General features: G+C 40.8%; 9 protein-coding genes across 17 annotated transcripts in view; 6 read left to right on the top strand and 3 right to left on the bottom strand.

The window, feature by feature from the left end:
• Positions 1-6,599: 6,599 nt before the first annotated feature.
• LOC143493482 (transcription factor HES-5-like) lies at positions 6,600-8,318 on the top strand. Its single transcript, XM_076991932.1, has 2 exons — positions 6,600-6,905; positions 7,016-8,318. The coding sequence occupies exon 2, from the start codon at positions 7,039-7,041 to the stop codon at positions 7,486-7,488; it is 450 nt and encodes a 149-aa protein (XP_076848047.1). The 5' UTR covers positions 6,600-6,905; positions 7,016-7,038; the 3' UTR covers positions 7,489-8,318.
• Positions 8,319-11,075: 2,757 nt separating this feature from the next.
• LOC143493499 (transcription factor HES-5-like) lies at positions 11,076-12,499 on the top strand. The gene is made up of 2 exons (XM_076991961.1): positions 11,076-11,188; positions 11,286-12,499. The coding sequence occupies exons 1-2, from the start codon at positions 11,101-11,103 to the stop codon at positions 11,765-11,767; spliced, it is 570 nt and encodes a 189-aa protein (XP_076848076.1). The 5' UTR covers positions 11,076-11,100; the 3' UTR covers positions 11,768-12,499.
• Positions 12,500-17,791: 5,292 nt separating this feature from the next.
• On the top strand, positions 17,792-19,151 carry LOC143493502 (transcription factor HES-5-like). Its single transcript, XM_076991964.1, has 2 exons — positions 17,792-17,896; positions 18,007-19,151. The coding sequence occupies exon 2, from the start codon at positions 18,030-18,032 to the stop codon at positions 18,498-18,500; it is 471 nt and encodes a 156-aa protein (XP_076848079.1). The 5' UTR covers positions 17,792-17,896; positions 18,007-18,029; the 3' UTR covers positions 18,501-19,151.
• Positions 19,152-20,160: 1,009 nt separating this feature from the next.
• LOC143493491 (transcription factor HES-5-like) lies at positions 20,161-21,442 on the bottom strand. Its single transcript, XM_076991953.1, has 2 exons — positions 21,272-21,442; positions 20,161-21,162 (listed from the first exon to the last, which is right to left on the bottom strand). Exons 1-2 carry the CDS (start codon positions 21,332-21,334, stop codon positions 20,725-20,727), a joined length of 501 nt encoding a protein of 166 aa, XP_076848068.1. The 5' UTR covers positions 21,335-21,442; the 3' UTR covers positions 20,161-20,724.
• Positions 21,443-30,698: 9,256 nt separating this feature from the next.
• Positions 30,699-33,478, top strand: icmt (isoprenylcysteine carboxyl methyltransferase). Its single transcript, XM_076992030.1, has 5 exons — positions 30,699-30,932; positions 31,284-31,372; positions 31,544-31,713; positions 31,892-32,109; positions 32,339-33,478. Exons 1-5 carry the CDS (start codon positions 30,714-30,716, stop codon positions 32,519-32,521), a joined length of 879 nt encoding a protein of 292 aa, XP_076848145.1. The 5' UTR covers positions 30,699-30,713; the 3' UTR covers positions 32,522-33,478.
• rnf207b (ring finger protein 207b) lies at positions 33,107-39,553 on the bottom strand. Of its 3 annotated transcripts, none has more exons than XM_076992025.1 (18): positions 39,363-39,553; positions 38,298-38,430; positions 38,056-38,200; positions 37,880-37,961; positions 37,713-37,788; positions 37,503-37,628; positions 37,262-37,308; positions 36,819-36,891; positions 36,636-36,704; positions 36,411-36,479; positions 36,059-36,183; positions 35,767-35,944; positions 35,300-35,485; positions 35,150-35,201; positions 34,944-35,061; positions 34,749-34,841; positions 34,390-34,570; positions 33,107-33,947 (listed from the first exon to the last, which is right to left on the bottom strand). In XM_076992025.1, the coding sequence occupies exons 1-17, from the start codon at positions 39,551-39,553 to the stop codon at positions 34,417-34,419; spliced, it is 1,917 nt and encodes a 638-aa protein (XP_076848140.1). In that variant the 3' UTR covers positions 33,107-33,947; positions 34,390-34,416. The 3 variants fall into 3 exon arrangements, with proteins under 3 accessions (XP_076848140.1, XP_076848141.1, XP_076848142.1); XM_076992026.1 differs by having other exon boundaries at positions 38,835-39,470; XM_076992027.1 differs by having other exon boundaries at positions 38,854-39,469.
• LOC143493537 (large ribosomal subunit protein eL22-like) lies at positions 39,428-41,771 on the top strand. Of its 2 annotated transcripts, none has more exons than XM_076992033.1 (4): positions 39,428-39,563; positions 41,079-41,183; positions 41,297-41,421; positions 41,581-41,771. In XM_076992033.1, exons 2-4 carry the CDS (start codon positions 41,151-41,153, stop codon positions 41,723-41,725), a joined length of 303 nt encoding a protein of 100 aa, XP_076848148.1. In that variant the 5' UTR covers positions 39,428-39,563; positions 41,079-41,150; the 3' UTR covers positions 41,726-41,771. The 2 variants fall into 2 exon arrangements, with proteins under 2 accessions (XP_076848148.1, XP_076848146.1); XM_076992031.1 differs by lacking the exon at positions 39,428-39,563 and adding an exon at positions 40,532-40,649.
• A 574-nt stretch (positions 41,772-42,345) lies between these two features.
• On the bottom strand, positions 42,346-48,513 carry rcc2 (regulator of chromosome condensation 2). 2 transcript variants are annotated; one of them, XM_076992029.1, is made up of 13 exons: positions 48,297-48,513; positions 47,478-47,698; positions 47,255-47,348; positions 46,218-46,361; positions 45,741-45,872; positions 45,575-45,663; positions 45,290-45,404; positions 45,034-45,200; positions 44,545-44,725; positions 44,365-44,470; positions 44,164-44,236; positions 43,931-44,008; positions 42,346-43,380 (listed from the first exon to the last, which is right to left on the bottom strand). In XM_076992029.1, exons 2-13 carry the CDS (start codon positions 47,679-47,681, stop codon positions 43,276-43,278), a joined length of 1,488 nt encoding a protein of 495 aa, XP_076848144.1. In that variant the 5' UTR covers positions 47,682-47,698; positions 48,297-48,513; the 3' UTR covers positions 42,346-43,275. The 2 variants fall into 2 exon arrangements, with proteins under 2 accessions (XP_076848144.1, XP_076848143.1); XM_076992028.1 differs by having other exon boundaries at positions 48,225-48,503.
• A 2,923-nt stretch (positions 48,514-51,436) lies between these two features.
• arhgef10lb (Rho guanine nucleotide exchange factor (GEF) 10-like b) overlaps positions 51,437-60,442 on the top strand; it is a 36,179-nt gene continuing 27,173 nt past the window's right edge. For 2 of the 5 annotated variants that reach the window (XM_076991927.1, XM_076991926.1), the window contains exons 1-9: positions 51,437-51,733; positions 54,554-54,619; positions 56,745-57,077; positions 57,211-57,238; positions 57,607-57,677; positions 57,781-57,852; positions 58,451-58,513; positions 59,252-59,380; positions 59,695-59,831. In XM_076991927.1, the coding sequence (XP_076848042.1) occupies positions 54,583-54,619; positions 56,745-57,077; positions 57,211-57,238; positions 57,607-57,677; positions 57,781-57,852; positions 58,451-58,513; positions 59,252-59,380; positions 59,695-59,831 (870 nt within the window). In that variant the 5' untranslated portion in view covers positions 51,437-51,733; positions 54,554-54,582. Of the gene's footprint in view, positions 51,734-54,553; positions 54,620-56,744; positions 57,078-57,210; positions 57,239-57,606; positions 57,678-57,780; positions 57,853-57,924; positions 58,100-58,450; positions 58,514-59,251; positions 59,381-59,694; positions 59,832-60,442 lie in introns of those variants that run through there. The other 3 variants (XM_076991928.1, XM_076991929.1, XM_076991930.1) reach the window with 3 other exon arrangements.

The following is a 60,442-nucleotide window of genomic DNA, read 5'->3' as shown; positions in this document are numbered from 1 at the left end:
GCCTTGCGGGATCCCATATTTAACTTTTGTACGTTTGGATGGAATATTATTGAGCTCTACAAACTGATAGCGATTTGTTAAGTAAGAATGAAACCATGAAAGGGCTGTGCCAGAGACTCCAACCCAGCGTTCTAACCTTTCTAGCAAGATCCTGCTTCCTGCCGACGCTGCTTCCTGCTGACCGACGCTGTTGCGGAGCGAATTTTGAAATTGTTTTCTAAAGTATAATAATCTATTTACGTGCTAATCTTTACCTTTTGCATTCCTAGATACATTTTACAGGTTTTATTCCGGCCGCTGACCAATTTTCTGCCTTCACAAATCAGCTAGCGTAAGTTTATATATCGGCTAGACACGGTAAGTGTTTTGATTTATTCATGGCTGGTGTTGGTTTGTTCCCGTGTTCGGAGTGTGGCATGTTTAGTCTAGACCCTTTCGCCACCGACAGTAATAGTGATAGTATTTGTGAGAGGTGCCAGTTAGTTACTTCTCTTGTGGCGAAAGTGGAAAGTTTAGAGCGCCGCGTCCACTCATTATTGAGGGATAGAGAGACAGGGACAGGGTCAGTAGTAGGTGTGGACGCGCCAGGGAGAACTAGCGCCTCCGCGACTCCGGCGATAGAGCCCTCACAGCGGGGCGAATGGGTGACGTCTCGGCGGCGTAGTCGGAGAGCGAGGGCTGCAGCTACCGCTAACGCCAGCGCTAGCCCACCAGAGCACCACTCCCCGGTTCACGTGTCAAACAGGTTTGCCCCGCTCAGTGTTACACCCACTGAGGAGACTCTGGTCATAGGAGACTCTATAGTCCGACACGTGAAAGTAGCTGTAGCTGTAGGGGCACCAGCGGTTACAGTCAGCTGTTTACCGGGAGCCAGAGCGCCGGACATTAGTGGCAACCTTAGACTGTTAGCTCATAGGAGGTTTTCTAGGATAGTGATTCATGTAGGGGCCAACGATATACGTCTGCGGCAGTCAGAGGTGACTAAGGCTAATGTTAAAGAGGTGGTTAAATTAGCCCAGACGATGTCCGATGCCGTAATCTGCTCTGGCCCCATCCCAATGCGGCGCGGTGATGAGCAGTACAGCAGGCTCACGTCGCTAAACCGCTGGATGTCCAAGTGGTGTTCAGAAAATCAAGTGGGCTTTATTAATAATTGGGAAGAGTTCGAGGGCAAGCCTGGTCTTTTAGGCAGGGACGGTGTCCACCCCACCCGGGATGGCGCTGCCCTGTTATCTTGCAGCATAGCCCATAGCCTGTTAGCTAGTCGGCAGAGTAGCACTAGGAGCTGCTGACTGTCCAGGGTCGCGACCAGGCCGCAGACTAACGGGCTAAACCTGTCTGCGAGCTGCTTAGAGGCGTCACCAAGTTCCCTTAGGATTGAGACTGTGTCTGTGCCCCGGGTTAAACTAAATCATAAGAAAATAGTCCGCCCGAAGTTTTTAACTAATATTCAGACTTCACATCAAATTATTACAACCTATATGACCGATCTGAAAATTGGATTAATCAATATTCGATCGCTCAACTCAAAAGCAGTTTTTGTAAATGAACTTATAACAGACCAGAAAATTGATATTCTTTGTCTAACTGAAACGTGGGTTCAATCTGGTGATTATTTAACTCTAAACGAAGCCACTCCTGTGGGATATAGTTATATACATAGACCTAGACTGTCAGGCAGAGGAGGTGGAATATGTATAATCTATCGTGATTGTTTAGAAATTCATCAGAAATACTTAGATATCTCAAACTCATTTGAGATGCAGTCTATTAATGTAATTAGTCCATCTGAAAATAAAAGTACATTCTCCCTAACTAATGTATACAGACCACCAGGGCCTTACTCAGATTTCTTAAACGATTTCACCGATTTTGCAGCAAATTTAGCAGTATGTAGTGACAAAATAATAATGGTAGGAGACTTTAACATACACTTTGATAATGCGGAGGATCCACTGACAAGGGCTTTTACTTCTATATTGAACTCTGTCGGCATTAAACAAAACGTAGTAGGACCTACACATTATCGAAATCATACCCTAGATCTAATATTAACACTGGGTATCGACGTAGATAATATAAACATACTCCCGCAAACCGTAGCGATCTCCGATCATTATTTAGTAAAATTCGATTTTCACCTTAACATAAATACCCGCCCGTCTCCTCGGCAGTGTATAAAGCGCTCAATAAATTCAACAACAGCAATACAGTTTATTGAAACCCTCCCTGACTTAACTGCTTTAGCCCACTCGCCATCCGATCCAGGAGAGTTAGATAGTCTAACCGACTACTTAGAGAATACCTGCAGATCAGCTCTAGATATAGTAGCTCCACTAAAATATAAAAAAGCTAGATCCAAAAAGCTCGCCCCATGGTACACCGACCAAACTAGAAACTTAAAACAAATAGCACGTAAATTAGAGCGGAAATGGCGATCTACTAAATTGGAAGTATTCCACTGTGCCTGGAAGGATAGCATTATTGACTACAAACGGGCACTCACTAAAGCACGCTCAGCATACTTAGCCTCACTGATAGAGAAAAATAAAAACAATCCTAGATTTCTTTTTAATACTATTTCTAAACTTACAAAAAATCAAGCAGGCACAGAACCTCAGATTCCAGTAAACCTCACTAGTAATGTATTTATAGATTTCTTTGATAATAAAATAGAGAATATTAGACAAAATATAAAACCCTTTATTAGCAATACAACTGGTATGTCATCTGGTTTGGTTGATATTGATTTAAATTACATACCAGGAGAAAAACTTGATGCTTTTCATCCACTCCCAAAATCAGAATTAGAGAAAATAATTTCTTCCTTAAATTGTACTACCTGCACATTAGACTCAGTTCCCTCAAAGTTATTAAAAGAGGTATTACCAGCTGTAACTGAACCTCTTCTAACTATAGTTAACTCATCCATTACAATAGGTCACATGCCCAAATCATGTAAATTAGCAATTATCAAACCTCTGATCAAGAAACCAAATCTTGATCCGACTGTGCTGTCTAATTATAGACCCATTTCAAACACATCATTTATATCTAAGATCATAGAAAAAGCTGTTGCCCAGCAATTATGCCTATATCTGTATAGGAATAACACATTTGAAAAGTTCCAATCTGGTTTTAGGCCCCATCACAGTACTGAAACAGCATTAGTTAAAGTAACAAATGATCTCCTCCTTGCATCAGATCAAGGCTATGTATCACTGTTAGTGCTTCTTGATCTTAGTGCAGCTTTCGACACAATTGATCATAGGATCTTGCTAGAAAGGTTAGAACGCTGGGTTGGAGTCTCAGGCACAGCCCTTTCATGGTTTCAGTCTTACTTAACAAATCGCTATCAGTTTGTAGAGCTCAATAATATTTCATCCAAACGTACAATGGTTAAAAATGGGGTCCCGCAAGGCTCCATCTTAGGACCACTATTATTTACATTATATATGCTACCATTGGGCACAGTTATAAACAAACATGGTGTCAATTTTCACTGCTATGCGGATGACACTCAACTTTACATATCAGCCAAACCCGATGACAAACTCAGTTTAGGAAAAATTGAGGCCTGTGTAAGAGATATTAAATGCTGGATGTCTCTAAACTTCCTACAATTAAATGAGGACAAAACAGAAGTTCTCCTTGTGGGCCCTAAGGCCGCAAGACAGAAAATTCCTAATTTAATGCTTAATCTTGCAGACTGTCCCATTACACCTGGCACAGTAGCCAAAAACCTAGGCGTCATACTCGACTCCGACCTATCATTTGATAAATATATAGATAATACTACTAGGATAGCTTTTCTACATCTCCGCAACATTGCCAAATTAAGAAATGCATTATCACAGGATGATGCAGAAAAATTGGTGCACGCCTTTGTTAGCTCTAGACTAGACTACTGCAATTCACTACTGTCAGGATGTTCAAATAAGAATCTAAATAAACTTCAAGTAGTTCAAAATGCCGCAGCTAGAGTTCTGACCAGAACTAGAAAATTTCAGCATATTAGACCAGTCCTATCAGCCCTGCATTGGCTCCCAGTTAAATTTCGTATTGATTTTAAAATTCTATTATTAGCATACAAAGCACTACACGGGCTTGCTCCTGAATACCTCCAGGAACTTATTTCCTACTATGAACCCCCACGTCAACTAAGATCACAGGGTGCTGGTCTGTTATTAGTTCCACAAATTAACAAGGTAACAGCAGGGGGAAGAGCCTTTTCTTATAAGGCCCCCCAGCTTTGGAATAATCTTCCTAAATGTGTCCGGGACTCTGACACAGTCACAATCTTTAAATCTAGGTTGAAAACCCACTTATTTAGTCTAGCGTTTGATAATTAATATCCCCCTTAGATAAAGGTACAGATCCAGGGGTTCATAGACGAAGGGTTTTATGGTAGACTGGGGTGCTGGTGCTGTCATCCTGTCACTGCTCGTGGTCACTCAAGTTTGTTGACAGTGCAGTGGACGGATGCCATTGTCTCAGAATGCCCCCAAGCCTATGTTACCTTCTGGTTCTGCCTTTTTTTAGCTAGGCTGTAATAATTTAACTTAGTGCCGGAGTTGCTGCCACACTCCAGAAATGTTTATAATTTTACCTGTCCCGTATATGTCCTCATACAGAGCTAATTTTCCCTGTTTCATTTCTCCACATGGCTGCCCGCCTGCTTGAGGAATAATGAGATGAGGAGAGACAAGCGATCCATCCTGGCCGGCCACCTCCTGCCTAACCGGATGCCTACACCATGATGGACATTATTACATCTTTTTCGGTCTAAATGGACATTATTGCATCTTTTACATTCTGTCTACATTCTGTCTATATTGTTGTTGTTGTCATGGTGACCGGTGTCGGCCAGAGGAGGATGGGTTCCCCCCCTGAGTCTTGGTTCCTCTCAAGGTTTCTTCCTCATGCAAAAAAACTAGGGAGTTTTTCCTTGCCACTGTCGCCTTTGGCTTGCTCACTGGGGGCTAGGACTCGGCACTTGTAAAGCTGCTTTGTGACAACAACTGTTGTAAAAAGCGCTATATAAATAAAATTTGATTGATTGATTGATTGATTGATCCTATGATCAATTGTGTCGAAAGCTGCACTAAGATCAAGAAGCACTAACAGCGATACATAACCTTGATCTGAAGCAAGGAGGAGGTCATTTGTTACTTTAACTAATGCTGTTTCAGTACTGTGATGGGGCCTAAAACCAGATTGGAACTTTTCAAATATGTGATGCCTATGCAGATATAGGCATAATTGCTGGGCAACAGCTTTTTCTATGATCTTAGATATAAATGATGTGTTTGAAATGGGTCTATAATTAGATAGTACAGTAGGATCAAGATTTGGTTTCTTAATCAGAGGTTTAATAACTGCTAATTTACATGATTTGGGCATGTGACCTATTGTAATGGATGAGTTAACTATAGTTAGAAGAGGTTCAGTTACCGCTGGTAATACCTCTTTTAATAACTTTGATGGAACCGAGTCTAGTGTGCAGGTAGCACAATTTAAGGAAGAAATTATTTTCTCTAATTCTGATTGTGGGAGTGGATGAAAAGCATCAAGTTTTTCTCCCAGTATGCGATTTAAATCAATATCAACCAAACCAGATGACATACCAGTAGTATTGCTAATAAAGGGTTTTATATTTTGTCTAATATTCTCTATTTTATTATCAAAAAAATCTATAAATACATTACTAGTGAGGTTTACTGGAATCTGAGGTTCTGTGCCTGCTTGATTTTTTGTAAGTTTGGAAATTAGTATTACATTATAGATATCATTATAGATTAATGTAATTGCCCCTATATATTCTTATAGACTCTCAACATTACTAACAGAATATCATTTTTCTCATCTTATTTCAAATAATTTTCCTGTCAAGTGTCTAAAGGATCAACTTAAAAATAAACTCGCTCATTTTCAGTTCAAGACTGTTGGCATTCCTAGTTTAGGTAACAATTGAAGTGTGCCCTGTGATGTCATTTCACACTTAGCTTAATACATCAGATTGTAAAAAGGTACAAAAGACTCTTTAAAGCTAACGATTACATCTTGTTTGTTGTTATTATTATTATGTTTAAAACAATCTCTGTTTTATTTTAATAAGACTGATTTAGTTTTTTTTGTAAAACTCTCTGCGTGAGTCTTGATTTCTTTGGCCATATGCTGAGCGAGTGTGTGGGGGCACACGTCTATTCATCTCTCCCAGGATGAATGGTGGGGAGTGTGGGAAAGCTCTGGAGAGAAGACTCTCAGTGCTGAACGACTCACTCAGTCCTGCTCCCAGCTGACCTGCTGCTGCACACACAACGATAGGCCACGCTGGCATCTACATAAAGTCAAATGATTTTTTTTTTTTTAACACTTTTCCTTTTCTTATGTTTCCATTTCTGTATCATTATAGATTAATGTAATTGCTTCTATGAATGTTTCTTTCACTTTCTTTGTGGTTCTGACTATACAAACTGTTTTCTTTCCTATTTATGCTTATTTCAATGTTTACATTTTTAAAGCTTTACATTTTAAAGTGTTTTAAATTTTATTACGGACCCACCCCCAACCCCCCCCCCCCCCCACAGCCCCACCCCCCCACACAGACCCACCCCTCCACCTGCTCCCTGGAGACGGCCCCATTGTTTCCTGGGTAATGCACACTTCATCGGGCATGTGGCAGCTCACTGTTCTTTAGTGTCATCCACACTCAGCCATTGGCTGCAGACTGTGAGAACCTCCAGCAAACCCAAGACTCACACATTCATATGGAGATTGGGGAGTATAAATAGAGGAGGGAGAGAGAGAGAGAGCACAGCACTGACAGAAGACACACAGCCATGACTCCTACAATCACGGCAGCTAGGATCTACTCCAAAGAACATCTTCCACTTACAAACAAGGTAAATATACGAAACTGGCACATGTGTTATATGTTATTATATATGATCTGTTAATATCTTAACATATATTAGATATGAGTATTAACAAGCAAATCTTTATTTGTTTCCAGTTAAGAACCCAGCAGTGGAGAAGATGCATAAAGAACATATCGACAGCAGCGTTGAGAAGCTCAAGTCTCTCCTGAGTCCAGAATTCCTAAAGCAACAGCCTGATTCCAGACAGGAGAAGGCCGACATCCTGGAGATGACGGTTCAGTTCCTGAGACAGCAGCATCACTCTCACATGGACTCTCCCTGCTCCACTGCAGCTAATGAAGGCCACAGCAGGTGTGTGCAGGAGGCCGTCAACTTCCTGTCTCAGTGTCAAGTGCAGACTGAGTCCCAGAGAAGACTGCTGAGCCACTTCGTCAGCATGCAACCTTCCATGGAGAAGAGCAGAAAGGTCCTGGCCCAGTTCAGCTCTCCAGCCTGTCAGATCAGCAGCAAAGAGGAGACTCCAGCCTGCAGTGAACTCTGGAGACCCTGGGAGAACCACGTGGACACTTTTCTCATTAGGACAACAGAGTTGAAGATTATCAACTGAGGATTGTCTAAGTTATCTTATAAGTTTATAAGACATTATTTCATTTTTCATCTGTTGTGATGAATTGCTTTAATTGCGCAAAAGCGTGTGTATGTATTTCCATTTGGGAGCATTTTTATCAATTAATTAATGCATATGTCAGGTTCCAGACTTGGATATAGATGTATGCTTGCTGCTTGTGCAGAATGGTTGAATTACGCTTTCAAAGAGAGCTTTTGTTACTTTTCAGATTATATTTCTTATTGTGTAAGAAAATGTATCTACAATATTGCTTAAAGCCGCTTATCTATATAATTTTCCATAATGAGCTTTAAGACTTGAATACATAATAATATTTATGTCTATGCAGCTCTTCCTCCTCAACAGGAGTGAGATTACTATGAATCTGTATTACTTAGTTCACAACTGAACTGTTTGGATTTGTAGTCTTGAAATCTGTGATTTTACAGAACAGGAAAGCATTAATTGTTTTCATTTGTTACATGATGAGTTGCTGTAATTGTGTAAAAGCACGTGTGCATGTTTCCATTTGGGAAATGTATCAAATCTGCAAATTCTATATTATGGACAATTTATTATATCATGTATGTTCCAAACTTTGTTGTATAATGAAAGCCCATATTGGGTATTTAGTTGGTGTATGTTGTAATGTGCATGTTTTTACATCTATTACAAATTTTTTTATTCAATTAGCTAAATTAGCAATTAGCTAAATGTATTGAGATTATTGTATCTTTCTCCAGAAAGTTCTCTAGTCTTAACACTTTCCGTGAAAGCCATATATATCACTTTATTTGTGAAACTGCAAAAACATTTCCAGAAATGGTTTAAAAATAAATATTTGATTCAGTGAACTCTCTATGAATGATTTTTGTGCTAAATCTTTTCATTTTAATCCATTAATCATCAACTAGTCTTCGTCAATCCCTAAATATCACAGCACATTTTCACAATTTTATAACTTCTGGATGTTTTACAAATTCTGATTCTAAAGCATTTTGATAAGTTAGAAGATTTATCATGTCCTTTTTATTCTAAAATGTATAATATTATAACTTTATTATAAACTTTATTATAAAAGTTTTTTATCCATTGCACTTTGTCACTGAACAAAACTGTGAGTCAAACAGTACAAAATCTCCCCACCTAGAGACTAACAGAGGCAACAGCTGGGGCAGGGTGCACACTGGTGGTGTAGGGGTACTAGAGCACATGGCTCTGCTCTCTACATTACAGGGAAAGTGAGGGGGACTTGGGAGTAACGTAGGAAGAAGGAGTGTTGGGAGTCCTTAGTGGAGACAACAGGAGTGGAAGGGAGCTCACGAAAACAAACAAGCAAACAGCAGAACCCTGGTAGAACTGCCCGGTTCATCAAACGAGCCCAGGTCTGCTTACGTCAGGGACCCAGACTCTAGCCAGCATTCTACAAGTGAGATCAGGACAATCAACTGTGACCGAGACAAAAGAGACTGAAAGAGAGTGCCCCCCTCCACAGAAGAAACAACTTTACACAAACACAAGGGAAGACTATCCCTCATGAAATCGGATTAAAAAATCTACTGGAAATTTTATATCAATTACCAACTATCTTAGAGTACATGTAGCACACACCAAGACCTCACAGAGTGGCCTTTTCAAAGCTGTTATATAGAGTGAGGCCACCTGAGAGAGATCAGGCAAACGAACCCTGATTGGCTCCTGGCTTCTGTTGGCAGCAGACTGAGCCACCTGTTACAGCCTCATTTAACAAGATTTGAATTTTTGCTGCATAATTAGATTCATTAACACAGTAACTATGCACTGCTGCATGTAGATTGGTAGCTCAGTGCTCAGATGTTTTTCACTAGTCGATTCTAAGCAAACACCCTCAAGCAGCTTTTCAAATACATATTCTAGTACAGATGACCATGCCATGTTCAAAGTCACTCAGATCACTTAATTTTCATTCAATTAGTTAGTGCTGCTCTATGGGGCCATGTGTCTGATTTAAGGAGAGCTCCACTCATGAAAGAACAGGTGCGTCTAATAAAATGTCCATTCAGTTTGTTCATTTACATGCATTTTATAATAGGATCATATTACTAATTGTATTTCTGCACTTTCATGATTAATCAAGTGTTCATATAAACAGTAAAGTTTCTTAGACTGGATTAATGCCTAGAACTCCCATTAAGAAATCTGGTAAAGAGAGCTGGATTTTAGCTTAATAATTGATTTTCTGAGTGCAGGTATAGCTCTACTCTGATTTCGTTTTCTCTGTCCATGCATTCAAACATAACCAGAGCTGTCCCAGAGGAGGTCAGCAGAATTAAATGCAGCACTCACAAAATGGCTTACAAACACATTTGGGGAGACTCTGAAATGCAGTACATACTCGTGGGAAGTACGTAACAGAACTGCACACTATTAGTAAACATAAAAAACATAGGTCATTATTCTTATAATACTCATAAGATAATATAAGTATTTTTTGTTATTAGCTTCAGACCAGTTGTATTCCCGCTGCAGTCCTACACTCTACAGACAGATGTGTGGCACTAGTGAAACAATGCAATTTTGTTCCATAAGATTAACCATGAGATTTCAAACCTCGTGCATCCCATATAATGTCAGGAAGACACTTAGTGATGACAGCTGAATATTGGTATTAAAATACCACTGCAAATACCACTGTAAATTATTAATGTTACATTTGCTATTTTAAGTGTTCTATTTAAGTACATAAAGTGTTTTAATGTTTGTTTGTTTTTGTTACTGATTTCTTTGGCCATATGCTGAGCGAGTGTGTGGGGGCACACGTCTATTCATCTCTCCCAGGATGAATGGTGGGGAGTGTGGGAAAGCTCTGGAGAGAAGACTCTCAGTGCTGAACGACTCACTCAGTCCTGCTCCCAGCTGACCTGCTGCTGCACACACAACGATAGGCCACGCTGGCATCTACATAAAGTCAAATAATAGAAATTCAATAAATATAGTTCTATATTTTTCATTTCTGTTTTTCATTTTCTTTATTTTACATGGTTCTGTGAGTCATTATATGTTGTTCTTGTTGTTTGTGGTCCAATCATAAAATATTCAATAGACTGCCCGTTCACTGTCTGTAGATATTAAAATCTTTTCAAATATGCAAAAAGTCATTTTTGGGTTACTATACAGCACATAATAAATGTTATTAATCTTGTTATGTAATTTAACCTGCAGAATGAGTGGAGCACGTGCTGTCACAGTTTGTTGAACCTCAGGGGACAGATATAATTGAATCACAGGGTCTGTGTATTCCCTGTACACTTTCCCACACACTTTCTGCCACACAGACCCACCCCCCCACACAGACCCCCCCTCCACACAGCCCCACCCCCCCCACACAGACCCACCCCTCCACCTGCTCCCTGGAGACGGCCCCATTGTTTCCTGGGTAATGCACACTTCATCGGGCATGTGGCAGCTCACTGTTCTTTAGTGTCATCCACACTCAGCCATTGGCTGCAGACTGTGAGAACCTCCAGCAAACCCAAGACTCACACATTCATATGGAGATTGGGGAGTATAAATAGAGGAGGGAGAGAGAGAGAGAGAGAGAGAGAGCACAGCACTGACAGAAGACACACAGCCATGACTCCTACAATCACGGCAGCTAGGATCTACTCCAAAGAACATCTTCCACTTACAAACAAGGTAAATATACGAAACTGGCACATGTGTTATATGTTATTATATATGATCTGTTAATATCTTAACATATATTAGATATGAGTATTAACAAGCAAATCTTTATTTGTTTCCAGTTAAGAACCCAGCAGTGGAGAAGATGCATAAAGAACATATCGACAGCAGCGTTGAGAAGCTCAAGTCTCTCCTGAGTCCAGAATTCCTAAAGCAACAGCCTGATTCCAGACAGGAGAAGGCCGACATCCTGGAGATGACGGTTCAGTTCCTGAGACAGCAGCATCACTCTCACACGGACTCTCCCTGCTCCACTGCAGCTAATGAAGGCCACAGCAGGTGTGTGCAGGAGGCCGTCAACTTCCTGTCTCAGTGTCAAATGCAGACTGAGTCCCAGAGAAGACTGCTGAGCCACTTCGTCAGCATGCAACCTTCCATGGAGAAGAGCAGAAAGGTCCTGGCCCAGTTCAGCTCTCCAGCCTGTCAGATCAGCAGCAAAGAGGAGACTCCAGCCTGCAGTGAACTCTGGAGACCCTGGGAGAACCACGTGGACACTCTAAGAAATCACAATAACAGGCTTTGGAAGAGAATGAACTGTTCATTTTGTAGGAATTGATTTCCTTTTAATCTGTATTTGAAGATGTTGCTGGTTAGGTTTTGCCTGCAGTGCACTCTGGAGACCCTGTGAGAACCACACGGACTCTTGCCATGATTTCTAAGAAAATTTGACTTAGTCCTCTAATTTTACATGTGTAAAGTCCTCTAATTTTACATGTGTAAAATCCTCTAATTTTACATGTGTAAAGTATGGGATATTGCTTTACTTGTGGGAAAGCATATATTGATCTTTTCATTTGTTTGGGAATGTTCAAAGTCACATTCTTACTACGTAAGAGTAACTGCCAGATCCTTCAAGTGCTTTCCAAAAACTGAAGGTCAAAGCCCATGTTCACTCTGCCTTTGCAGTGTTTGTCCTCTGCTTATTTGAATGAAGCATTTGTTTCATTTTTACATGATCTTTCTTATTATGGAAGAGAATTCATATCTGCAATTCGAGCCTAAGCTTGGTTATTAGTATCTGTCATCGTTCTTGTCCTTTGAGTTAAAATGTCTGTGATGTTTTTTTATTCTGTGCTATTTACTCCCATGGAGTTATATACAGGCTGGAATTATTACAGTTTGTGCAGAGTAAACCTTTTCTACTCTCAAAATCATGGTGATTTTTCAAAAACATTTTTACCTTTATAAGAATATTGCTCATTTAGCTGTGTGTATGAGTAAAATCCCTCTATATTTTACTTTTGTAAACTAAAAGTACCTTCAGTGAAGATAATAAATGTTATTTTACTTCATGTATTTGTATGGAAACAAAATCTGTATTTGCAAAAATAAATTCTGATCATACAATCATACAATGATTCTTACTACAATATAGTTTTCTATTTCCATAATCTATTCATGAATCTAATACGCGATCTTAGTTCATTAAAGGGAAGACTAACCCTCCTGTTGGAGAAGTACCTTCGTGTGGAATTGAACCCCTACCTTTCTGTAGCACAAATGCTTCAGCAGTTGTGGTACAGGCTAAACTCCACAAAGAGGCGGAGTTCCTGGAAGAGGGAGAGGATCCCTGCATGAGTGCTTCCTTCTAGAATTCACAACTTTGATATTCTTGAAAATTACTTTTTTTTAGTTTATTCTAGGGGTGGGCATAGATAAATTTTTTTAATCTAGATTAATCTCACTGAAATCTTGAAATTAATCTAGATTAATCTAGATTAATCTATATTAAAATGGCTCATATGCCTGCTACCCAAGTAATGACTAAAAGTCAGTTTTTGAGATAGGGTTTCTTAATACAGAGGGTCCATTAGACCAGGGGTTCATCTCCTGTTTCCAAAATGCATCAATGACTGCTTGAGGAAGCTGTTCTACTTTGATACTTGAAGAAAAAAAAAAACATGCTCAATAAAATGTAGGCTACTCGTGTTCAACGGTTTATTCAGTTAAACATGAATTTGTAAGCCTACATACTACATCAAATAACATGTTTATTCAGCTAAACATAATATTTGAAATGTAAGCCAACATTTAGTACATTTAACCTCACGGACGTAATTTTCAAAAGTCAGTTTTGGTCCTCTGTAGTTTTAACGGTTAAAAATAAATATTTAAATAGCGACGAATCTAGCGCTAGGACCATGCAGAAAACGACCGCTCCGAGCTCCGCTCCGGTAACACTTTACGTTCCTAAAAATGAATTTTCCATTAAGCAAACTTCTTTGGCGACTTCGTGGCTGCATCCATGTAAAAACACGTACGATTTGTAATTTAAAAACTCGTTCTCGCCCCTACTGTGCAATTTGGTTAGTAATACAGCCGAGCTAAACTATCAAGTTGAAAGTCATCATAGTTTGCTTATCCATTTTGACCCAGTTCCCAACCCAACTTTAAGAATAGATTAACGGTGATAATTTTTATATCGCCCGATAAGAGTATCAAATTATCGACCGCCGTTAACGCCGTTAACGGCGTTAACGGCCCACCACTAGTTTATTCTAAATTTTTTCTCTTGGTATTTGTGTTGTGGATTTTCATGCCATTTTTCTTGCAATAAAACAGACAAAATCCTCTTGTTTTCCTCCACCCACTTGTACTGGTCTGGCCTATAGAACTGACCATTAACTGTCCCCAGATGTTCCTCATGTCTCTACATGTTCCTCTTGTCTCTATATGTTCCTCGTGTCTCTACATGTTCCTCGTGTCTCTACATGTTCCTCTTATCTTTACATGTTCCTCGTGTCTCTACATGTTCCTCATGTCTCTACATGTTCCTCTTGTCTCTACATGTTCCTCGTGTCTCTATTTGTTCCTCGTGTCTCTACATGTTCCTCTTGTCTCTACATGTTCCTCGTGTCTCTACATGTTCCTCTTATCTCTACATGTTCCTCATGTCTCTACATGTTCCTCTTGTTTCTACATGTTCCTCGTGTCTCTATATGTTCCTCGTGTCTCTACATGTTCCTCTTGTCTCTACATGTTCCTCGTGTCTCTACATGTTCCTCTTGTCTCTACATGTTCCTCGTGTCTCTACATGTTCCTTGTGTCTCTACATGTTCCTCTTGTTTCTACATGTTCCTCGTGTCTCTATATGTTCCTCGTGTCTCTACATGTTCCTCTTGTCTCTACATGTTCCTCGTGTCTCTACATGTTTCTCTTATCTCTACATGTTCCTCATGTCTCTACATGTTCCTCGTGTCTCTACATGTTCCTTGTGTCTCTACATGTTCCTCTTATCTCTACATGTTCCTCATGTCTCTACATGTTCCTCATGTCTCTACATGTTACTCTTGTCTCTACATGTTCCTCATGTCTCTACATGTTCCTCTTATCTTTACATGTTCCTCGTGTCTCTACATGTTCCTCTTGTCTCTACATGTTCCTCGTGTCTCTACATGTTCCTCGTGTCTCTACATGTTTCTCGTGTCTCTACATGTTCCTCGTGTCTCTACATGTTCCTCATGTCTCTACATGTTCCTCTTATCTCTACATGTTCCTCGTGTCTCTACATGTTCCTCTTGTCTCTACATGTTCCTCGTGTCTCTACATGTTCCTCATGTCTCTACATGTCTCTACATGTTCCTCTTGTCTCTACATGTTCCTCGTGTCTCTACATGTTCCTCTTGTCTCTACATGTTCCTCGTGTCTCTACATGTTCCTCTTATCTCTACATGTTCCTCGTGTCTCTACATGTTCCTCTTGTCTCTACATGTTCCTCTTATCTCTACATGTTCCTCGTGTCTCTACATGTTCCTCATGTCTCTACATGTTCCTCGTGTCTCTACATGTTCCTCTTGTCTCTACATGTTCCTCTTATCTCTACATGTTCCCCGTGTCTCTACATGTTCCTCTTGTCTCTACATGTTCCTTGTGTCTCTACATGTTCCTCTTGTCTCTACATGTTCCTTGTGTCTCTACATGTTCCTCTTGTCTCTACATGTTCCTCTTATCTCTACATATTCCTCGTGTCTCTACATGTTCCTCATGTCTCTACATGTTCCTCGTGTCTCTACATGTTCCTCTTGTCTCTACATGTTCCTCTTATCTCTACATGTTCCTCGTGTCTCTACATGTTCCTCGTGTCTCTACATGTTCCTCTTATCTCTACATGTTCCTCGTGTCTCTACATGTTCCTCGTGTCTCTACATGTTCCTCGTGTCTCTACATGTTCCTGCTGTACCCCTGGGATTGTTGCTCTTCTTCCAGGTTGATTACTGCATGCATGTGTGTGTACTTGCACTTAAGCCCCCCGGTATAACCGTTCTTCTCAAGTCCACATTTGGTTAGCCTCTTGTTCAAGTTGTTCATTTGTGTCTTTCATTCCTGGTTGATGGTCTCTGCTTCCCTTTTTTATCCAGTCCTCCATGTATGCATTACAATAAATCACTACAATAAATCACTACAATAAATCACTACAATAAATGCGACTCACACTTACACCCTTCACAATACAAGAAAACCTCATCTAACCCACTACCTTTACTAAAACTCTTATGGAAGATTGTACTAACCTTTTAAACATCATGACAAAGAACACAACCACCAAGAACACAGCCACCACAGTTTATCTGATTTAATCAGTTTATACTACTCTACTATGTTAGTCTACAAAGTGCAATAATTAGATCTTTAACATAAATTATTATCAAACACAAAACTTTCACAAATCCTTATGGCTTTCGGAGGGCATAAATGATCAGGAATCAGGATTATCTTTGAGAATTACCTTGTATGTTGTATGTACACTCTATATCAAATCAAATCAAATCAAAGTTTATTTGTATAGCGCTTTTAACAACTCAAGTTGTCGCAAAGCAGCTTTACAGGGTTTACAAGGTTAACAATACTATGGGTCCAGAACCCTAATGAGCAAGCCAAAGGCGACAGTGGCGAGGAAAAACTCCCTATGATGGTGGGGAATAGGAAGAAACCTCGGGAGAACCAAGACTCAAAAGGGAACCCATCCTCCATTGGGCGGCCCGTTAACACACAAATACACAAGTCACACATAATTCACACAATCAGACTAGGTAAAAGGTAGAATTGAAAGTTCTGGGTTTTGATATTGTCACTGTAAATGTCTGTTGATGAATGCCAGGCTTTCATTCCGTGTCGGAGCAGTGATGCTGGTATTGTAGGCTCCGACTGCAGTGTTACTCCCCAGGTGAACCCTGGTATCAGCACATCCACCGGCAGCCAGACCATCCCCCAGGTGCCTGCAGGTGCCTGTATCCAATCGTCTTGGGTAGAGCCATGCAAGAAGATAGATAATACAGACTGAGTGGACATGAATTTAAACCACCGTTGATTTAAATGTACGTAGCTCACGTGCCAGTGATCAGCATGTGGCTCCGGCAGACTAATCTATAGCAGCATAACTAAAGGGAGAGGTTCAGAGGTGACCACAGGCATGAGGGCTCACTGAGACATTGCTTTCCAGTCAAGTCATAGTCACAAATAGAGTAATGCCAAGACACAGCTGGATGACAGCATCAACATCTCAGATCACCAGAAATCTCAACGTCTGGGGGCCCCCAAGCCCCTAGCAATTACATTATAGATATCATTATAGATTAATGTAATTGCCCCTATATATTCTTATAGACTCTCAACATTACTAACAGAATATCATTTTTCTCATCTTATTTCAAATAATTTTCCTGTCAAGTGTCTAAAGGATCAACTTAAAAATAAACTCGCTCATTTTCAGTTCAAGACTGTTGGCATTCCTAGTTTAGGTAACAATTGAAGTGTGCCCTGTGATGTCATTTCACACTTAGCTTAATACATCAGATTGTAAAAAGGTACAAAAGACTCTTTAAAGCTAACGATTACATCTTGTTTGTTGTTATTATTATTATGTTTAAAACAATCTCTGTTTTATTTTAATAAGACTGATTTAGTTTTTTTTTGTAAAACTCTCTGCGTGAGTCTTGATTTCTTTGGCCATATGCTGAGCGAGTGTGTGGGGGCACACGTCTATTCATCTCTCCCAGGATGAATGGTGGGGAGTGTGGGAAAGCTCTGGAGAGAAGACTCTCAGTGCTGAACGACTCACTCAGTCCTGCTCCCAGCTGACCTGCTGCTGCACACACAACGATAGGCCACGCTGGCATCTACATAAAGTCAAATGATTTTTTTTTTTTAACACTTTTCCTTTTCTTATGTTTCCATTTCTGTATCATTATAGATTAATGTAATTGCTTCTATGAATGTTTCTTTCACTTTCTTTGTGGTTCTGACTATACAAACTGTTTTCTTTCCTATTTATGCTTATTTCAATGTTTACATTTTTAAAGCTTTACATTTTAAAGTGTTTTAAATTTTATTTAAAACACTTTTATTTAAACCCCCCCCCCCCCCCACAGCCCCACCCCCCCACACAGACCCACCCCTCCACCTGCTCCCTGGAGACGGCCCCATTGTTTCCTGGGTAATGCACACTTCATCGGGCATGTGGCAGCTCACTGTTCTTTAGTGTCATCCACACTCAGCCATTGGCTGCAGACTGTGAGAACCTCCAGCAAACCCAAGACTCACACATTCATATGGAGATTGGGGAGTATAAATAGAGGAGGGAGAGAGAGAGAGAGAGCACAGCACTGACAGAAGACACACAGCCATGACTCCTACAATCACGGCAGCTAGGATCTACTCCAAAGAACATCTTCCACTTACAAACAAGGTAAATATACGAAACTGGCACATGTGTTATATGTTATTATATATGATCTGTTAATATCTTAACATATATTAGATATGAGTATTAACAAGCAAATCTTTATTTGTTTCCAGTTAAGAACCCAGCAGTGGAGAAGATGCATAAAGAACATATCGACAGCAGCGTTGAGAAGCTCAAGTCTCTCCTGAGTCCAGAATTCCTAAAGCAACAGCCTGATTCCAGACAGGAGAAGGCCGACATCCTGGAGATGACGGTTCAGTTCCTGAGACAGCAGCATCACTCTCACACGGACTCTCCCTGCTCCACTGCAGCTAATGAAGGCCACAGCAGGTGTGTGCAGGAGGCCGTCAACTTCCTGTCTCAGTGTCAAATGCAGACTGAATCCCAGAGAAGACTGCTGAGCCACTTCGTCAGCATGCAGCCTTCCATGGAGAAGAGCAGAAAGGTCCTGGCCCAGTTCAGCTCTCCAGCCTGTCAGATCAGCAGCAAAGAGGAGACTCCAGCCTGCAGTGAACTCTGGAGACCCTGGGAGAACCACGTGGACACTCTAAGAAATCACAATAACAGGCTTTGGAAGAGAATGAACTGTTCATTTTGTAGGAATTGATTTCCTTTTAATCTGTATTTGAAGGTATTGCAGGTTTTGCTTTAATTGAAAGCACAGCACGCACAGCTTTGAAATAATATTTACATTTCACAAGAGTTGTGCATAATATGTACTATTAAGTACTATTAAGTACTACTCAAAAGAATAATAGCCATCATAATATGGTTCTATTTTATGGACTTTTTTTAAAGGCTTGCATTAATAGTAAGCATTTTAATGTGATTTAATGTTTCTCTTGTCGTATAAGAAAAATACAAAATACTAATAGCCTTGACATTATAGTTCTATTTTATGGACTAGAAGTAACTTTGAATATATACCCATACTGGGTGCATTCACTCTGCATTTATAACATTTTAATGCCTGCATTCATAGCAAGCATTTGCATCTGATTTACTGTTTTTCTTGTTGTATAAGGAATATTTTATTGAAATTGCAAGCAAAGAGGCATTATCCTTTTGCAGGTAATATTAGACCTGTGATGTTATAACTATAATGTCCAGCCACTGCAATGCAGTGCAACTTTTATCCCATGAAAAAATTGCATGCATTTACAATTTACATGCATTGTATTTGTACTGTGCAATGAGATTTTTTTTCTCAAATGGTATTAATTTCCTTTGAAACCTTTATTTCCCTTCCATGAAGGTAATACAGTATTGTATGCAACAATATAACTGCATAAATCACTGTCACAAATAAATGTAACTAAAATAAAACATTTTCACTCAATATTTATATGTGCATTCAGTCTTTTATTTTGTATTAGCATACAAATATAACCGAGAATACTAAAACATATAACCTGATAAGTAAAGTTCCTCAGTGATGTTTTGGTTGAATGAGTAACACACAATAATGTGCTTAGATTAAGTTTTTATAATTTTTTCTGTAACAATATTTTCTCTAATAGTTGACCAACTCAGCAATGTGAACCCTAATCTTGAACCCTAATCTTGGTTTCCAACAGTTTAACTGTACATAATATAGGCTACTGGTTAAAAGTCACATACAATAAAACCTCATTCAATTATGCAATGTGAAATTACCATTATTTGTTCTTATTCTCAAAAATGTATTTAAGTAGACCCTGATGAGTAGACCCTTCATTACTGATACAAAATCGATTGTTAATTTATGTAAAGCTGTGTTCAACAAGCTGATATTCTCTTCTGTTCTAAGAGGCACTAGTAGAGAAGATTCAGTCAGCTGGGCCACATAGGAACTCAGCCCTATTGAAGACTCCCCTGGGCTTAGGCCAATAGTTTATAGCACTGTGTGCAAATCTGTGAAGCATCAACATAGTAATACTTTGAGTTCTGTAACCAAATGGAGTAACAGAATTTGAAATATTCTAAGTATGACATTAACTGCTTGTAGGAATTAATTTCCTATAGTTCTTTTTGTTTCATTAACTGAAACTATGAATTAGGTTATTTTAAACATGTGCATTTAAACATATAATTCTTGTTTCATTTGTGCTTTTTAATGTTTTATACTTTAAATGAATTCCTTACTCATTATAAGCAATTCAATATAGTATCAGAGACATAAGCACAACCATATTTTAAACTGTCAAAGCTTTAAGCATACCATTAGTGCAGATCAATGAGATATGATGTAATGAAAGGACAGAATGAACAAGTAAATAATAGAATGATTGATTTAGTTCACATTTATTTGTCATATATATCAAAGGAAGCTTGATGATTTATGTATTCAGAATATCATAATATTGATCACCTTCAATTGAGTGATAAGTTTCAATGTGAAACATGTGAGAAGCACAATTTCTATGCAATTTGCTAATTTAGCAAAAGTAATAAGCATCGCATGTAAACATGCAAACATTACATAACATTAATGCTATGCAAAAACAAGTTACAATTTTTTGTTCAACATAATTTGAACTTGATCTCAATATGAAATCAATATGCTTTCTGACTATGGAAGCCAAACTTAAATATTTTTAAAATACAGTGAGATTACTCTCAACAAAGTCTACATTAGACATTAATTATTTGAAATTCAAAATATTTGAACCATATTTTCAAGACCATAAGGTGCTTTAACTAAAGAAATTCTTTTAAATTAAAGAGATGTACATGTGGTTTCAGAGCTGCACACACTCACTGCAAATGCAGATTAAGAGGAAATAAATTCCTACAAACTAAAAATTTCAGTCTATACCAAACATAGGCTGTCATTTTGAATTCTGCTAATCTTAAGTGTCCACGTGGTTCTCCCAGGGTCTCCAGAGTTCACTGCAGGCTGGAGTCACCTCTTTGCTGCTGATCTGACAGGCTGGAGAGCTGAACTGGGCCAGGACCTTTCTGCTCTTCTCCATGGAAGGTTGCATGCTGACGAAGTGGCTCAGCAGTCTTCTCTGGGACTCAGTCTGCACTTGACACTGAGACAGGAAGTTGACGGCCTCCTGCACACACCTGCTGTGGCCTTCATTAGCTGCAGTGGAGCAGGGAGAGTCCGTGTGAGAGTGATGCTGCTGTCTCAGGAACTGAACCGTCATCTCCAGGATGTCGGCCTTCTCCTGTCTGGAATCAGGCTGTTGCTTTAGGAATTCTGGACCCAGGAGAGACTTGAGCTTCTCAATGCTGCTGTTCATACGTTCTCTGCGCATCTTCTCCACCAATGGCTTTCTCAGCTAGAGTGATAAGAAATATATGATTAATTAACATTAATTGTTTGTGTTTTGGTGTTTAAGTACTAATAAACCATGAAATCAAAATGCATAGGAATCATTTAATATTTACCTTGTTTGTAAGTGGAAGATGTTCTTTGGAGTAGATCCTAGCTGCCGTGATTGTAGGAGTCATGGCTGTGTGTCTTCTGTCAGTGCTGAGCTCTCTCTCTCTCTCTCCCTCCTCTATTTATACTCCCCAATCTCCATATGAATGTGTGAGTCTTGGGTTTGCTGGAGGTTCTCACAGTCTGCAGCCAATGGCTGAGTGTGGATGACACTAAAGAACAGTGAGCTGCCACATGCCCGATGAAGTGTGCATTACCCAGGAAACAATGGGGCCGTCTCCAGGGAGCAGGTGGGGAGAGTCTTAAAAGAGTTGGGAGCAAATCACATGATGTCCTGTCAATGTGGGAAAACAGTGACCTTTAAGAGACTTGAGTGGCTGTTTGCAGATCAATTTGCTGTGATTTAAATGAATTATATACAGTACTGTCCAAAAGTCTTAGGGCACCTGTAATTTTGTTTTATTAGCAATAACAGGCAAAGAGTCAAAATCTACAGATATACCCAAAAATGTTTTTTTTTTGTGTGTGTGTGTGTGTGTACATTATTTCAAGTAATATCTGTTTATATCTTAATTATATATAAAAATACATATTTTATATGTTATATAAATTATAATAATATATATTATTGTATATAAAATTTATTGTTTATTTTATTGAATTTATTTATGGTTTTGTTTACACTATTTCATAATTTACTATCACAGTCATCTGGCTTAAGAAGTGAGCACATAGCTGTTGAATGGAAGTGATATTTTCTCCTTTTAACTTTCAAAGGTCAGAGATACACACTTTTTTTCCTTTCTGCACACTCACTATGGTCATTTATGAAGCCCTTTGGCCATGCGCACACTTTCACACACACACACACACACACACACACACACACACACACACACAGCTGGCTGGCCTGCTGGCTAGCACTCATTCACACGCTCCTGTTTCAGCGGTAGGAACGTGGGAGCGGTTGGGCAACGAGGCTTCCCACACTTCTGGATTAACGGCATTGAGGCGGAACACAAAGGAAGCGTGGCCTGGTGCACAAAGCCCGAGTGACCGCCGCCCCGACTCACAGCTCCACTACCGTCAACCCCCAGAGCCCACAACTCACACTAACACACACAGGCCTGGGCTGTCAGGCGCACCATCTGGATAGGCTGGTTCAGTTACAACCCATAGGCTACACAGTCTAGGCTGTAGTCTTAGGACTTAGATCACCTGATATCAGCCTGGGCTTATTATAATTAGCACATTATTATCACCGCAGTGTGATAAGTCTAAGTTCTAATAAAAGATGTGTTATTGTTATGTGTAATTCCATAATATGGAACTTCATCAAGAACCCTAAATTGTATGTATGTCTCTTTTTCATTGGTTTTCTCACAGTAGCAGGCTGGTACAATCCGATTCTGATTCTGATTTTACCAGCCTGCTACTGTGTGAAAACCAATAAAAACTTAAGTTACAAAAAAAGAAACTTAAATATGTTTTTTTGTTCGTTAGATTTCCTGCCGTTGTATTTTATAACTCGTTGTACGCTCGTGGAGCGGTGTTTACGCGTTCCCACAGAAACTCACTGGCAGAAGACAACATGAATGAGCTCTATGTTGATTCACAATGCTGAAAGCTGCTTTCTCAACAATGACTTTATGGCATGATTGACTGGGGTTATGAAAAGGGCTCCCTCCCACCTGCTTATTTAGCCATGAGCTATTGTGCACCAATTATTCCAACAATTCACTGCCATGCCGTTGTCTTAGTGCAGCTCTATGATTGGTTAAAGGGTATGAGAACTTGCATTTCATTAAATGCAGACACTTTCTGTATAAATGCTGGCTTCAAGGCAGACGCATCATCTTTCACCACACTGTCCACTCTTGAACACAGCTAAGCTGCCAGCAATCCACCATGAGAGATCTGCAGAGAAGGTATATTTGAATGCTTTTCAGCACGCTATTACTTTCTTGTGTTTTGATTGGTTATAGTAGAATGCAAAACTTTGTACTAACATGAAACATACATAACACTTCTTGCAATATGTTGTCCGTGAGGTAGCAGAGTTCAAATGTCTGTTCGCTCTGGTTGGTCAGATGCAAGCTCGTGAGTCTGGAGAGGAAGTGCACAGACGGCGTGGAGCGTCTCGCGGCTGCACTGGAGGCCCAACTGCACAACGGCGTCTCTTACACAGACCTGTGGGAGAAGACAGTCTCACTCTTCACCTTGAAGAAAACGCCGATTTTCCACGACGGCTACTCCAAGTTCTCGCGAGAAACGCTGCGCCTCTTCCCAGCCCCAGATGAAGATCTAGTTGCACTGTGTGTTCAACACTGACGCAGTGACCAACACTGACCGGACACTGCCGCTGTTTGTCTATTCTGGCTCTGGACGTATGAAGCGATCTTTTTTGTTTGTCTGTTTAACTGCATTTGAAAAGTCTTTTGTAAAGACAATTTTCTAAGTAATATTACCCTGAAAGGGTTTCATTTTGTCCACAAAAGGACTTTAGCTACTATATAAGCAGCGAAACGCCTTATTTTGTTATGCAGAAAAAAATCTGTTTAACAGGTACATGGGGCACATGTATGTTCAACTGAAGATTTGAATGAAAGACATTTTCCTTTGAACAAAGGAGCCATTAGTATGCTTTAATGCATAAGCCTAAAAGCACTGATATGATGTTAGTTCATAAGTCTTATATTATGATAAATATTGCACGAATATATTCGTTTTATATGATTGTTTTTAATAAAATCACAAGACCTGTTTTTAAGTACTTGTTTACAATTTCTATCCATATTTCTTTTTCTTACATTTTGTCTATGTTCAAAAACAAAGTAAATGCATCTGAACGTATCACTGAAGGTTTTAAAGCATTTGATGTGTGCTAATAAATGTAAAAGATATGTGTTAGAGCAGAAGAATACTCGGTCAGTATCGTGCAGTTTAATCAGGTCCAGGCTAAGAAAATTAAATGAATTCTCAAAAAATATATATTTTTATAAAAGCTGAAAAATGAAATTCTGAACTTCCAAAGCGCTCAGGTAAAATCTAGCAAACTAAATGCTGTGCAGCAATCTGCCATCTAGAGGACATAATTAGACTGTACATTATTTGAAAATTGTATGTCATGCAGCGCCACCTACTGAGCTGACTATTACTACACATGGTGCACAATTTAACTGATACACCGTTCTGAACAAACTTGCAGATTAAAGCTGCGCAATGTAAGATTTGGTTGTCAAATTTGATAATGTTATTGAACACCTCAATAGAACTCGATACATTGGAATTTGAATATTCTCATTTCAAATAACTACTGCCTAGGGTGAGTTCATTCTGTATGATTGGTGTTTAAACAGAACACAGTATTACTAAATATATTAAATTACCCTACAGACGACATGTGGTGATTTCAAAGAAAATACCATGTTTGGTTCATTCTTATTATGCTACACGACCCAGGAAAAAAATTGCTAGCCAATATTTCGTGAGATAAAAGTCTAGTCTACTGTACTGAAGAGAGTGGGAATGCATTAGTAAGTAATGTCATAGTCTCCATATACAAATGATAAGAACTACATTAAAAGAAAAGTGTATGGATATATGGTAAGAAGCAGCATTTACACAATGGCAGCAGTATAAAATTATATTCAAGATGATGAAAGATCACGTGCAGTATTTGTTCATTAAATATAAAATTACACTCTGTGACGGTTCAGTGCTCCTAAACATTACCATAATGAGGTGCTCAGACTGCTTCATAAAATGTTTTATTTTTGCATTTTCTACCTTGGGATATTAGTATTACAGGACATGAGACTATGGACAGAATTTCAAAATAATAAAATGTAAGAAAATAGCTCAGAGGCAAGAGACAACTTTTAAAAACATCTAAGAGATGTCACCTGGTTACATCTCCAGGCCCTTGTAGCAGCTTTGATGCCAGCTGGGATTGTAGATAAGAGTAGATCTGCTATGGTTCATGCAAAAGGTTTTTTGAATAATTCATCCTCGGTTGTGCTGGAGTCTGCTTGTTGAATGCCATGGGCTAATCACAGCATAATGTGGATTGGTCTCACAATATCAATACCATAAAATATTAAAATGGACAAATTTTGCTATACTTACTTATGGAGTGTGATTTTAAGTTCAGTGTTATATTACATGCAAGTCATGCTCTTGTCTAGAAATATACACCAACATCAATGGCTCTGTAACATAACGCTGTCATAATGGATTATATTTAACCATAATTAGATGTCAATCACTGCTTTTCTTTGTAGTGCTTTTGGCGGTGCAGAATTTGTTAAATCTTTGGTGTGTCAAGACATGACACACTCCCTTAGCTCCCCTTCTCAAACATACTTACAAACATACAGCCATAATGGACCTTATATGTATGTGCCTTTGGCCTTTTGTTTGTGTTCAAACAAAATGTTAAACTATACAGAAACTAAGCTAAACACTAAGATTTATTTATTATATTTACTATGATGTTTTAGGAACTCTTCTAGTTTGTCCAGTGCCTTTGAATGTCTACATTTGGTCCATTATCCAAGATGTCCAGAAGTAAAGGCAAAGGACTTTCTTTTTTACCAACTGCTTTTGGTATTTGGTAATTTGGTATTAATAAGACCTTTCAGCTATTTAGAAATCCATGAGGTGGGTTAACTTATTGTTTTGGTATTAGCATGTGTGGTTAATGTCATTAATGTAAACACTTCCATGCTGATTAAATGGACACTGGGGGACAAATGAAATTTTTTTGGTGGACTGATTGACCTATTCTGTATATTAATTATATTATTATTATATTAATTATATTAATGTTAGACACCTAACAATGTTTTTTGTTCTCTCCCTGTCATTATAAAAGGCCTAAATTTACCCTTTTTTGGACAAATCCACTGAATCTTGACTCCATGATTCTCATTACCACAAAGCAGTCTGTTACACAAACTGAAGCTGGAGTATCTTAGCAGAATAGATGCGATGAAATATTTAACAAGGACAAGTTTTGCTATACTTAGTTATAGAGTGTGATTTGAATTTAAATTAGATCTGAATTAGCATGTACCTCATGTAGCTTTCTTTTGGGCTGTATGTGTGTATGTGTGTTGTGTCTTGCAGGAAGACAGCAGTTTAAATCAGAATGTGGTCTCTACCCTGGGCATGGCACGGTTTCACTGGGATGACTGGGAGGGTGTGAGTCTGATATGAAAGATAAGTAAGATGAGTCCATTCACAGAAGCAGTTTTCAACTTTGGTCTGGTGTCTCATGATAGGACTGTTTTCCTTTATAGAACTGAATTATGAATTGTAGAGTTGCTTGCCTGACACTATGATGGTGTTGGCCTAAATACCATTCTTCTTCTTCTTTCAGCAATTCCCGTTTAGGGGTCACCACAGCGGATCAAACTCCTCCATCTGGCCCTGTCCTGAGCGTCCTCCACTGACACACCAGTCACTCTCATATCCTCTACCACTGCATCCATAAACCTCCTCTTAGGTCTACCTCTCCACCTCTTGCCTGGAAGTTATTATATATTTCATAGGGAGTTTTTCCTCGCCACTGTCGCCTTTGGCTTGCTCATTAGGGTTCTGGACCCATAGTATTGTTAACCTTGTAAACCCTGTAAAGCTGCTTTGCGACAACTTGAGTTGTTAAAAGCGCTATACAAATAAACTTTTATTTGATTTGATTTGATTTGAAGTTCCATCCTCAAGACCCTCCTACCAATATACCTCTCCTCCCTCCTCTGTACATGTCCAAACCATCTCAATCTCGCTTCTCTAACTTTATCTCCGAAACATGTGCTGATGTGCTGATCCTCTAATAAACTCATTTCTGATCCTATCCTTCCTCGTCACTCCAAATGAGAATCTCAACATCTTCATCTCAGACATCTCCATCTCCCTCACCTGTGTCTTTGTCAGTGCCACTGTCTCCAGTCCATACAACACAGCAGGTCTCACTACTGTCCTATAGATCTTTCCTTTCATACTAGCCGACACCCTTCTATCACAGATCACCTCAGACACTTTATGCCGTCCACACCACCCTGCCTGCACTCTCTTCTATACCTCTCTTTCACTTCCTCCATTACTCTGTACCCTCGACCCTAAGTAGGTAAACTCGTCAACCTTCACCAAATCTGACCTGTCCACCGTCTGCCCTCTCATTCACACACATGTACTCTGTTTTACTCCTGCTCACTTTAATCCCCCTGCTCTCCAAAGCATATCTCCATCTTTCCAAGCTCACCTCCACCTGCTCCCTACTCTCACTACAAATCACAATGTCATCAGCAAACATCATAGTCTAAGGGGACTCCTGCCTAACCTCGTCCGTCAGTTTGTCCATGACAATTGTTGTGAGAATAATCTGTGGTCATATTTTTTTGTCTCCTCCTAATGTTATCTCTCTATGTTTCTCCCCCCACCCTGAAGAGTGTAGGGCTGCGTGCGAATAGTGCTATTGCGGCTTCTCTGACTCAGGGCTCCCAGTGCTTTAACACTGGTCCCCGGGGAATGTCATTTCATGCTTGTACCTGTACGACATATGACAATAAAACTGATTCTGATTCTGAATTGCGAACAGGAAGGGACTCGGGGCTGATCCCTGATGTAGTCCTACCCCCACTTTAAACCCGTCTGTCATTCCTACCGCACATCTCACTGCTGTCACACTGTTCTCATACATATCCTGCACAACCCTCACATACTTTTCTGCTACTCCTGACTTCCTCATACAATACCACAGCTCCTGTCTCGGTACTCTATCATCAAGCTTTCTCTAAGTCAACAAACACACAATGTAACTCCTTCTGTCCTTCCCTATACTTCTCCATTAACACTCTCAAAGCAAACATAGCATCTGTGGTGCACTTAGCAGGCATGAAACCATACTGCTGCTCACAGATCTCTACCTCTCCTCTAAGCCTAGCTTCCACTACTCTTTCCCAGATTTTCAGGCTGTGACTGATCAACTTTATTCCCCTGTAATTACTACAGCTCTGAACATTCTTGAAAATCTGCACCATTATGCTTCATCTCCACTCCTCAGGCATCTTTTGACCTTCCAAGATTCTGTTAAATAACCCAGTCAAAAACTCCACTGCTGTCTCTCCCAAACATTTCCATGCCTCCACTGGAATATCATCTGGTCCAACTGCCTTACCACACTTCATTCTCTGAATTGCAACCCTTACTTCCTCCTTGCTCACCTGAGGCACTTCCTGATTCACAACCTCTACCTCTTCTAACCTTCTTTCCCTTTCATTCTCTTGATTCATCAGTTCCTCAAAATACTCCTTCCACCTTCCCAAGACACTCTCCTCACCAGACAACACATTTCCATCTTTATCCTTTATCATCCTAACCTGCTGCACATCCTGCCCATCACGATTTCTCTGTCTGGCCAATCTGTACAGATCCTTTTCCCCTTCCTTAGTGTCTTCTCATACAGCTTGCTATATGCTTTCTCTTTAGCTTCTGCCACTGCTCTCTTTGCCTTACGACACATCTCCTTGTACCTCTGTCTACTTTCTTCATCTCGCTGAAAATCCCAATTCTTTTTAGCCAACCGCTTTCTTCTCAAACTTTCCTGAACGTCCTCATTCCACCACCACGACTCCTTGTCTATCTTCCTCTGTCCTGAGGTCACACCATGTACCTTTCTAGCCACATCCCTCACTGCATTTGAAGTCTCATCCCAGGTATCCAGCACACCCCCACCATTACCCAGTACCTGCAACATAAATATATAATATAAAAATTTGCTTTACAACAAAATGCAATGTGATTACAGACAGGGCGCATATAAAGAGCTGGAGCAGTTCCTGTAGAAATAGCCATACGCTGTATCATCATGGGTCCAAATGTCTCCCCTTTATCTTTCAATTCAATACATTGGGGCGGAGCAGCAGTAGTTCTTGCTATGATGACTAAATGTGTGAAGGGGTGGAGTATTTACGTTAAGCCATTACAAAATCTAACGAGTGACTCTACCAGATAATTATAGAAATCTCAGTATCACTTACAAAAATCTTTGTGTTTTACCTGTAGGACTCCATTGCTTTGCCAAGCTGCACCAGAATCACTGTGTAATCCATTAGAAGGGATGGTGTGTTGGTGTGTTGATACTGAAAATATGAACATGACCAGTCATGGGACCTATACCGACATTTTTCATATTTTTGTATGTACATGTCTTTGTATAGTGTTTGAATATTTTTTGTGCTGTGTAACAAACACATTCACGCTCACCAACTTTGGCAATGGCAGTGGCAATGTGCAAAGTTTGCAATGAGACCTGAATACCCTAAGGGGGCACACACTCAAAGCATCTGCAAGAGAGAGCTAACCCCCCTCTCTAATCGTGAATCATTATACTAACTACCACTGGTTATGTAAGTACTTGTGATGGAAATTTGGACATAAGGTCTGATTCATCTCTGGAGATAACATTGTCTGGTGATGTCAGCGCTACCACTCACTGGACCATCAGGTGGAGACAGCTCTGCTTCTCCACATCATGCATGGTGTCCTTGCTTGATTATATACAACAGGAGTGCAGAACATTATCTATAGACTAGCCACAACTATGAGTGACTCCCTAATCTACACACTAGGGGTGCTCACAGACATAGATTAACACAAGAGCAAAGAAAGCATGAATGGCACTGGAGGCCTTACACGCATACAGAACATTTATTTTAAAAATATTCCCATTACAATTCCTGATTATATTCCTGATTATATTCCTGACTATATTCCTGATTATATTCCTGATTATATTCCTGACTATATTCCTGATTATATTCCTGATTATATTCCTGACTATATTCCTGATTATATTCCTGATTATATTCCTGACTATATTCCTGATTATATTCCTGATTATATTCCTGACTATATTCCTGATTATATTCCTGATTATATTCCTGACTATATTCCTGACTATATTCCTGATTATATTTCTGCTCAACTCTAATGCTTCCATATTTAAGCCATGGTTCTCTAAATGTGTATGCAACAAAACTCTGTACTTTGCTCCATTAGCAATTTTATCATATCTCTTCCCCTTATAGATTTGCAGAACTGTCCTTCAGAATGTTTCCCTGGTAGGCCTGGTAGGTTATTGTTGTCCCAAAGATTATTGTTTTAATGTTTTCTACGTGTTATGTTCTTGTATTCTATTTTTAGTAATTGTTTGGATGTTAACAGTGATTAGACCTTTAAAACTTTCTTATTAAATATTAGAATTTTAAAAAACAAAAAAGTGGATTTTAAAATTATTTATAAGTTTTTTTTTTCTATTTATGGTGTGCAGAGTCGTACCAAAGGCCGTAGAATAATTATAATGCTACTGGTTACAAATAAAACGAGACCAGAATGACAAGGAAGACGCGCGAGATTTTTTAACGAGACCTTCCTGTTTTCAACATGGCAGGCAGCAAGTTAGTGCTGGAAGGGAGGATAAGTATTATAAGCTTTCTCTCAGGACTTGGGGTGATAGTAATACCGTTACTTGTAAAATATGGCTCACATATTGACTGGATATTCGATTACCTCACTGATGTGAATGGAAAAATAGCCATTGCAATGTATATATCAGTAATCAACGGCGTTCTGCTAATCCTGTACAAGGGACCGCTGTACAAGGTGAGACCGGCGCTAGTGCGGCTAGCTGGCGAGATACTTCATGATGTGTTCACTAACTCTCCTCACAGCAGTTGTTGTGTTTCATTTACGTGTTTTTACTTCAAACAAACTTACTTGGTAAATGTTTGAAGGTGAGACCGGCAGTGTGAGCTGTGTGCAGATATAATCCAACTTAACCAGATTTGTTAGCTAGCGCGCTGTCAGCCTAATGCAGTTAACCCGGTTATGTTGGCCGAACTGGCGACCTGTCACACACTTCCTTCTTCGTCCTGATGGTTTTTGTATTTTACAGGTTTGACTTTTCCGCCCGGCTTGAACTAAACTATAGTTTTTCCGTCTTCAAATCGCTAGGTCGCTGTGCGAGCTTGTTTTCTAGGGTTTGTCTTTGGATGTGGCCTGATAATAAGTTTTGCGGAAACGACATGGACACACTTTGGCTGGTAAATGTACCATTCAAGTTTGTGCACATAATTATGAATATTAATAATGTCTGGAGAACATATTTATATGTACAGTAACTGTCAAGATCAGTTACAGCTTGTCTTATCAGCTTTAGTAAGCTCCAACTCAATTGCTTGTGTTCACTCTCATTCTTTAATCTCATCCTCTAGGTACTTGTGTTCCCTCTCATTCTTTCACTACTCTGAATATCTGGTTACGGCCATCATCAACCCACGCAGTCTCTCTCTAGACTCCTTCTTGCTCAACCATAGTGTTGAATATACAGTAGCAGCAATCTCTTCCTGGATGGAGTTCATGGTGGAAAAGCTCCTTATTCCAGGTCTGTTACATGTTGGCATATTAGGCCTGTTTCATTTCCATGACCGTATTTTTGTGATTGTCATTTTCAAGAAAATCATCTGAATACTTATTGAACGTTTCTTTCTAGCAGTGTAGTATGGTTTGCATCTGCTTGTAGTTCATTTGCCACTGTACCCATCTCATTTGCCCTCTGGCAGACCTGAAGCAGCCAAACTGGATCTGTTTTGTGGGCCTGGTAATGGTATTATGTGGGGAAGGCCTGCGGAAGTCTGCTATGCTGACAGCAGGATCCAACTTCAACCACATAGTGCAGAATGAGAAGTCCCAGAGCCACGTGCTGGTCACCGATGGCGTCTACTCTTTCTTCAGACACCCGTCCTATGTGGGGTGGTTCTACTGGAGCACTGGTACTCAGGTAGTTTGCCTCATGGCTTTGGAGCTTATTTCACTATCCCTGAAATGTCTTAACTGCACCATCCAAATTCTGAAGCCTGTTTCTTCCACTTCTATTTTAGTCATTATCAAATGTAAATGATTGACCAAGTAGTTATTTCTGTTAATTGTTCACTTATTCTGAGGTTTGTGCATCGATGTTGTTGGTAATTGCTCATTTAGCTAAAATACATGAATACTTTTCTTTGCAGATAATGTTGTGCAATCCAGTGTGCATTGTGGCCTACAGCCTGGCCAGCTGGCGGTTCTTCCGGGAGCGTGTTGAGGAAGAGGAACTCTCACTCATCCATTTCTTTGGAGAGGATTACATTGAGTACAAGAAGAAAGTGCCCACGGGTCTGCCTTTTATATCAGGCATCAGAGTAAATTCGTAATGCGGGGAAGATAGACAATGCAAGGAAAAACATGGAAACTTCTAGAAGGGCACACCTGGACACCTCCGACTGGCACTTGTGAGCAAGCTGGTTACGTGGTGGCCTCGTGGCTCTGCTCCCCGGGGGGAACGTGCGCAGGAAAGTGAGGACATGGCGTAGTGAGGCTGACCTGCTGACCTGCTCTGAGACATGGCGGTCTGCTCTGAGCAGAAACCCCCATTGCTACGGCTGTAAGACACAAACAAATGCAGCCGAGTCTCCCAGCGCTCCCCTACACTGTCCCTGCCAAAAAGCATCATATCTCTGTTCTGAATAGTCTCTTCATAATTTCAGTGATACATCATACGTTTCTTACATCCTCACCTGTGATGGGTCTGTTTCACAACTACGCTATATAGCCTATTTATCATATCTGGTTATTTTTTACATTTAATTTTCCAATCTCAAATTCTTGAATTATGGTTTTACCTTCTTATAAATTTTTTTATCTGTTAATTTAAAGGGAGCTGAGCAACTTCCATATCCTACAATATGGTGACTCTCAGGAAACGCTTATGGCAAAAGAATCCACTGGAGTACCAAATATTCACAGAGAAAGAACTATTTATTTAACAGAAAGGCTTATCTTCTCGATGCAGAACATGCAGACTGCTGCACATAGTGTTTCTAAATACCTTCCCATATAAGGTAAAAGCTTTCATTGAGCTCTTCAATGACATGTTTGCACCCTGATCTGGTTCCTACAGTATGATGCCATAATATAGTGTGCAAGTGCTAATTTTGGTGTTGCAGAAACTCAGTTTGTGGCTAGAGGAGGCGTTCATTACGTTCGTGTTTTCTGTTACAGAATTTATAACCAGACACTTCTAGTTCAGATTTTCCGCAGTTCAGGTTTAAGCATATACAGTTTTAAATGTTGACAATCTGTAATAAACGAAAGATTCCTAAATGTAATATGTCTCTCGCTAAAAATAGTATGATGGGCAAAATTTATTTCCATGTTGACCATAATTTGAGTGGGCTGAGGAGTTTTTTCTCTTACCCTCTATGAAGTGGCCAACTCCAACAGATGTATTTATGGCATCCAAGATTCAATAAGTTGTGCACAAGAGTCCATCTATTTACAACATGTATGGCTAGGATGATCAGTATAGGTTTTACTGTTCAACAACTCCAGTTATTTAACTTCTGTTAAACTTCCACGCCTCATCTTTTAGTGTCATTCTGTTTCCCCCTGTCATGACCATGTCAGTGTTTTTCCCTTTCTGTGCATTTCACAAGTACATTGAACACCTTGGGATGTTTTCATCTGATAATGGGACTTTGTGGGAAACACTGGATTGATATTAGCAGAAAACTGGCTGCGTCCAGAGCCTCCTACTCTAGTCGATCTCTGCTGAAGAAAACTCTGTCTTCTCAGCATGGCCTAGATTAAAAGGATAATAGACATTACATTTTTTTAAAAACCGTAAGTTATTTTTTTTCTTCACATTTTCAGTGAGGTTTTTTCATGAGTTTTTTTTTTCTGTCATAAATTGTAAAACATACAGGTTTCACAAATCCAATATGCTTCCTTAATGAAAGAATGTACAGAAAGATGGCAGATTTGAAGTATAATGCAATGTGAGAAATCTATGAAAGAAAGTGAACTGTATGATTACTCATACAACTGACATTTCCTGCATACAAAATTACTACAAACCTCTAAAATAAACACCAAATATAAAGACAATGTATCAATATACATTGAATATAACATTATATAGTGATTTGTTCTAGTTTTGTATTAATTATGACATGTAATATGTCAGGTATCATGAAAATGTACCATTTTTTATATGTCAGCAATGCCTCATGTATTGTTTTACCATGTAGAAGAAATGGCCTCTGTTTAATTAACTGAGTTGTGCTTTCACAGGAGTGCAGTGGCCTGTGTCGGTAGTGCATTTGTTCTTGCTCAGCCTATACAGATCCTTGTTTTTGGGACTGGAGTCGTCTAATAGGCAGTTTAGCGTGCGATAGTCCTCATGGGCAGAGGGCAGTTCATTGCTGTTGAGATAAACCACAGTACATCAAACAAGGTTTGAAGGTAGGGACAGCATTGAGGAGTACTCTATTTTCCCCTCCTTCCTGCTATTGTTGAAGTAACAACACAAAGGTGATATAAATGTAAATTAATATAAGACAATATTAGTAATATAAAACTTGCAAAGGTTGATGAGCTTGCCTGTGTTGAGCGTCCGCTGACATGCTGCTGTCCTCATAGATTTTCAGCATGCTCTCAGTGCGGTCATCTTTAAGTTCCTTAGGCTCCTTCAGCCTGATTACAAATAAAATACAATTATATCAGAGATTATTTGGACCAAACCGGATGGGTCAACTTGCTGTTGTAGTGAGTACAGTGACTTGGCCAGCCACTAACCTGGGCTCTAGTCGTTCTTTTACTTTTGCTATGGAGCGGATATAGGGACCGATTTGCCGAGCGATGGTGGTCAGGTAGGAATTCTCTTGTTTTAACTGAAGCAAGTCATGAAGTTGTGCTAGCAAAATTAGACAGGAGCCACATGAGGTCAGTCAATTCAAGCCAAGAGACTGGAAACACACCATGAGTTTGATTTGTTAATTAACCTTCATAAATTTCTTGCTCGTTTGCCACTCTCTGATAGGTCTCCTCCCATATCTAGGAGAAATATTTTGTCATGATGCAGTCAATATCTGCATTTGGAGTGAATGTTGTTCACCAGAGGTACACATTTCACTGGCACCCATGGAACTCACCTCCTCAAACATAGCTCTCATCATTTCCACAGAGGCATATTCTGAGGAAATCTCACTGTCCATCTGCAGAGATATGTCCAGGATCTCACTCATGGTGTCGGTCTTGATGAGGGAATGATGTTTGGTCAAGTCCCGGTGAATCTCCTGCACCTGGTCTTTAAGTTTCTGGATCTGGGTCTGCAGGCTCTGCTCAAAGTGCCGAGGGAAACCATGTTTGTGAGCCACTATATAAACCCTTTGCCCATTTTTTAGAAGTTACACTAGATCTTGAATTTGGAGTGCTTGATTACTTCCAGGCAACAAAAAGTATGCTGAGCATCAAAGTGTCGCAAAGGCCTGTTCTTTTTTTGTTTTGTTTTTTCACATTTTCTCTTGCCATCATGCCCTTTTTGTATATTTCTGTACATACCCTTATTAGCACACAGCTATGAAGCGATTAGCGTCCAGCGTGTATGAGCAGGTCTCACCCTGTAGGTGGTCTCGTAGTTGCGGCAGTGGTCTGCAAAGGAGCTCTCTCCACCCTCAGCCAACAGCACCTTAGTGCTGATGTAGCGATGGGAGGTGGGCTTGCGTACCACAGACGAGCCCAGGGACACGTCGCTGACCACCGGGGAGTGACATGTGACCGACAGTGATGATGGCAGGCTGCGATACAGGAAAGAAAAAAAATAGATGGGATTTTATGTTTTAGATTCAGAAAGGTTCTCCAGTTTCTTCTTTTTGTTTTTTTAAGAAACTACAAATGAAAAAGATACTGACAGTCCACAGCTGTTGCCCAGACACAGTCCTGACACACTGCCTGCTGTGGACACAGATCGCCGATGACCCAGCAGCAGGAGAGGCTCCAGGCAGCGTGCAAACTCGGACCGATACTCGGTGTTGATCTGTGTGGAGGGAGAAGCTGTGTGACATGTGGTGAGACCTTACTGCTCTGGGCTGGCATTATCCTGTAAGGCATTATCCTGTCCATAGCCGCACAGCCTGTGAAGTAGCTTTTGTCTTCCTGCTCTTGACTGACCACAGCCTACAAGGTAGCTTTTACCTTGCTCTGGGCTTGCCTTAGCCTATGAGGCTGCTTGTAATGTACTACTGCCTGCAAGGCAGCAGTTACCTTACTGCTTTGGGCTGGCCTTAGCCTGTGAGGCAGCTTGATGATCTTCTTCAGCCTCTCCATCAGTTGCTATGTGAAACAAGCAAACCACAAATTAGGGTACAAAAGTATGATCTGATTTTAAACGCTTTATAATGAAACAAGTATTAACTTATAGCAGTTAAGCCTTAGTCCATGTAAGCTCTGGGTTTCTGGGGGAAACAGGAAAAATGGAGGTCTACTTACATAACCCATGTCTAGAAACTCAAATTTGTTTGCAGAGCTTAGGAAGGCAGAGCAGGTCACCAGATGAACCTACAGAAGGAAGAGGCCATGGGGATTAGGGGACTCTGGGGATTAGGGGACGCTGGGGATGAGTTCAAGAAGAGAAGGTAGGAAGCATGTTTGCACAGTATGAAAAAGTCTGACTTGGAGAGTTGGCAAGAGTGCTGCAAGGTGAGACAGCTGCTCCTTAAAAGCCCGTTCCTTCTCCTCATGCTGACTGGGGAAAAAAAAAAAAAACAAGTTACATAAGCCTCTCTCAAATGACATAAAGCACAACAGACGTCTCTGAATGTACTAGCAATGTCTGTGTTGTAAGTCATAGTCTTCTAATGTAGGTCTTAATACTTGTTTTATTTATATACTAAAGTTACAGAAATGTAAAAAGACCCGGACACATTGCACAATAACCACTGAGTGGATCGAAGTTGAGGGAGATGTGAGGCAGAAACATCACAGATATTTTTAGATTGTGTAACTGGATCCGCTATATCTCGCCCATGTCTCATAGCTCACTGTCGATTATACAGTGCTGATAGACACAGCATGTGTTCGTGGCATTAAAACAAAACACAACGTGAAGTATTCACCTTTGAGCTGCTTTGAGTAGGACTCTCTTTCTCTCAGCCAGTTTCTCCTTAATAAAGACGATTGTAGAGAAAAGTCACAACAGTTGAATAAAATTTGCATTCTTACAACATAGAATTTCACTGCTTTTGAACAGGTTGTTTGGATGTTAGAAAACAGCATGCTGATTCTACTTGAGTGACTTAATTAAACGAGTATATTGATGTTCATTAATGTCATTAATTTGAATCACATATTATTTACCTGCATGCTATTAAATAGCGTGCAAAGTGCCGTCTCTTCTTCGTCCACGTTAGCCCGTACTTCTCCAATCATGGCCTTCAGCAGGACAATCGCCTCGCGTGCTGATGTCTGGAGCTCCTTCACAGCCTGAGATGAAAGATGACATGTATCGTATATATGTCCCTTCACTGCATTGAAGACATTGAAGAGGTAGGATTCTGGCTCCCTTACTAAGACGGCTTGGTCCAGTTTTTCACAGCCTTGCATGTAGGCTGTCTCAATATCAATGCAGTGTGCTCTGCTCTCCCTGCAAGTGTGAGACCATTGAGGAGTTAAACGCGTCACATCTCACTGAAAGGTTTATTAATTGGCCACTTAATGAGGCACGTTTGACCTACACTGGCATGTCTCGGAAACAGTTGATGCAAAGCATGGACTTTTTCTCTGTCGAGAACATGATGTAGAGTTCCTCATGGAGGCCTACAGAAACAAAGGACTTCAGTAGCAGAACAACCATCAGAAGACGATTCCGCTTATACATCCCCCTGACTTGTTAGGGTGTGTGATCACGTACCACACTTCTTGTGGGCTTCTTTGGTGCGCTTGGCCAGGGAGACGATGTCATGACGTGAGAACATCTTTGCCTTGTGGGTGACTTCCCTGCAGTCTCTACACAAGGGCTGGTTACAAGTGTTGCAATAATACATTGCATCCACATCCTGAAAATAGTACAAAATGTCATTGTGCGTTGACGGTTTGGGCTGTTGAAATGCAGCCCAGCTGTGGTTGCTGGTGGCGTGAAGGGTGATGTAAGACCTGTTTCTTGCACTCCCAGTCACAGTTGGCACACTGCACAGCTTCCTCACAGTCCACAGAATTATCCACCAAGAACTTCAGCAGTCTGTCTTCTGGAGGCAGTGCATTCACCCCTTTTACCACAGACTGGTGTCTGAAGAAGGTAGAAAATATTCCTTTTTTGGTCCTGTTTTAGAAAGTGTACCTTTTTTATTTAAATAGCTTCAAACAAAATAGTCTATTTATACTATTATAATAGTTTATTGTTACTATATTTCACTGTATAAATGCAGGTATCATAATGAGTATACTGATAAAATCGCATTATTAGTTAATGTTCTTGAAAAAACACTCAACGAATTAGAGATAGCAATGAACTAAAGAATCTGAATTTTGGGACATAAATAACAACACAGTTTATGTACTTAATGGTCACTATTAGAAAACTTTGTTCTTAATCGGTTACCTACAGAGACACACCATGAAAACATACTACAATAATTTTATAGCAATCCAACACTAACAAAACCCCTAACTGCTGATTAAATTCATACTTACATAAACATAATTACTTAACTATTTAGTTTTTTCCATTTTGGATGCACTTCCATTGGTATGATATCCATAGATGCTGCAGAGAATACAGCAAATTCATCACTTACTAGTCCCACAGTGAAAGGAAAAGCTGGAACTGTCTAACTGCACACGGCTCAAGATAAGGGTGCCATTTGTTTAGTTTGACGCCGCACTGGCCTTACTGGAAGATGCCAAGTGTATTTCCACTCAGGCTAAAACAAGGGCAGGCTTTATCCTGCAGCTGTTGGTCCCACTTAGGTAAATTGTCCCGCACAAGTCTCTGCCATGCCCCGCCACTGCAGAACTGAATCAATGCCAGTCATCCTACTCTATGAACATGACAGACATAGCTTCAGATAAAAGTAACATTACACCTGTATTCGTGTAATCTAATCATTGCTACTTCTGTTTCAGAGTCCTGCCATGTTATTACATTTGTTGTTTTAGTAATACTGACTGGTCACAAAGTTTACGATTTTGCTGGTTGAAGCTGCATGTGAAAGTTCTTACCCACAGAGGGGGCACGTCAGCCGGCTGTCTACTGCTCTGCCACGCAGGCAGTTGGCACAGAAGGTGTGGTAACAGTCCAGCAGACAAGGATGTCCATACTGCTCATGGCACAAGTAGCACACCAAGGGATGGCAGTTCGCACTGTCCGGGTCAAAAAGGTTATCCAAGGGGGAGAAGATTCCTCCAGACATCTGCAGGAAGGTTTGTTGTGTCCTCAGCTTAGTTGGAGGAAGTAATTAAGGCTTTCCCTACTGGATGGAACAAGTGTTTAGAACTCTTTGTTTTGACTCTCTCTGACACTTGAGGCGAACACAGCAAACAGATAACAACTGGTTTTGTTCTGATTATCTCATCTTCAGAATATATGTTTATAATTGAACTAAGGCGTGGAAACAAAAATAGACAGCATGAAAAATATCACAAAGCAGAAAGAAAAAGAAACGTACATCAAAAAGGATGCATGTAAGACAAAACATTTAACAGATTAAACAAACACAACACAAAGATACTTCATTAACCTTGCTGGTGTCCTAGCTGTTGTCTGTGGCCGGATTGAAAGCCATGTAGAGGGCTGGTGAGCCTGCCTAGGCAGTGGGCTGGCCTTGACGTCAGGGGAATTTGAGGTCCACGTAGAGGGGAATGAGGGGATGGCCAGTTAGTGGCCAAATATCGCGACCTCTGATTACACACAGGAAACCGAATACTCCGTCAGTCATGGCAAAAATAGTTTTCTTTCGGCACGTCGTAGTGTTTGTAAACTGAAAGGCAATCCCTTTAAATCTGTATTGTTAAGCTGTACTTTTGGTCTGAAGTAGACGGTAAAACTGACACCTTGTAGCCTAAGTGTAAAGTTCTAAGTTATCTACATGTGAAGAGTCCGAAAAAGGGACCGCCTAATACCATACAAATGTATGGCTACCATAACCTTTATAAAATCTGCTTCTACGCTTTGAAACTTCTAAAATAAAATAATGTGACGAGGTGGCAAGGGCTTCAACGACTGGTCATCATAATTTTTATCATTTTGATAAAATATTGCTACAATCGTTAACAGAAATCAATGTTTCATAATATGTAAGTGTAGGGTACTTTAAACGTTGGTAACTGGCATTCATTTGATATTTCCAGAAATTCTAGGTGTATCTCTCAAGAACTAAACTGAAACGTCAATCAAATCGAATTACAGATCAGATCGATTAATGTGGACTTGATTAGGCAGACTCTACATCGCGCATGTGCAGTCTCTCTCCTTCCTCTCGGCTGGATTTTTCCACCATGGCTCCTTTGGTGAGTCGAATCATAGCGTCGGTTATTCAAAATGGGCACGTATCCTCTTCGGTGTATGTTGTTTTATCCACCGTGACTGTTTTGTAGTAGTTGGCTCTATCATATAATAAACAGAATTTAGATTCCCCAAAGCCAGATTTGATTATATCTGGTTAAGTTCCGAGGCCTCTATAGGAAGTCCGCTAACTAAAGCGAGTTAAGATGGTAGATCTCATCTTCTGGTCGTGCATCCAGACCACAACGTAGTACGAGCAGCTGCTTCACTGTAAAGTCGCAGATCATGCGAAGATTGTTTAGTAGTCACTTGACATTTAGGGTTATAATCTGGTTTGCTGCGAGACGAGTTGAAACCACGCTGCTCATCCTCCATAAGAACACGTGAAAACAAAAATAGTGGACATCTCATGAACTCGTGTCTGATTTCTACAGAAAAAACAGCCGATCAAAGGTGGAAAGAAAAAGAAGCAAACCCTGAAGTTCACTCTGGACTGCACCCACCCGATGGAAGACGGCATCATGGATGCTGCCAACTTTGTGAGCTGTTTGTATATATATATATACATCCCGCCTCCTGTGCCCTGATGACCTTATATAATCAAGGGCTCTTTACATTTCTTGTGTTCTAAGTTGCATATCTATTCCTGTAGGAGCAGTTTCTTCAGGAACGCATCAAAGTAAATGGCAAAGCAGGAAACCTGGGAGGAGGAGTTGTAGCTATTGAGAGGAACAAGAGCAGGATTACTGTGTCTTCTGAGGTTCCATTTTCCAAGAGGTGTCTGCTGCCTTTGCTGACTAAACATATCGCCAGTTTGTCTGCAGACAGCGTTCAGTTCATACGAAGTCATTGACATCTGTGGTCTGATTTGTGAGTGTATTCATGTTACCAGCAAGTAGTACTGCATCACCACATGTTCCTTTATTATTATTTTAGGTACCTTAAGTATCTCACCAAGAAGTATTTGAAGAAGAACAACTTACGAGACTGGCTGCGTGTTGTGGCAAACACTAAGGAGAGCTATGAACTTCGCTATTTCCAGATCAACCAGGATGAGGAGGAGGAAGAGGATGAAGATTAAACATTTTGTACATTTAATAAATAAATTTGTTTAGTAGTATTTTCAACTCTGTTAAAATACCTTCCTTTGTTCATTTGTTCCTCAGCTTCTGAATTTTTATGCAATTATCAAAAGCCCCTATGGAATTCTTTAACAGGACTCTGATACCCTCACCTGGATCATGGTTATCTGGGCCCCACCCTGGAGCCAGGCCTGGGGGAGGGGCCCCTTGACGAGCACCCGGTGGCTGGGTTTCTACCCATGGGGCCAAAGGAGATACATGGGTTCACTCTCCTGTGGGCCCACTACCTGTGAGATACTAGGGGTTCCGTGCATACCGATCCTCGGTAATTATCTGCACAATTTGTAGTTCATGATACCTGAAGTTCCAGGTGTTTAAAAGACAGACCGCTAAATCTGTGTCTGTTCCACAGCTATCAATGAACAGTTTAACTAATGTATAAATATCAAATCAATAAATCACCACGAGACTAGCAAAATTTGAACCCTTTGAGGAGGGAGTATTAATACCTTCAGTTAATGTGTCTAGATCTGTTCAGTAATACCTTTAAACTATTCTTTTTAAAGAAAGACTACTTATTTGATAACACTTGGGATACGAAGGCTTCTGTTTAAGATAATTACCAACTTAAATGAACCTTTATTTAACATTATCAAGAAAAAAGGCATCCCACATCCCGACCCTGGACATACATTTAAAGAACAAAGCTTGAGCATTACACAAAAATTGTAAAAGATCTCCTTTAGAAATGGGATGCTTGCTGCTTAACAACACCCTACAGCTGGACAACTCTTACCATTTATGGCAATGACTTAAATACAAGATAACTATATTAGGAAATGTGAGAAGGACACAGAAGCTTAAGCACAGGTGAACATAAAGATGGCACAATACAAAAAACACTGAAGTGACTGCAGACTCTTAAAAGAACGCTGCCCTGCTGTGGTCCAACATTACACTGAGAGGTGATATCTTTGGGACAACAGAACCTCTGTGTCCTGATTTACATCACTTAAAAAGGCACAAGTATGGAGTGTTGGTCTTTTCAGTGATACCAGCTAGTTAATCAACCAAAGGACAATCTGCATTTTAAACAATTTAGCACCGTTTGGAGAGAGCAGGCAACAGTTCTTGCCAGCCAACTTCAAGGAATGAACCAAACAAAAAAAAGACAAAACCCAAAAGACTGATGAACCTCCTTTAGGAATGTAGAAGTAAGAATAGAAATCCAATCGAGCTTAAGTGCTTGGAGGGAACCGCACAAGGGTCCCTCTTAGCTGCAGATACTGGTATTAAAACGGGTGCATGAGCACACAAGAATAGCCACTGTTGAGGATTCCAGCTCACATGGATTGGTTATTGCAAGATCCTTTCATACTGCAGTCCAAATTAATTGCGGTTTGTAGTTCGTCTTTAAATCTGATGTCTTAAAAAAGATCCCATCCCAAGCAAACTGTGACTAACACCGGTGACTTAGTGAGCAGAGGGATTCTGGTCAACAACCAGAAGCCTCTAGAGAACACAGGCATGTTAAACGGCTGGGACACCATCAGAGTGTGCGTGGGTTATACTCTGGCAACTTCTTAAGTCTCTCTTCCTCTTGCTCAGTTTCCTGGCGGGCGATAATCAGCGAGTGTGCGTAGCCCATCGCCACCTGAAACAACAAAACCGTAACTCACACAACACCTCCAAAGTCACAGACGAAACTGTGCAGCCAAGAATAGTCTCATATTAAATATAACCCAGTTAAGGTCCATTTGTTAACAGGCTAAAGGAACTTGTGACGCGATAAGCTGCCATCTTTCTATTCCTGTAGCCCAAGAAATGTGATATAACCTTTTTTTTGTATTGGCACCATCTCAAATAATGCATATGGTTTGAGATCTTGAGTTATTTATATTGCAATGACAAAGTCAAATCAAGAGAGATTAAACTGGGTCATCTGTGAAGAACCTGTATTTCCACCTACGTACTTTGATATTTTCTGGCCTTTTATTTGGGAGCATACCACCATTAAGACATTGAAATGGAAGTGTAATACGCAGGCTGATCACAGAACGTCTTATGACTTGTGTGTACAATATGTGTTACAGATCGGCCAAATATTCAAGCAGATGAAAGAACCAGCAGCATTATGCTTTGCTTCCTTGTGTGTCAAAGATAATACAATACATTATATATCATTTTGCAATAATCTCTTATACCTGTTCTGAATACACTCCATCCAAAGTTTTGACTTCTTGAGCTGTGGTGGAAGACTTTGGTTTGTTGTCACCATATCCCTACAAAATATTAATCAGTCATAAAGTACACTGCACTAAAGATCATCATTATTATTTTCTGATCAGCAAAATCCAATTCTTAGACCATTATGATATTTGCACTGGGAAGAAAAACATGGCCTTATTGCCAGGCTCTCGATGTGCAAGTCACATACCAGCTCTCCGAATGTAGGCGATGGTCCCCAGCTAATGGTGCTCTCATCAGCAGCGATGATGATACTGCTCTTCCTGGGACAGGACATCACACAAGGACAGAACTGTATGGTCCGCCATGTACAAACATGGACTATGGAGTAAAACAAACGCCAAGAAAGGCCTTTGCCCGACAAAATGGTAGAACAAGAGGCTGAACTCACCCGCAGGCCAGACTACGAATCTTCCAGCCGCACAGGTCCGGCACGGCTTTTGGGTACATAGTCGACTCACGAGACGTGTTTGTGACTCCCCAGAAGAACAGACCACCTGAAACACAATCAGGACAGACCATTTGAAACGGATACAAGAGACACAAACTAATGGCCTTTATCTCTTCCTACCCATTTCACTGACGGCGAAGGAACACTGGTATCCGCAGTATATCTGGGTGGCTCCGCGCCCAGGGAAATCAAAGAGCTTCACCAAACGAGGCACCATCTCATCCTTCTGTTCAGTGTGACCCAGACGGCCATAGCCCCCAAAGCCCCAGGAGAACACCCGCTTCTGGGAGTCAAGGACCAGCTGTTCCGACGCACAAAACAGCATTGCCATAACTTACACAGGTTGCCCTGAAAACAAATGTTCCTTGTCTGATTTCTAGGTCAGGTTTGTCTTGCAGTGATGAAGACTTCAAGGTCATGTTTAGACTGGCAAGAATCACAATTTAATAAACACATCTTACAATCTCACTCTGGATAGCATTCATAAGTTAATGTAGCCGTTCCTCAAATAACCAGCTATACAACTGAATAAGTCTTTATATTTTAACATGACTACCTGATTTGAGAACTGTACTTAAAACAAAACTAAAAGGCTGCTTGGCTACTCACTGTGTGATTGGCACCACAGACGACGTCTCGAGCCACAACATTTGGAACAGGCAGAACTTGGCCATCCTTGGTCTTCTCAATGAAAATGGCCACACGGCGAGGGATAAGCTCACAGTCGAACTCAATGCGCTGAGCACGAGCTATGAACTTCCCATCCGAGTTATGACCTGCGGGGCATAAGAGAAAACCACGCTGCAAAACCCATTACCACGCTGGGGAGTGAACCCTGGAGCGCTTTAGAATCACAGCAGCTTACCTAACTGGCCATACTCTGGACAGCCAAAGGAGTAGACATTACCCTTGCAGTCCACCACCATACTAAACTCAGCACCACAGGACACTTTAACCAGTGGCTGTCCATTGTACATGATCTGTGGGCAAAAGAACAACGCAGGTAGGAACCCCTGCAGTCTCTGGCAAAGCTGCAAAGTTAACACCAACCTACCACTTTCACAAGCCAACATAAATAACCTTGCAGAGAATGTGAGGAGAATCAAAGACTACATTAAGCCAAATATTTCTGGAAGGGGGGTGTTCTTACTGTAGCTGGGCTGAGGACGGCGTCTGTCTGATTGCCCTGCCCAAGCTGCCCAAGTTTGTTCTCTCCAAACGAGTAGACGGTCCCATTTTCTGTGGGAGAAACGTAGGTTGGGCTACAACTGCCAGCTGCCATCGTCACCCCTTCACCCGTAAAGTAAAGGGCCTACCTGTCAGCGCCAGGGTGTGGTTGCGCCCACAGGCAGCAGTCACCATCACTTCCTCCCCCAAACCCTCCACTAACTTTGGAGCATCCAAGCGCTTGGTGTCTCCATGACCCAGCTGGCCTTTCTCATTACGACCTGAGAAAACAGCAGAAAGACACGTCAACCATCTTGTCTAAGCAGAAACTCAAAGCTAACATACATCATTCGTAATGCAATGCTCTCAAGATTCCTTCTGTGTTCTCAACTACGTGATATGAAGGGACATGAAGAGGAGGCTTGTCTGACTATAGAAGGACGGTCTCAGGATCACCAAGAAGAACACGATTAACTACCTTTTGTAGAGTCGCTAATGAATGCATTTACAGCAACAACAAACGCCTGTACCGCAAATGTCATGAATCCTTTAAGTGCTCCCAAGATAGAACAGATCAAGTGTAGAAACGTAGAGTGAATTTGAACGCTCAGCACGTAGAAACTGACCCCAGCTCCAGAGTTTGCCTTCTGCGGTGATGAGGAGGCTGTGTGCAGCGCAGGGTCCAGACACCACACAGCTCACCTGCACATCGTTCAGACACCCATAACGATGAGGACCCCACAGATTTTGGCCCAGGTTCCTGTAGGCAGCTACACACACACACACACCCCCACACATTCCCACAGAGGTTCACTGGCCAGACAAGTGCCTCTTTCTTGGAAACAAGTCTTGTGTAATGAAACAAATCAATGATTAAATTATTTTAAGAGTATTTATGAGTCCTAGTTCAATTTGGGCTGTTTAAGACAGTGAGGTTTCTTGATGCACAATAGTCAGACCAGCCACAGCCAAGATCAATTCCTCATTGATCCCATCAGGCCACAGTCTACTTGCTGCACAGCTGTTACAACACTGTCTGAAGCCAGAGTCCACTAATGAAAACACACGGACGTTTCTCCGCCTGATCTTCACTCGCCTTCACTCCACAAAACACTCCTTGGGCCCCCATATCAAACTGCTGCTTAGAATTCATTCCCCAAATGAACGTTTTCCCAAAACTTTATAAAAACAACATACAATATGCACAATTTCCACATATTCCTTTCATTCCTATAAATAACTGGCTTCAAAATAACATCTGATCTATGGTCATGAAAATGTTTTGTGTCTGAAATGTGTTCAGTGCATCTGAATCTCTAAAAGAAGCAACGTTGATCAAGGCCATTATATCGTGTCAAGTTTAACTGTTTCAGCACTGCTTAAAGACAGTCACTTATCAATCTAACACAGTTCAAGTAGGAGCAGCACATAAAATAACTCTTAGGGGTCTTTAGTTTCATCATCAGGCATTTTTATCAGCATATTTTAAAAAAGTAGCCAACACTACATGAACACAGCAACCTTAGATATCCAAGGTGCTTGAATGTCTAAAATTTTAAATATATGTTATTTGAAAGCATGACAATTCACTAAATGACTCAAGTAAGCAAATGAATCAAACCCTAAAACTAGGCCTGAGTGTTTTTTAATCAAGAGCTCACACCTTGCTGCTTTGGCACTTCTTTTCGGCCAATCAGGTCCCAGTTGGTGGCTCCAAAAATAAGCAGTTGACCCTTGACCTTAGGCACCTCAAGTTTCTATTGGGAGAAAGGATAGAATGAATGTGAAAAGCATCTTTTCCAGAAGCCCACAAACTCTGTAAGCACACACTACACACCGACAAAAGTCAAGTTTGTGTACATGCACAAAGTGTAATAACGCCTTACAATCTTTTCCTTAACATCTTCAGACACAGTGACGGGCTGCAGCCCGGATTTAGTCGCTTGCTTCCCCGGTTTTTTAGTATTTTCTTGCTCATAATCTTCAAACTCGTCGTCACTGCTGAACTCCCTCTCTTTCTTCTTCCCACTCGCTCTTTTCCTCTTCATCCCTCCATTCCCAGACACATCAGTCACCTTCTTGCGCGGCATAGTCGTACACTGGAGATCTATCACATTTCAAGTTTCATCATTACAATCTCTTTAAAAACTAATAATACAACTAGCCCAATTCCTCCTCATATATTCATCATGACAAGAAATTACTAAATGTGTTGTACATTTTAAATGTTCCAGAATTTTAGTAAAAGTTTATATACAACCAGTTTTACACATATATTCCTGCTGTTATCATCATTACAGTGTGTAGTGGTAAAGGGAACCAGGCGGCCGCCGCGCTGCTCGTTTGTTTCTTTGTTATGCGGCTGCTAGTCGCCGTCCACTCCGCTAGCTACCCAAACAATTAGCTTTCCCAATACAAATAACAATAAACCCGAGCACCAGGAACACTCTAGCAACGAAATAGAGCCGTGGGCGCCTAAGTTTTAATTTAATAACGACGATGACATCCATGTTGCCGGCCAACAATTAGTCAAAAAGCGAGAAAAAAAAGAAGCGGAGCCGCGTTAGCGACGTGGAGCCGAGCTGCGTCCGACAAAGACACCATCACCGCCGGATAACACGACACACACGTACCGGCAACAAACTTTCTTCTCCCTTTTCTGTCTTAAATTTGAGGTATATTAAGTTGCGGAATATAAAGGTTACTCGAAGTTGCGACGGGTCGCTCCCTTGTCCTTTGGTTATTGGAGATAGTGTGTGGCTGTGTGTGTGTTTCCTGATTCAGACGGTCCGCTCATGTCTGTCCGTCTTCCTCGTTTTGATTGATTAGGAACAAAAGGAGCTGCAGCCTCCGCCATCACACCACGTGGGCTCTTACATACTTACACACTAACACTCATACTTACACACTCATACTTACACACTAACACACTCATACTTACACACTAACACACTCACACACTAACACACTCATACTTACACACTAACACTAACATTTACACACTAACACCGCCATCACACCACGTGGGCTCTTACATACTTACACACTAACACTCATACTTACACACTCATACTTACACACTAACACACTCATACTTACACACTAACACACTCATACTTACACACTAACACTAACATTTACACACTAACACCGCCATCACACCACGTGGGCTCTTACATACTTACACACTTACACTCATACTAACACTTACACACTCATACTTACACACTTACACTTACATACTTACACACTCATACTTACACACCAACACTAACATTTACACACTAACACCGCCATCACACCACGTGGGCTCTTACATACACACTTACACACTAACACTTACATACTAACACACACTTACACACTCATACTTACACACTAATACTTACACACTCACACTAACACACTCATACTTACACACTCATACTTACACACTAACACTCATACTTACACACTAACACTTACACACTCACACTAACACACACACTAACACACTGATACTTACACACTAACACTTACATACTAACACACTTACACACTCATACTTACACACTAACACTAACATTTACACACTAACACCGCCATCACACCACGTGGGCTCTTACATACTTACACACTAACACTAAAACACTTACACACTCACATTTACACTAACACACTTACACACTCATACTTACACACTTACATACTCATACTTACACACTAACACTTACACACTAACACTGCCATCACACCACGTGGGCTCACCTTCATTAAACTACACTTACACTCTCATACTTACACACTCACACTAATACACTTACACACTAACACTCACACTTACACACACCTACATACTTACACTAACACTTACACACTAACATTCACACTAACACACTTACACTAACACACTAACACTTACACACTAACACAAACACACTCACACTAACTTACACTAACACTCACACTAACACACTTACATTAACACTTACACACTCACACTGCACACACGCCGTAGTGTCACATTACAAACATGTTATACTTTAAAGTTTCTGACTGTGTTCGCTACGTTTTATCGTTGATGACACTAGTTTTTTTTTACTTTTGGAAAATATTTTGGTAGTTTACCTGTTTAAAATATTGTGGTGAATTGGAAAAAAAGCGGTGTTGCTAAAAGGTAGAAAATCTAGATTATTATTCTCCTTTGTTGCCCGTGTTTTTCTTTGTTGAACGTGGCTAGATCGCTAAATACGGGGGATGTGCTTAGACATTTCCATTGAACTTGTAAGGCGTAGAGCCCGCAAAACAGAAACACATGGGATTTGAAAGAAGCAGCCGAACAGCGACGATCTTTGAAATTTCATTCTTGAGATCTACACTGCCCCCTAGTGGTATGGAGGACATCAGATGCATATTTGATCGTCAGCTAAAGCAGACACACTTCCCAATTGTCGCAGTTCATTATTTACAAATGGAGTGCTTTAGTAATCATGGTGAGGAGTTTGATTTATAGAGATTGCCGAGATTTTATTCAGTTCATGCTGACTGCTCTTTATAATGAAGCGAGCCTGATCATCTGGCAGACCTAAAGGGCCATCCGTTTTATGATACCAGTGCTGGGCTTTGGCTGTGGCTAAAACTGTCTGTTATGACCAATATATATTAACCAGTATATACATTTGATGGACTCATGTGATTTTTGTACTTATGTACGAGACTGTAAAGTCAGGAGCAACTTTACTGAGGAGGTGCTACAGATAATGATGATGCAAACATACACGCTGGATGTACGCTGTGTACGGAATGCTACCGTATAAAAGACATCACAATTTATTCACATCTCATTGACTCTCGGGAGTAAAAGGTACTGATGAGGACCGACATTTACCCCTCAGGTTTGTTTTTGCCATGTCTCTGATTTCTCCACACACAAATTAAGGACATCTTTGTGGTCATAATGAAGAGTCATAAACACATACAGACAAAAATACAACTCCAAAGCCACATGTTTGTCTGATGGGATAATTACAGAAATTTGATAAAAATATTGCTATTGGTGGAGAGTATTCCCATTTCATTTAGCCTGTCTACTTGCTCTATATAAAGTGTTAAATGACATATTGTAATAGCCAGAGTGACACAGCAATTGTCTTGCTATGAATGGGCACGAAGATGTCCTTGTTTAGTCCCTGAATGCAATCATGATGGGTTCATGGTGTCAGGTTTCTGAGCTTGTAAACATTTGCCTTCTGCCAATAGCAGCATGTAAGTCTTGAATTGACAGAAATTTGCCCAGTGTCTAAGCGTGTTTTTACAGAGCAAACACTTTCATACACTGTATACACCTATGTCCACATGCCTGAGGTGTTCAGGGAACCATGCACATAATAAATGTCAGGTTATGATTTTCTAGAATGCTTTTTTAGAGATGGAGCCTGTTTAGCATAAGCAGAGAACATTTGTTTGCAAACAATCTTATTGATCTTTTAGAGGAATATGGACTTTGATAACATCAAATTACATCCACTTGTTAAAATAAATTATTACATTCATTCCTATAAATTGGAACAAGACTTGTCCAGTTGTGTGTCACATTTGGAAGGAGTGTAGTGTCGAACAACTCCTAGTCTCTCCTTTCCCTTCATATTTGGCTGTTTTCTCAGACCTACCCCCTACTGTTCTCTGACCCAACCTTCAAACATCAAAAATGAGACCGCACAGTCATTGGCTGGAGGGTGAGCCTGAAGTCCTGCTATTGGCTGATCTGGGCTTTTGAGCATTTGCATTTTTAAAAAGAGGCTGTGCCGAGTGATTGTGCTGCAGGGGGAGGGTGGGAGAGGAAGAGAAAGGGAGGGATAGTGGAAAAAAAGAATAGAAGGGAAGAGACTCTTATGAGACTCTTATTCCTGGGAGCTACTGTGACAGGTCTTCTGAAAGAAGCTTCAGAACATTTGCTTTGTGAGACAGCAAACAATGGTGGATGTCTTGGGCTGCTGTGGGCGGGCGTGAGAGGAGGAGGGTCTGCATAGGAGGGCTGCACTGCGCAAAGATGGGAGCTTCTATGACAATGGAGCTTTTTAAGCAGCTTGGATCTTAAAGGTTGGAATTTCACAATTTGGTAAAAGGAAGATTGAAGTCTGCGAGTCCCTCTATTGAAAAAAAGGTAAGAATTCATGTGTAAGTATCATGTCATCTCTCTCTGTTTTTTGCTTTTTACCACAAAGCAGCAAAGCTCAGCTCCCTTAGGGGTGTTCAGGAATAATGAAGCCATGGCTCAGTGTCACTACATGTTCAGAAGCACAGAGGGAATCAGAAAGTCCTCAGGAATGTGATGAGAGTTGAACTGGTATGACTATGCTAGCTTGTCAGCGCACCCACAGACAACCTCTGGTCTTCAGCGGGAGGATGATTTGGCATAAAATTGATACCCAGTTTGTGGATGAAATATTTTTAAAACAACACCTTTGAAATTGACATTTATTAACATCCATAAACATTATTCACAAAAGCAGGACTGAAACGTTATCAATCATAAGCATACAACCTAATGTTAGAGAAACACCCATTAAACTGTTAATGTATAACTTGTCATTTTCTGGCACCTCCTGTGGTGTCTAGAGCCTCAAGTTAACTGTAGCTTTTATTTAGTCTTTAAAAGAGCTCAGTCCAAAGTCTCTGTTACATGGTATAAATGAATCATGCACCTCTGGTATTTTGGCTAAACCCAAACCCTCTTAATAATAATAATGTTGCAAGGCAGGAAGTGGAAAGGTAAATTTGCAAAAATATAATTCTTGTAATGGACATATCAGTATTTAATAAGAAAATTACTCATTTTATGTTGAGTTTGTTGTAGACTCAAGTCAATTTAAATGACCTTGGTGATTAATATAGTAATCTAGTCCTGAAAAATCTGTGTTGGTATCTTTTTTTCAAAACTGTTTTCTTTAAATCGAAAAAGCTAAATATATTTAGTGTAAACACAGTTTTGGTCACACTGCTCCCCTCCCACTAAACAAATAGCAGAGCAAAAAAAGTAAAAAGTACCTAATGGTCTGCAAGAGAAAGTAATCTGAACAAGTCTCTGTTTAGACCAAGACAATAAGGAATTCTGAAACAACATGAAAAGAGTAAGAGATGCAAAGAAAAGTCTACAGGCAATTTCAGGTTCCTCAGAAAGGAACTTGAAGTTTTAGCATTTACAAAAGGAGGTAATAAATCAGTAACTGGCTGCATGGAAGAACGGACAAATAAAGCCACTTTCACATACATGGCACAAAATACATCTTAGAATAGCATCTGAAGAAACCTGATCACTGAAATAAAATTCAACAAGGAAAACGTTCAGCCCCCATCGTCCCAGAACCGTCACATCACTTAGTGGGCATTACAGCACACCAGTGGGCATTACAGCACACCAGTGGGCATTACATGCCAGGCAGCCAAACAGCCCTTAAGTCTTTTACTGAAGGCTGATTGGCGGGAAGGGGCTCTATCGTCTCTCCCAATACAGTAGAAAACGTACAGCTGTCACAAAAGGCTGTGAGCACCATTTGATGATCGGGGTAACAAAATGTTAAAAACCAATGATGTGTAAACATTTCAACAAGGCTGTGATTTGTGATATGTTAAACAACTTCAAAGTAGTATTTTTCAATTGCGTTTCAATTGAAAAAAGGATAAAAAACCTTCAAAATTTGTCAAGTGTGTGTATATCCAAACAATCTTTTTGTCCCAAAAATCTCAATTCTTATAGAGTTACAGAGCCCACGAGTTTATGGTGCTCATAGTGGGTGAGTCCCAAACAAGCCAGTGGGCACTGGGAGTGTGTGTGTGTGTGTGTGTGTGTGTGGAGGAGCAGATGTTTCACTCATCGTGTCTGTGACCAAGGCAATGCCTGTGTTATTTATGTCACAGTGAAGCTGTGTCTCCATGACGATGGCTATTTGAAACAGTCCGACTCTTCATCTCGTCTTTGCGGACACGTGACTCTTTAAAGAATCTACTGCTTCCTCACTATTCTCTCTTTCAACGAACTGCAAGTGCAGATTTGAACTGGACACCAGTGTTCCAGTGTTATGTTATTTGAACTGGACACCAGTGTTCCAGTGTTAAAGAGGCCTGAAATAACGGGCGTCTGCCTTTTGTAGGGACATGGTACACATGATCACATAAAGTTTTAACAGACGTAGGAGTTAATAACTGAGGCTATATTATAGGCTTGGGGGAACGTCTGCTTTGCTCCTGTTGTTCTCCTGACAATCCAAATACTGTTCTCTGTATGAGAATATTGAAGCGGTGGCTCTGTGTGTGTTTTCTGTCTGTGAATGTGTCTGTGCCTGTTTGTCAGAACGATGCTGCTGGATTATTGATTTTCACTGACCTTCAGTTAAAGCTGGATTTGGCTTTAACTGAAAAGCTCCAGAGTGCTGGAATAAACAAATTTGACTTTCCAGTTCGAATTTCCAGTGCTCAACGACAGCTCAGTGTGACCATGAGACGGGTTAACAGGATCACTGAAAACGAACTGGTCTGGCCAGTTTGAGGTCCCTCAGAAAGCGAGCGCTCACGTTGAGGCTCTGTTCATTCCTCACAGCTGAGCTGGCCTGTTTCACCTCGTGTTGTTGTACGCCTTGCTCGGTGAATGTGGGAGGGCCCTGCCTGCTTAAGGCAAGCCTGAATTCGCCACGCTCTGATGAAGAATTTAGAAAGTTCACACACAGCGCTGCCACTGGCACACAGAGGGCCCCTCTTGAACCTCCTCCCACGCTCATTGAGGGTCTCTCTCCTGACTCTTTATATAGCACATGGATATGAAATCTTCAGAGTTTATTGACCTCCTCTGGAGCAGGAGAGGCCCTCTTGGCTGGGTGTTGCAGTGGTGCTCAGTGTGACATTAGCAGGATGATGCTGCTGAATAATGAACAATCTTCAGTCACGGCATGCGTCACCAGTTTTCATAAGAGACGATTCTTGATTACAGGACGGCAGATGTGACTACAGACTGGGCCCATGGAAACCGGGCAGCCAATTCCCCCACACCTTACAGGTAATTATGAACCTTTTACTTGACTAAGGCCATTAATGTTGTCTAAAGTCATTAAAGCTAGAGCTACTTTAGCTACGGCGTAGCTGCAAGGGTGTGCACGGGAGATTTCTTGGGATCTGATCCCTTCTGCTGGGCGGTGTGTGAGCATCCGAGTCACTAGGGGGCTTGAGAATGTGATAGACTAATTGTTCTGAGGTGCAGCCATGTGCTGTGTCAGAGGGATCACGCAGCTATACTGTCTGCCACCTGCTATTGACACACACACACACACACACACGCACGCACGCACGCACGCACGCACGCACGCACGCACGCACGCACGCACGCACGCACGCACGCACGCACGCACGCACACACACACACACACACACACACACACACACACACACACACACACACACCTGGCAGACGTGAAGACCATTTGCATGACCAGTTCGCTCAAATTTCTTAGTTAATCTCCTGGTGGGTTATAAGAAGTTTGTTTTGCTTCTGCTGGAGTAAAGTTGATGAGGTCATGAGTTAAAGTAATAATCCACTGCTGTTAGAGGAGCATATAAAACCCCTAGCAAAGGTAACTCAGGAGATGCAATCTATAAGGAACATTGAGGCACATCTCCCTCTGACCCTTAGACTGATATGAAAGTCATGTGTCTTTGAGTGCAATGGTACTGATTAACTACATGGCATAAACTCTTAAAAAAAAAAGTTCTATTTGTCATATTTAATTTTGTGTAGTGAATGCTATTCAGGGACCACATGGCCAGATTGTGTAATCTCTGCATGCTTTATTTTGTTATAGCAGCTTTGTGGGATCCATAATCCCCAGATTGCTTGTGAAGCACATGTTGGTAATGTAAGAACGATGGTGCATGAATAGAAATGGTAGTGAAGTGGTGTTTGCTTGCTGGGAAGTAACTGGCAAAACTGACTGACAATTCCATGGTGTGTCCTTACATTCACTAAGCTCATCAGAGCAGTGGAGACACATTGGTCTGCTGGAGTCATGCATGAGAGACGAGATACTGGCGGTTGAACAGAACTGAATTCAGTTCATTATATAGAAGAGTGTGTGTGTTTTACGCATCTACATCTGAGCACATTCAAAGTTGATTCATTTGATTCATCTGAGCACATTCAAAGTTGATTCAGTTGATTCATCTGAGCACATTCAAAGTTGATTCAGTTGATTCATCTGAGCACATTCAAAGTTGATTCAGTTGATTCATCTGAGCACATTCAAAGTTGATTCAGTTGATTCATCTGAGCACATTCAAAGTTGATTCAGTTGATTCATCTGAGCACATTCAAAGTTGATTCAGTTGATTCATCTGAGCACATTCAAAGTTGATTCATTTGTCTATGTTTGAGCAGCTTCCATGTTTTCAATGCCTTTAGACGCATCACACTGACTGAGTTGCTCCAGCTCAAACTTTAGCTGAGTTTCAGTTTCAGTATCATTCTCCTGAGGCCTGTGGTCCATTATTCTGGAGCCTGGGTGGGAGGCATTACATATTTTACAGCTTGTTTGGCTGTCCGCCCAGCACGCTGCATGAGTCACGGCCAGCCTGGTCTTTGTTAGCATTTTGCACTAAACCCACATAAGCTTGTTGCTGGATATTGCCATATAAAACATTATTGGGACACGCCTGCACGCTGTGTAAAATGGCTTCGTTTCAGCCTTTTCTCCTGTAATGATCTTGTTTGTGTTGGTGTTAGTCATATGGAGGGTGTGTGTGTGTGTGTGTGTGTGTGTGTGTGTGTGTGTGTGTGTGTGTTTGTGTGTGTGTTATTTTGAACCAGTAAGTCATAATCATCCCTGGAACTGTAACATTTTTTGTGAACGGTTTTAAAGTAGCCATGGCAACTGTGGGATGGCATACCTCTCTGACACAACCAAAACAGTTATTTGGTGTGGGTTGCAAGATGATAATTTGATGAGCCTATGTTTTGTGGTTGCGTTTGTTGTCCAGTTAATACATGCAACAAAATGAAGGGACAGCTGTGCTGATGTAGCTTACCCTTGGTTCTAATGCACTATTACTCATGTCTCCATGCTACATTTCATCCCAGAAGGTTGATATATATGTACCATCATATATCTAAACCAGATTGCGTTTGGTTTCAGGGTCTATATCCACTGGGGTAGCGCAGACACCCCAGGAGGAAGAAGGGGATGATGAAGATGAGGAACAAGGTGAGAAGTTTGAGTTTAGTGAAGATGATGATGAAGAAGAGTGTGAAGATGCAGCTGGAAGCTCTGGTGGAACTGGTTTAGGAAGTTCTCCTGCTGAGGCTGGGCCTCCAGACATGTCTGGGAATGACCTCACAGACTCTGATAAGCTTTACACTGAAGCAAAGAAACATATCTCAGTCTGTCAGAGACAGGAAATTAATGGAAGGACCTCTGCTGGTCAGGAGGACCAAACCATTCCTCAGCGTTCACGAATAAAACACACAGGTATTGTTTTCTGGTAATATATTTATCATGATTTTATTTGGGTCATAGGTTCTGTTGCATCTTATTTATATATATCATTTTCCATGTAGATGCCTTTGTGTGTGAATACAAAAATATATATTTTTTACTACAGGTATGATAGCCAGACAGTCTCCTGATGGGTAAGTTATCAAGCCTTTTCTAAGATAAAATGGTTAAATAACTTGACTTTAAAATCAGGTTGTTTAAAGTCCCATATTGGTACCACCATTGAATTGTATTGCAGTGTCTAATGTATTCATTATGAACATAAAACTTTAATGGATAATGTATATTTTCAGATAAATCAGAGATTGTCAAAGGTGTTCAGTGACATGAAGACATAAGACATAATGGTTTATTATTTACTTTTGCCACTGTCATGTAGTTACCATGTTACATCCATGTGCTCTGTATTATGAGGCAGTAGCTTCTCTCATAAGAATAATAAACATTTATAGGAACATAATATCCATTAGTGTGACTAATAGCTGGTTTTGTCACTTTTTAGGACTTCTGTATCAACCGAATCCCAATTCACTGAGAACAGCCAAGCCACATGGAAGACCACATTTTGTGAAGGTATGTGTTTGAAAAGGTTGAATGGGTCACAAAATACCGCGACTTCTGGTGGTTTTCAGGAGAAACAGACCCCTCAAAAGTCAATGTCTACATCTATCTTCAGGTTTATATTCAAGTCCACAATGCAATGAAACTATTGCCATAAAGAAGGAGGTGCACAGGTTTGCGCCGACAGGTCTGTGTTGCCATCACAAAGACTGGAAAATTCAAATCAGAGGAATGCTCCAATCAGAGGAATCACATTATCTAATCAAAACCAGAACTTGCATGAGATCATTGGAAGAAAGAATCACATCAGTTTCAGCTGCTCTACTCATTATAAAGAGATTTCTTGTCTGCACGAAGATTTGTTAGAATGGCAATGAGTGAGAACGCCTTTCCTATTCATCTTTCTACAAATATTCAAACTGAATCCTGCCAAGGTAATGATCATGTGAAGCTGTTGAAATGAATCGGATAGTTATAGATACTGTATTAAACTTTGCCTACTTGATTGTTTTGTCAAAACAGCATACACAAGCACAGGGGTATGAAGCTGATTGTATACAAGTCCAAATAGAATAATGAAATTGTTGCAACGAGGAGCAATCATGGTACGACTGGTCTGTGTTTTAACAAAATCGTGCTTAATGGCTTCTTTTGCAACATCGGTGATTTGTCAGCGAATCAGGACTGTGTATATACCCTCATGTTAAGCTCAAGGCTTGGCCACATCAAGGCAAAAGCAGTGCGCTGAGTCCAGTGTGTGTGTGTGTGTGTGTGTTCATCTCAAGCACCGGCTCACTCGTGGGAATGGTTCAGTGTGGTGTCAGAGCTCACACTGCGTCTGCACAAAGGTACACATCTCTCATGGCCAGCCCTGCTCGCTGCCTCCCTGTGTTCCATTAGAAAAGCTCTCATTTAATTAAGGTTTCTCATTTGCTCTGATGTAGTGCAGCCAGACATACGTTGTCATCCTGCATGTGAAGTGGTCTTTATTGCTGCTATTGCTCGGTATATACATGTAGGAATACTACATGTCCTTGAGCTTAGTGAAGGTATAGACCGTGTCCCTTGGCTGACCTTCCAAAGCAAAAAAGAAGGATTTGCTAAAATCCCTGTAAGTGTAGATGTGGTCTTCAGACATTTGCAGATCAAAAGGGTTTGTAGACATTTGTCTTGCAGAGCTCAGGTAGCACTAGCCAGCCGCTTTCTGCAGAAGGCCACATCTGCGAAACAAGCACGGTATTCTTCTGGAGTGAAAATCCAAGGATGACTTGCATATCGATTGTATTGCTGCACTCTGTTGGGAAACTGTGTCTAAAGAAGTGCCAGATGCTGTTTGTCAATTGAATGAAAATGATTGATAACTGAATTTGTTTGGATGTGTTCATAAGTGACTTCTGTGCAGGTCAGCTCCTCTGTATGCTGTGATTAATACTTTTACAGTGTGATGAATTCTGTAAATAAATGTTGAACTAATGTTTATCCATCAGTTTAGAACTTACAAAAAAATGCGCAGACTGTTCAGAATAACCGTAGAAATGCAGAATATGAAAGCATTGATTCCTCATGTATTAATGCCTCTTCTCCAGAAAAGCCTGCTGTTGAACCTGAGGGGAACGTGCCCTCTCCCCTTCCAAAGGTGGACATAGCTCCTCCCCCTGAAACAGAGGTGATCTATGATGACGTCCCATGTGAGAAGAGCTTCTCTCGTGAAGCAGGTCAGTTATTGGCTCTGGACTCCATAGTCACTATTCTAGATTCCACATGATTCTACATGAACTCTAGATGGACTGGTGCGAAGGAATTAATCAAGAGCAGTTGATATGTTTCAGGGGACATGTTGATGGACATATGGAGTATGCATTATGTAGAGCATCAGACAATCAAAAGCATTTATAAGCATGCACAGAGCAACACAACAATCAATATCTAGTTTCATAACTGTAATACATAAACTGTTCTTTTCTTTGAGCCGTGTCCCTCAACGTGGTACAATTATGTAGCTGCTGTGGGTTTCCTGTTTTGCACGTAGGACCTGACCTGATCTATGAGGATGTACAGAAGCCTGATGACTCGGCAGGGATACTGGACAACGGCTGGAGCTCCAGCGAGTTTGAGAGCTATGACGAGCAGTCGGACACCGAGACCAAGCAGCCAACCCGCAGCAAGGTGGGAGTGGCTTGGAGGGAGGGGGAGGGGTCAGGGAGCTGCGGGGCGGGGTGGTGGTGCTGTGCTAGTCTGGATGGAGCAGGTCGGGCACACTGGGGTCTCTTCTCTGGAGTAACGGAGGGTGCGTTGATTTTAGTATTTAAATTACTCCTCACTATTCACTGTGCTCGTTTGATTTTATTTCAATCTGTATTTGAGGCCATAATTTCCATTTTTATTTTACCAGGGTTGAAAGAATACAAAATACTGATTTTGACATTTCTGTTCTTTGTCACAAGGTGGCAATATATACCTGTTGCTAAACGCATACAATATATTGCTACATCAACCACTCTGGTCTTAACACTTGTTCCTTGCAAGATGACAAGACAGGCAGAGTGTCAGTGCTAGACAGCATTGAGGCGTGGAGGGCTGTTCGTGGGCTGGGCCAGTGGAGTGGTTTCACTCAGCAGTCTTCTTTCAGTTCTCTTTCCTTCCTGAGCTTCCCCTGTTCCTCTTCTGTTGTTGCTCATTTTGGCCTCTCTCTCTCTCTCTCTCTCTCTCTCTCTCTCTCACACCATCTCTGTCTGTGAGCAAAGCAGATCGGTGTTGTCTCCACAGACACTTTATGT

Source organism: Brachyhypopomus gauderio, unplaced genomic scaffold (assembly GCF_052324685.1).
Source record: "Brachyhypopomus gauderio isolate BG-103 unplaced genomic scaffold, BGAUD_0.2 sc88, whole genome shotgun sequence".
NCBI lineage: Eukaryota > Metazoa > Chordata > Actinopteri > Gymnotiformes > Hypopomidae > Brachyhypopomus > Brachyhypopomus gauderio.
This window is presented reverse-complemented; position numbering and strand designations above follow the sequence as displayed.

Excerpts from the sequence above, each read along its gene's own strand:
- LOC143493482 (XM_076991932.1), top strand. The coding sequence starts at position 7,039 with ATGCATAAAGAACATATCGACAGCAGCGTTGAGAAGCTCAAGTCTCTC.
- LOC143493499 (XM_076991961.1), top strand. The coding sequence starts at position 11,101 with ATGACTCCTACAATCACGGCAGCTAGGATCTACTCCAAAGAACATCTT. Across the intron at positions 11,189-11,285 it reads TATACGAAACTGGCACATGT|CAGTGGAGAAGATGCATAAA; the intron begins GTTATATGTTAT and ends TTAAGAACCCAG.
- LOC143493502 (XM_076991964.1), top strand. The coding sequence starts at position 18,030 with ATGCATAAAGAACATATCGACAGCAGCGTTGAGAAGCTCAAGTCTCTC.
- LOC143493491 (XM_076991953.1), bottom strand. The coding sequence starts at position 21,334 with ATGACTCCTACAATCACGGCAGCTAGGATCTACTCCAAAGAACATCTT. Across the intron at positions 21,163-21,271 it reads ATCTTCCACTTACAAACAAG|CTGAGAAAGCCATTGGTGGA; the intron begins GTAAATATTAAA and ends TTATCACTCTAG.
- icmt (XM_076992030.1), top strand. The coding sequence starts at position 30,714 with ATGGCAGGCAGCAAGTTAGTGCTGGAAGGGAGGATAAGTATTATAAGC. Across the intron at positions 30,933-31,283 it reads ACAAGGGACCGCTGTACAAG|GTCGCTGTGCGAGCTTGTTT; the intron begins GTGAGACCGGCG and ends TCAAATCGCTAG. Across the intron at positions 32,110-32,338 it reads ACTGGAGCACTGGTACTCAG|ATAATGTTGTGCAATCCAGT; the intron begins GTAGTTTGCCTC and ends TTTTCTTTGCAG.
- rnf207b (XM_076992025.1), bottom strand. The coding sequence starts at position 39,553 with ATGTCTGGAGGAATCTTCTCCCCCTTGGATAACCTTTTTGACCCGGAC. Across the intron at positions 35,486-35,766 it reads ACTACGAGACCACCTACAGG|AGCCTGCAGACCCAGATCCA; the intron begins GTGAGACCTGCT and ends CACTTTGAGCAG. Across the intron at positions 35,202-35,299 it reads TGAGAGCTATGTTTGAGGAG|ATATGGGAGGAGACCTATCA; the intron begins GTGAGTTCCATG and ends TATTTCTCCTAG.
- LOC143493537 (XM_076992031.1), top strand. The coding sequence starts at position 40,596 with ATGTGCAGTCTCTCTCCTTCCTCTCGGCTGGATTTTTCCACCATGGCT. Across the intron at positions 40,650-41,078 it reads TTTCCACCATGGCTCCTTTG|AAAAAACAGCCGATCAAAGG; the intron begins GTGAGTCGAATC and ends TGATTTCTACAG. Across the intron at positions 41,184-41,296 it reads TCATGGATGCTGCCAACTTT|GAGCAGTTTCTTCAGGAACG; the intron begins GTGAGCTGTTTG and ends CTATTCCTGTAG.
- rcc2 (XM_076992029.1), bottom strand. The coding sequence starts at position 47,681 with ATGCCGCGCAAGAAGGTGACTGATGTGTCTGGGAATGGAGGGATGAAG. Across the intron at positions 45,664-45,740 it reads CCACACCCTGGCGCTGACAG|AAAATGGGACCGTCTACTCG; the intron begins GTAGGCCCTTTA and ends TTTCTCCCACAG. Across the intron at positions 44,237-44,364 it reads ATTCGTAGTCTGGCCTGCGG|GAAGAGCAGTATCATCATCG; the intron begins GTGAGTTCAGCC and ends GTCCTGTCCCAG.